At 43.5% G+C, this 72,089-nt stretch overlaps 2 protein-coding genes across 2 annotated transcripts in view; one reads left to right on the forward strand and one right to left on the reverse strand.

Moving 5' to 3' along the window:
- Positions 1–24,207: 24,207 nt before the first annotated feature.
- On the forward strand, positions 24,208–35,344 carry VIM (vimentin). Its single transcript, XM_024193330.3, has 9 exons — positions 24,208–24,843; positions 25,774–25,834; positions 30,742–30,837; positions 30,917–31,078; positions 31,672–31,797; positions 32,763–32,983; positions 33,091–33,134; positions 34,232–34,317; positions 34,978–35,344. The coding sequence occupies exons 1-9, from the start codon at positions 24,293–24,295 to the stop codon at positions 35,017–35,019; spliced, it is 1,389 nt and encodes a 462-aa protein (XP_024049098.1). The 5' UTR covers positions 24,208–24,292; the 3' UTR covers positions 35,020–35,344.
- Positions 35,345–62,665: 27,321 nt separating this feature from the next.
- Positions 62,666–72,089, reverse strand: part of ST8SIA6 (ST8 alpha-N-acetyl-neuraminide alpha-2,8-sialyltransferase 6) — a 47,210-nt gene continuing 37,786 nt past the window's right edge. The window contains exons 7-9 of the mRNA XM_026649471.1: positions 70,962–71,054; positions 68,030–68,502; positions 62,666–63,202 (exon numbers count right to left, since the gene is read on the reverse strand). Of these exons, the coding sequence (XP_026505256.1) occupies positions 68,034–68,502; positions 70,962–71,054 (562 nt within the window). The 3' untranslated portion in view covers positions 62,666–63,202; positions 68,030–68,033. The remainder of the gene's footprint in view (positions 63,203–68,029; positions 68,503–70,961; positions 71,055–72,089) is intronic.

Here is a 72,089-nt window from a genome sequence, read left to right on the forward strand (position 1 = left end):
AAGAATTAAAAATAATCACGTCATGTGCGAGAAAGTTACGATATGATTCACTTCAGTGTTGGTTTTCATTCTGACAAGTTTACTGTTTGTTCTGCCAAAATCCCTAAAGATTCTTTAACCTAAAATATTTAGTGATTTCTTTGAGCTGGTCTCACAAACCTATTTCTATTACTGTATGACAGTATTTAAAACCATGTGTCTCACATTCCAGTGCGCAATTCAGATCAGGGAGGGTTTGGTCACTGCCTGTCTCACAACCCTGGGTGCCTTGCAATGCTTTGCTGTTGTAGCTCCTAACCTGGGCCACTCACAAACAGCCTACCAGCATGCAGGTCACACCCTGAGTGTCTGTGTATAGCTACAGCCCTGGCCCAGCAGCCTGTCAGCAACACACCAGTCACACTCTGGCTTCCATCAGCCTTGGTTACTACTTGCAGGGTGACACCAACACACTCCCAGTCCAAAATTTTCCCCAAAATGTGTGTTCTGCACTGTCCGGCCTTCTCCTGGACAGTTCAGATATTTCAGGTCTGTTGCCTCTGTAAGGGGTCAATATTCAACAGTTTGCTACTTTAACTGGAGTTACCAAACAGTTCAGTTTAAACACAGCACTGGATTAGTTTTGATTAAAAAATAAAAGAAGTTTGTTTAACTACAAAGAGATTTTACGTGAGTACAAGTAGAAGGCATTAAAGTCAGAAATAGTTACATGAGAAGTAAAGATAAAACACTTCCTAGTACCAAGAATTTAACAAGCTAGACTTGTTAAGGTAAAATCCTTACCACAGGTTCCCAACATTGCTGACCAAATTCTCAGGTCAGGATCTCCCCTCACAGTCAAAGGGCTAGTTCCTTTGTCTTCTTAGGTGAAAGGGAGAGATAGAGAGATACCTTGGGGTGTTTTTGCCCCTCGCTTTTAGAGTCCAGTCACCCCTTGAAGTGGATTCTTCTGAGGATTACTCCTCAAAGCAAAGTTTATGCAAAAAGTAAAGAAGGTGACATGGAGTGTAGTGGTGTTGGTGGCTCCATGCTCTTTCTTCTCCCCTGTGTACACTGAAATGCAGATTTGCCTTGTGTCCTGCCATTTCCCTCTCTTGTTGTCTCAAGGATGCTGTTTACTATGTATATGTAAATTGAGGTAAATACACATTCCTTTGTTTAGGATAGGCCTGTAAAACAACTTTGGCTCAGGCAGGGCTATGTGGGTTTGAATACGTGCTAACAACTGCATACAAGGGGATTTCATAACTTTACAAATAATGCTGCTATGTACATTTTGCCATGATATTATTGACCAGCAACTTACTAGTTTTCAGATGATACCTCACAAGGCATATTTTCTACAAAGATTATTACAATCGTGTGTATACAGGAGTGCTTTCAGCCATAATGTGTATATATAAATTTTAATAAATCAGTTAGGTGTACTTTATCACATGTCCACTATATGGAACATTCTTGTCTCAGGCTGACTGGCCCCTTCAAAGGGAGATGGGCCCAGCACCTGCTGTGACTAATCAGCTGTCTCTATGCTGAGTTCTTTTATTAAAACTCTTCATACATCTTCATACTCTTTACATCATCACAGCATCAGGCAATACACACATATTAAGTCATTTAGAACAGGGCCAAACCATCTTACAGTATCCATAGTCACTTTAGCTACCTCCTGGGCCTCCATTTCCTTTGCCCAGCTGAATGGAGAAACCTATTGCTCAAAGTTAGATGAGAAGAGGGAGCATAAGGAAGGACAGAGGCTACAAGGGAAGGAAGGGCTATCTGAGCCAGGTCAAAGTCATGTGAGACAGATGCCATCTCACCTACACTGTCCTACTATCAGCAGGCATAAGACATAGAGAGAGTGCCATTCCTCTCCCCTCACTCCCCACCTCTCCTATGAAAGGATATGAGTCTTTAAGAACCTTGCCCTCAAATGCAACAGCCACCTCAGAGGCTGCCAACCTTTTTCCCTCCCCCCTTATCGTTTGCCAACTGTGGTATCCCCTGAGACCTCTCCACTCCTATTCTAAAGTCACCCTTATGCCCTAGCTTCCTCTCTCTGCTGTTGTGGATACTACAGTTGTGATGTTTTCTGCATCTTCCTGCACCTAACCTCTAACACCTTTGTCCGTGTGCTACTATTGCCCATCTCTGGAAGGGGAGCATCTTCCGCATGTTCTTTCCCAATTCCTCTAACAGCAACAGGGGATTGTGCTATCACAGTTCCCCTGTCCCTCATTCTTAGATGCCACATCTTGCCATCCCCACCTCTCCATTACCCCTCTACCAGAACCCTCCCTACCTACATGTGCTCTCTTGGCATATGCCTCCTGTAGACACAGGCCTGCTAAGTGACCAAACTGCCCACAGTGGCAGCATTGTACCAGAAGGCAAGACACAGAAGACCCACACATGATAAGTGTTGGGCTGTCCAACATAACTAACTTCCGCTATCATGAAACAGCTGAGCAACTGCAAAATCTGATGGTTGTACAAGGATCTTGACAAGAGCACCATGAGCATGCATTCCCACATCCAAATCCCCAGTCAACTCAGGATTTTCTCACCTTAGCCAACACAGCCACCTTAGCCAACACTGCTTAGCCAATCCACAATCAGCTCATTGGGTACTAGATTACCGAGGAACGTGATGATAACCTTCTTAATATCCAGTCTCATCGGGGGAACTACCACCAATCACTTCCAGTACCCCTTACCTTGCATCCTTGCATATGCCTTCCAGAAGATTGCCATTAACTCATTTGACCAAAAGCACAAATCAGTTTCCTTGGACCCAGGTAGCTGGTACAAGATCCACTGGAAAGAACTGCATATCCCTCAGTATCTGTGTGCTCACCTCTCTATAGAGTGGAGTGACCCATAGCTATGTACCATAACCATATCACATGTTTCTCTACCTTTTCCACTTTACTCCCCTCATTTGCCCTTAACCCCTGTGACCCTAAGAGCCCCTTTATGCCAACTGGCAAAGAGTGCTCCCAACACACTGTTGTCAGAATATTTAGCCAAACAGTATCTTGTGAGATATTATAAAAACTGGTGACATGCTGGTCATTAATATAATAGTGTGATGTTTGTACAATTAGTACTCCCTACCCACAGCGGTTTGTGAAACCCTGTTGGGAGGTACATGAGAAAAGATGCTGCAGCCTCTGTGGGGCCAGGAAGAGGGGATGTAGAGGTGGGACCATCAAAGCAGGTGACACACTGGTCTATCTTGGGAGGGCAGAGGGGCGGAGGCAATCCAGGCCAGTGACATTGGGGCATTATTGAGCCTTAGGATTTCATGTCTGCAGAAGTGAATTTATTGGGCAGTGATGTTTCTAAAAAGGTTACTTTTGATCATAGACCACTGGCAGAGCAGGAAGGAAGGAAGTCACTGATAAAACTGTTCTAATTTTTTTCTAGTACAACTAAACTACCTTTGCCAAACACTAGAAATGAAGACATGATTCAAAGATATTCAGTTACCACTCAGAAGAACAAGTTTTCAGCACAGACTTTCAAACTGTACTGTACATACACTAAAGTTCTTGATCCTGCAAACACATATGCACAGTAGTTCAACAGGACTACTCAACTTGTGTGAGTACAGTTTGCAAGACTGGGCCCCAAGAAAGTTTCAGGGAACATACATACATACATACATAAAGCTATTTTCAAACAAATCTCTCTAATATTTCCATATTTCAGTCATGAGTTCTTGGAGCAAATTCATCTTTGTTGCATTTCTGTTGACGTTGGTGAAATTATATTAGAAATCAGGTTAACCCCTTATGTTTATATTCTAGCAATACTGCACAGAGCTGGACATAGCGCACAGTGCTGGCTGTCAAAAGCCAGTTGTGGCTCACTTATCCAAAGCCACTCAGCCATCAAGCAGGTTAAGGCTGCATGGACATAGCAGAGATACATTCTGCTCCCTCCCTTCCTTTTTTGCCCACCCCCGACCCCAGATAGGGTGACCAGATGTCCCGATTTTATAGGGACAGTCCCGATATTTGGGACTTTGTCTTATATAGGTGCCTATTACCCCCACCCCGTCTCGATTTTTCACCCTTCTTTTCTGATCACCCTTAACCCCAGAAGATCCTCTCCTTTCCCTCACACCAGGGTTAGAGTCTGGCATAGGAGATGACAGATCTACCGCTGCCAGATTATGCCTGTGGAGAATTCTCCACTGCTCTTTTCTTGCTACTTCAAGGCCACTCTACACTAAGTGGACTGGAGAATCTGGCCCATAATATTTATATGCTATAGTAATAAAAAACAAGCAGCAGGAACTCATGAGCCAAAGAGGGACATTACTGGTCTCCTATGGAAATGAATGGAAAACATCAAAAGTTCCCCAAGCACTCATGTCTGAGTAACTTCTTAGTAATCAGTTCTGTAGTTCACATCACGGGAACTAGCCTTAGAGGTTTCAGCTACTTATAGTAGAAAAAAGGAGCAAATGCAAGTGAGGAATCTGGAAACAATTCTTCTTTATGGGTCTTTCCAGATGGGCCGTTTATGGCCTTGTGTCAATGGAAGATTTTGCACTGATTTCAACAGGCTTTAGATCAGGCCCTATGTGACAGTATTTCTGGTGGACTGTTTACTTAGCAGGCCAGAACCATGGTCAAGAAATGTCATTTCTACCTTCACTTCCAAATTTCTTCCACTCCTTCCAAGAAGGATATGTCATTCCATGTATGGAATGCCCTCAGGGAAAGTGATCATCCACCTGTAACCTTTAACACTTGACAAAGGAGGGAGAGTCTCCCATCCTATCAGAATCTATAGCAATCGATTTTCGTTCTCCACTCTATCCCTAGACTGGGGGTTTCAAAAGTCACAACTAAAGTTTTGTCTAAAAGGTAACACTGATTAGACTGGATCACAGAAACCCCCTTGGGAGCTGCCACCCGATGTGCCAAGACTACACCTGCTTCTGTTTTCCCTGCCAGCTCAGGACTCCAGCACCCCGTCTTGCTGAATTAGACACTCCAGTCCACTTCAACACAGACCCAGCGTCTGAATCACTTGTCCCAAAACTGCAAGTTTACCCAAAAACAGCTCACAGGAGTGTGCTTGTCTTTAGCACTCAGATGCCCAACTTCCAATGGGGTCTAAACCCAGATAAATCCGTTTTACCCTGCATAAAGCTTATGCAGGGTAAACTCATAAATTGTTCGCCCTCTATAACACTGATAGAGAGATATGCACAGTTGTTTGCTCCCCCAGGTATTAATACATACTCTGAGTAAATTACTAAATAAAAAGTGATTTTATTAAATACAGACAGTAGGATTTAAGTGGTTCAAAGTAGTAACAGACAGAACAAAGTAAGTCACAAGCAAAATAAAATAAAATGCGCAAATCTATGCCTAATCAAACTAAATACAGATAATCTCACCCTCAGAGATGCTTCAGTAAGTTTTTCTCAGACTGGACACCTTCCAGGCCTGGGCACAATTCTTTCCCCTGGTACAGCTTTTGTTCCAGCTTAGGTGTTATCTAGGGGATTCTCCATGATGGCTCCTGATTAGACTAATAACTGTAAATTTTAGGCTCAAACTGCACCTGATGTGTTCTATGCTACTGCCAGTGAAGATGCTGATCAAGCTCCCATTGATTTAAAGGGAAGAAGTATTGGGACAATGGGAGGTGAGCTTGCAAGAATGAACATGTAACATTTGGGGTGTTCATAGAATATCAGGGTTAGAAGGGACTTCAGGAGGTCATCTAGTCCAACCCCCTGCTCAAAGCAGGACCAATCCCCAGACAGATTTTTGCCCCAGATCCCTATATGGCACCCTCAAGGATTGAATTCACAACCCTGGGTTTAGCAGGCCAATGCTCAAACCACTTATAGCACAATAAAGAATTGTTGGCATAAACACATTAGACCAGCATTTCCATCCAAATAGCCTTTTAAAACTCCTTCCTCCTAGCAACGGAGGGGTATTTCCTCTCTCAGCTACTGTTTCAGAAGTTTGCCCACAACTTCGACAATCAGTCTGATAATACAGTTAATCACAGTGAATCTGAAAGATGTTTCCCTGGTAACCAACACACACATTCAGTGAAACAGATGTATGTGCTGAAAGGAAACATGTAAACAAAACCACTATACCATTTCCACTTTTTACAATACTTTAAAATTGTTATAAATGTTACAGATACCAGGGCAGGAAAATTTTGTCACTACAGCAATAAGCAAAAATGATGACAGGAGGACACTGCATTTCACTGTGAAAGGAAGGATTACAGACTGTGACTGCACCAAATACCTCCTTTCACTGCAAGCTATTATGTATATATAACAGCCACCACTACACACGCATTACATTTTTACCGGGGCCTCATGTCCTCTGGGGTTACATTAACTCTGCCTCACTCCATGCCATCCCTGCATTTCCTACTGCATGAATCCAGACTATCTCCACTGGGCCAGTAGGCCCCTCTATTTGCACCTGTTCTGATTCCCATCATATTTATGAGCATGGAATGTTAACATTCTACAGGTCACATAAGTTCCAATATGTAACAGAGGTTTACTGGAATCATACTTCTGCGCTGACAGATCTAGCTTCAGGCTTCATTGCCAGGCTTTATTCTGGAGTAAATGCCTACAATTGAATTATTCACAAACTCAGAAAATAAGGGTTTATAATGGAAGCCCTAGTAGACCCTTAACTATGACATGCCTGGGGCTGATATATAGAAAGTCAGAGAAAATGAGAGATTCAGATACTATATATCGGGCCATAAGACTTGTAGAATGGTATAAAATGGTAGATAGATTCAGTGATCGTCTGAACCTTGGAGATAAGTAAATGTTAATATAGGAGACTGAAAAGAAGGATCTGCTCTAAAATAGCGGTATACCAAAATGTAGATCTGCAAAAGCATGCAAACCTCTCAGCAGGCTGGAATAAATCATATATTCTGGGTCAGAAATCACTCTAGCTAGGAAAGAATTTTAGGTATCTACATGTCATATCCTTGCTATGTAATCATTTGAGTTAAAAAAAATACTAACATCCACTATGGACAGAATTGAGCATAAAATAATGTTTTCACAAACCTTGCCCAAATATTTTAATTTTTGAAAATGAAAACCTTCTGCAGCTTATCAGAATTGAACTTTGTTTAATTTAATATTTCAGGAGAGAATGTTTCACACTTGACTTCTGACAAAAAATATAAAGTAAGTTAAGCTTTCCAGCCGCTCATGTGGTATTTCTGGGAAACCAACCGTGCCACTGCTTTATAGCTACTGAACTCAAGGTGGTTCATATACTGTACCTTGAATCTGTCACGCCAAAAATGAAACCAGCATCAGCCTTGGTATTTTAGTCTCACCCAATCCTTTTCTAAGAACTCTGCAAAGGGGAAGTTTTGTGACTGAAGTTACAAATGATTGATGAGTGTGTTCGGAGGAAGTGTCAACTACAATTTTTTAGAGGTTCCTTGTTTCATACTTTTAAAATGTTTTTAACTTCCCAGTACAGTACTAAATTTCACCTTCTTTTGTTGGACCATGGATGTATTCTCTAGACAATAAGAATTCATGTCAAAATGATGTTGCTTCTTTAATTGTCTTTGAACTTCTGTTGCTCTTTAAGCGATTCCAGCCTATTGGTTACAACATTTGGCCTGCCGTGGCAGCCCAGGCCAGATCCAGATCATGTGTTTACACTACATTATTGACTTTTTTGTTGTAGCTGCACATTCCAGATCAAAGAAAGGGATTAAAAAAAACCCTATTGAACAGTAAAATAAATAAATAAATACAAATCCTCCACAGGACAATATAGACTCTGAGTTCTAAGGCCCTGCTCCAGAGCCCACTCAAGTCAATCAAAAGACTCCCATTGACTTCAGTGGGCTTTCAATCAAGCCCCAGTTGCATTTGGTTCACAAGCAGACAAGCAACAGGCGGAGAAAGGCTTTGCAATTATATTTCAGAACTGACCGTGTCTTTTGCTAACATGCCCACACTGTATTGCTCAAAGAGGTGATTTGTCTACCTCTTTCACTGTGTGGACTAGCCCTTTAAGGGATTTTGGCTTTCCCCCACCTTTGCCTTGTCATTTAGTCCCAGGTGATGGGTTTGGGCTTGGGCCTCCCTTCCCCTGCCCACTCTGTGGTTAGATCAGGTGACCAGGCATCGCATGGCATGATGGTAGCATGGGGAGGCGCTTCCAATAGAAAATCAGGGGCTAGGAAAGGCCTAGGGGAGCACTTGCTAAAGAAGCCCGGAGCGGGAGAAATTGTGAGGGATGAAATTGTGAGACAAGATTGCATAGGAGTAAATATAAGTATTCCAAGATAGCTTGTGAAAGATCCAGCTGAAATAAAATTAGTCCAAGCTGTCCCTTCTGGCTGCCATTACTTTTTCCATATTAAGTTTGCATCCAATGAGAATAAAAAGCTTGGGATTTTCCAGAGGTTTTTTTTAAAAGGCTATCAATTTTAATGCTGTTTTTCTGAGATAGACAGGAAGGAGAGAATTCACATATAGCCCCAATTAGTATAATTTAATTGGAGAGACGAGTGCACTAAATACCTCTGCCTAAGGAGGAGAAATCTTCTTGCAGAAGAAGAGAATGAGTGAATATGTGTTGGCAGTGCCAACATCCAGCCGCACAAGAGCTGGGTTGAATGAAGTCTTGTAGATGTCAAATAATGAATGACATATTTTGCAAAAGAAGTGTTTTCTAATACCAGACGCATAAGCCCTAGCTGTAATACAAAGGTGAAATGCTGGATTTGTCAATTGAGGATCCTGTGCGACAGCTGTAAAGGTCAGTGGGGGTTACTTCATTGCAGTGATGACTGAGGCACTGATCTCCAAGTGGCAAATGGCAGAACTGACAAACACAAGAAATCAAAACTCAGGAAACAAAGCAAAATAAACCCAGCTGATTCATTTCAACCTGAAATGTACATAAATCTCTTTCCCAGTGCATATGCCACTAGCCCAGGCATTATGTGCAATATGGTATTATAGCTAGTAGCATCATATCCTGAAAAGAACTGGATTAACAGGAAAATACACCTCTACCTCGATATAACGCTGTCCTCGGGAGCCAAAAAATCTTACCGCGTTATAGGTGAAACCGCGTTATATCGAACTTGCTTTGATCCGCCGGAGTGTGCGGCCCTCCCCCCCGGAGCACTGCTTTACTGCGTTATATCCGAATTTGTGTTATATCGGGTCGCGTTATATCGGGGTAGAGTGTACCTCTAGTTACAGTGTTCCCTATTTGCCATATGGGGAGCTCTACTGCAGCCTTAATTGTATCACTACCACACTCAGAAATGCCAGAATTTGAGTGAAAGGTGCCATATCCCAGTCATTAACAAATCCTTGCCCTTTCTGGCCTCTCTTCAGCTTTATTATCTAGAAGGTTACTTCTTCCTGAACTGCTTCAAGCACACATCCTCAATAGCTTCCATAGTGCTTTCTTGTCTCCACAGCCATAGAAACTGCCCAAAACTTAAGGGGCAGGAACTGTCCCCTTTCCAGCCCTACTGCAGAAGCCACAAAGCTCTTAAATGGGTGCCCAATCCTTCCCCCTCTATAGGCATTTCTCTCTCCCACCCAGTTACTATATACAAGAGTCTGACCTTTGAGGAAGATGCCAGCTAGCAAGTGAATGGAAGAGAGACTCCTTTCCAGCTGATGAACACAGACTGCCACTGAGCTGAGCCAGACCACTGTGCCAAAGAATTTCTCTCTGTTCTTGAGCTGAGATGTATCTGCTGTCTCACTTCCCCAGCAGATATACACCATCTGGAGAATGGACATTTTTGTCATTAAAAAAAGCAGGGGAAGGTTAGTCCTCATTTCCAGTCCCCCCCACCTCTCTCTGTCCCCACCCCTCAACTACAGATGCATGGGATTTACTCTCACTCTGCATCTGGATCGTCTCCTTTCAGTCCCACCAGTGAGGGAGAGTTGGTCAGATTTGGAGGGTAGGCAAGGAGTTGAACTATATGAGTTGCCCACCCTCTGGGTGGTTCCAGGTTTCTCAGGTCTGGGGCATGTGTGGGTCTCCTCCTTCTCCTTGTGTGTACCAGGCCAACAAGCTTCAGGATCCTAGTATGTTCATTTACACATCCCATTGGAAGCAAGGATTTGGCATATGGCCCTCAGTTAATGCTGCTCTGCCTGTCCTGGGCATCTCAAAGGAAGAGGCAGTTGTTGCAGACAATTAATAATTCTACAGGTGTGTCCTGTCTCACCCTCAGAAACAACATCAGCATTTCCTGGTGTATCACCAAATGAAAAATTATACTATTATGTTCAGCATAGGTGATGGAACTGGTGGAGCAAGGGGCGGGGGCTAAATCACCTCCGCCAAATCTGTTTGCTGGTTAGATGACCCCTTTACATAGTTCGCTTTTGCAGGAGCTTGTCCAATGTGAACTAATAAGAGTTCAGATGCCAGTGCTCACCAATGGTGCATACCCTACTAAACTCACTGTATTTGGCTTTTTCAGAAAGTTTTGCCCACAGAAAATAAGGGATGAATAGCATAACCTGTCTTTGTAAGGGCTTGCCAACCTCAAATTTTACAACAGGAAAGGACCAGATCAGGAAGATGGAGAGAAACAATCACAATTCAGGAAATGAGGCTTATAGCTTGGCTATGTAAAATGACAAATGCATTTGCACCCAACTACTGAATGGCTTCTATCTGCCCTAGAAGCATAATACAGGCATAGCAACTGAAGGCTGTTACTGATATGCTGAAGATTGGGGTGCCCAGTAACAGGTAGACCAATTATGTCACCTATCCATCATAAATCTTTAGGAACACTTACAAAAACAGGTTTGAAAATATGTTTCAAGAATCATTATGATGGATTACATGTAAACAGTTCTAAAAAATTCTCTCCCCACTTCCCACTCCTTACTTAACTCCCCCCTCAGGAAAAGGCAGAGTAAAGAGGCAGACTTTGCAACATGTTCGAATGTCCATTCGACTTAAGCTCTACTGAAACAACCAAGGAAGGAGGAAGTGAAACTGAGGGTAGAGGGCCCTCTCTCGAGCATGGCCATTGATAGAGTGGTTCATCAGCTGTACAATACTTTCCTTCTGAGAGGTCTGAAACTTGACTGGTTCCATCAATCTCCAAGGGTGAATCAATAAATAAGAGTAGCAGTCATCTCCTGTTTTCCCAATATTTTCTCCTGGACATCTTGCTGTTTCCTCAAGTTACACGTGGGTAAAACCAAGCTCATCTTTCCTCCCTAAACCTTTCATGTTTTTTCTTCTCCTCTGCCACCTATATTACCTTGGGGACATTTTTGACTCTGCTCTCAACTTTTACCCATGCGTCCAAGCTATCATCAAATCCTACTATTTATTTCTTTACTGAATATCAAAAACCCATCCCTTTCTCAATGTCCCTACGGATAAAACCCTTGTTTGTGCCTTGGTTATCTCCTATGACTCTGGCAAGCTCTTCCTCTATGTCCTCCCCCTTTTCCCCATATCATTGCTCTCCAACCCATCCAGATTGCAGGGACTAAAATCATCCTCCTCATTCCTCAACTCAGACCATATGACTCTGTTATTCAGATCCCTCCATTAGCTGTCCCTCCTCTATTGAATCAAGTTTATGGTTCTTGTTCTCATCCTCAAGACTCAGCATAACATTGCCCTGGCCTACATCTCAGCTCATCTCCTCCTCACTCCTTTAGGGTCTACCAACAATGCCAACCTTTCCATTCCCTTTTCCCGGTTGTCTCTTGTGCCATCCTTTCTCCCGGGAATAACCTGCCTATCTAAAAGTGCAGCCTCTCACCCACTTTCCATGTAAATCTCTCCTGCTTCTCCCGCAAGCCCTACAAATGCTAGGCCACATAAACGTAACACCATCACCACTTCCATCTCCATTTCAAAATGTCCTAGATCTTCACTGTTCTCTGACTTTCCACATGAGATTTTTAACTGACTTTGTCATGCTTGTAGAATGTAAGCTTCATGGAGCAGAGTCCATAGTCAAGATTTGAAATGCCTCAATCTATATTTGCTCAATTTGAGACATAGGTGCTTGGCACTCTGTGGAAATAAGCCCCTCTTACGATACTTCAAGCTGAACATCGAAAAATAGAGCTCCCGCCCAAATCATTAGTCACTCTGGAAAATTTTGGCCTGTGTCTTTAGCTGTGTCTTGTTCAGCATTGAGCATATTGTCGGCACTTAATGTCTAGTGATATGTTAATAATAAATAAAGTGAATCATAGAGGAGCATACAATATTTTTATAAAGGGATTGAATACTATTCACACTATAGTTACAGTGCGGGCTGAGGAACTTTTCCTTCCCTCTTTCCCAACCCCGGAACCGCTGCATATTCTTTGAGGCAATCACAGACCTCTTACACAATATCCCACTTAGTTTTTAAAATGATTAACTCAACGGGGGGTCAGGGAGAGAGGAAATCAGCCAGAAATGGTGGGTCTATGTCTGTGATGGGATGTTAGATGGGGTGGGATCTGAGTTACTACAGAGAACTTTTTCCTGGGTGTCCGGCTCGTGAGTCTTGCCCACATGCTCAGGATTTAGCTGATTGCCATATTTGGGATCGGGAAGGAATTTTCCTCCAGGGCAGATTGGCAGAGACCCTGGGGGTTTTTTGCCTTCCTCCGTAGCATGGGGCATGGGTCACTTGCTGGAGGATTCTCTGCACCTTGAAGTCTTTAAACCATGATTTGAGGACTTCAGTGGCTCAAACAGAGGTTAGGGTTTTTTTGCGGGAGTGGGTGGGAGAGATTCTGTGGCCTGCGTTGTGCAGGAGGTCAGCCTAGACGATCATATTGGTCCCTTCTGACCTTAAAGTCTATGACTCTTAAAGTCTATGACTCTATGACAACTAGTAAAGCCAAAGCCATAGAGCAATGGAATGCAAGATTCTCAACTACATTAATTTTGGAAATATAAGTCATATGGTCTGGTGGTATGAGTCATGTTCAGAGCACTTCCTTAGCAATAAAACACCCTTAGTTTCATATACTTCACATTACAGTAAAATATAACGTTACAGACACAGTGAGTTGATTTTGAAAAGCTGCTAGTCATTTCCTTGACTAGATAACCAACTATTCATCCAAGTTGTGTATATTTGGTTTGGTAACATGGCAACTAGCATAGACTTATATATATATTCTGATACATGTTATAGAATAAATCAGGGGTTCTCAAACTTCATTGCGACTTCCTTCTGACAACAAAAATTACTATATGACCCCAGGAGGGGGGACTGAAGCCTGAGCCTGCGTGAGCATCACTACCCCGGGTTGAGAGGCCAAGGCCCAAGCCCCACCGCCCCAGGCAGGGGGCGCAAAGCCGAAGCCTGAGGGCTTCAGCCCCAGGCAGAGGGCCTGTAACCTGAGCCCTGTCACCCAGTGCTGAAGCCAAAGCCTGAGCCCTGCCACCCAGGGCTGAAGCCCTCAGGCTTGGGCCTCAGGCAGTGGGGCTTAGGCTTTGGCCCCAGGCCTCAGCAAGTCTAAGCCAACCCTGGTGACCCCATTAAAACAGGGTCGCAACCCACTTTGTGGTCTCAACCCACAGTTTGAGAACTGCTGGGATAAATTATTAATTTGGAGCTCAGTTCTGTGGTCCTTCCTTAGGCTAAACACCAAAGAGCTGAGTAAAAGCTGGATAAGAACTTCTGGATTTGAACCACCAGCTTCAATGGAAGTTGTGTCTGCAATTTCAGATTTTGGGGCCCAAACTTGTTCCCTTTGAAGTCAATGAGGAAACTCTCAATTTACTTGGAGCAGACCATTTGGCCTTGGTTCTTACAATGGACATGTAATTATAACAGTGAATATGACTTTAAGAGGATAATTTTCATATGACAAAATTAGTATGGGAAAAATCAATTAAAAATCTCAGTAAGGTAGAACGAGAGTATAAAGTCCTGGATTGCTTCATTGCTTTGATTTTTTTTTTATAACATTGGCATTTGCATTTCCACAGCATCATAAGTTAGGATTTTTTTCTGGATATTTAATATTGGTAAGTGAATATGTACTGAATTTGAAAACAGAAAATGCCCCACTCATGCTAACCTGTCTAGTAAAAATACACAAGAAAACTAAGATACTCAATGGAAAGCTTGTTTAATATTTGGCTTGAACTACTCTAGTCACTACCTCGCTGAAATGAAGTTACAAATCAAGAATCATGAGTTTCATTATGTATACAGATGTTTTTAGACATACAGATACAGGGCCTGATCCTACGATTTTTTTCTTGTGCAAGTAGTCCTTATACAAGTATACAATATATAATATTTTTAATATAAGATGCTCGGTAAAAACAGCACACCCAACATTGACTAATATCAATAAAAGTTATATGTAAATTGAGAGAATATCAAGGGAAACAGAATGTGGATATTTTGTTGCACTTGCAGAGCCTGATTCTTCATTCCATTCAGGGCTCTTTTTGCTGCACGACTGGAGCAAAGGGGCCATAAGTTTATGTACAACTGACCCCTGGGGAAAATTCAGGAATCACTGATATTTTATATGTAATTAATAGTTCATAGCTAATAACTCACATTAAAAATGCAATTTAAAAAATCATGCCATTAACTTAGCTCTGCTCTGTACCAACTCAAGCTAGAACCATGAGTCTAATGTGTTAAGGAAGTCTTGGCCAGCTCAGTATTAGGATGAGAAGCCAGGGCATTGTAATAAACACTGCTAGAAATTCTTTAATGGAATTTTACTTCTGGGCATTACTGAATATATCCTCGTATGGTGTTAGTGTCAGCAGACCAGGTCGTAGGCAGTCAGACTGTTACGGAGTGGGAATTTTCCTGTAATATTTTGTACGAATAGTGTGTGTCCCTTAGGCCTGGTCTACACTATGACTTTAATTCGGATTTAGCAGCGTTAAATCGAATTAACCCTGCACCCGTCCACACAACGAAGCCATTTATTTCGAAATAAAGGACTCTTAAAATCGATTTCTGTACTCCACCCCGACGAGCGGAGTAGCGCCAAAATCGATATTGTCATTTCGAATTAGGGTTAGTGTGGCCGCAATTCGATGGTATTGGCCTCCGGGAGCTATCCCACAGTGCACCATTGTGACCACTCTGGACAGCAATCTGAACTCGGATGCACTGGCCAGGTAGACAGGAAAAGCCCCGCGAACATTTGAATTTCATTTCCTGTTTGCCCAGCGTGGAGAGCACAGGTGACCACAGATAGCTCATCAGCACAGGTAACCATGCAGGCCGGTAATCGAAAAAGAGCACCAGCATGGACCGTACGGGAGGTACTGGATGTGATCGCTATATGGGGAGAGGATTCAGTGCTAGCAGAACTTCGTTCAAAAAGACGAAATGCCAAAACTTTTGAAAAAATCTCCAAGGGCATGATGGAGAGAGGCCAGAATAGGGACTCAGATCAGTGCCGTGTGAAAGTCAAGGAGCTCAGACAAGCCTATCAAAAAACAAAGGAGGCAAACTGTCGCTCCGGGTCAGAGCCGCAGACATGCCGCTTCTACGCCGAGCTGCATGCAGTTCTAGGGAGGCCTGCCACCACTACCCCACCTCTGACCGTGGATTCCGAGGCGGGGATAATCTCATCAGCTACACCTGAGGATTCTGCGGACGGGGAAGAGGAGGAGGAGGAGGACGAGCTTGCGGAGAGCACCCAGCACTCCGTTCTCCCCAACAGCCAGGATCTTTTTCTCAGCCTGACTGAAGTACCCTCCCAACCCTCCCAAGCCAGTATCCAAGACCACGACCCCATGGAAGGGACCTCAGGTGAGTTTACCTTTTAAAATATAAAACTTGTTTTAAAAGCGTTTTTTAATGATTACTTTGCCCTGAGGACTTGGGATGCATTCGCGGCCAGTACAGCTACTGGAAAAGTCTGTTAACGTGTCTGGGGATGGAGCGGAAATCCTCCAGGGACATCTCCATGAAGCTCTCCTGGAGATACTCCAAAAGCCTTGCCACAAGTGGGCAGTGCAGCCTTATTCCGTTCTCCATGGTAGGACACTTGACCGCGCCATGCTTGCAGCAAGTAATCTGGTATCATTGCATGACAAAGCCTGGCAGCGTATGGTCCCGGTGTTTGCTGGCATTCAAGCAACATCCGTTCTTTATCTCGCTGTGTAATCCTCAGGAGAGTGATATCGCTCATGGTAACCTGGTTGAAATACGGGAATTTAATTAAGGGGACAGAGGTGGCCGTTCCTACTGGGCTGTTTGCCTGTGGCTGAAAAGAAATCCTTCCCCGCAGTTAGCCAAGCGCGGGGTGGGGGGGGGGGATTGGCCCAGAGCTTTTCGCGTTTGGCTAGCAGGGATCTTCCCTGATACCAGCCACGTGGTGGGGGGAGGGATAAAGCGATCATCCAGAGAATTGGATGCGGGGGGGGTAGTTTGTTTTCTGCTGCTGAAGGTTAACAGGAAAACTGCAGCACTCAACGGGCTTTGCTTGGTATGTGGGAAAGGAGGGCGCAGAAGCTGAAAGACAATGGCTTACCATGGCCGCATGCAAGCCGAATTCTGTTGCCCGGACCTGCGTCTGTGATCTCTAGCAGCAAAGCCACAGGCACTCAATATTAAGAGGCAAAATGCGACCTTGCACAGAAATCACATGTGCTATGTAATGTGAATAGTGTTGGTCACCGTGAAAGAGTATAAGCATTGTTCTGCAAAATGTATCTTTTTAAAAAATTCTCTCCTTTTTTCCCTCCCTCCAGCAGCTGCAAATTCTTCAAGCCTCCCTCCTCTGTCCCGAAGGCTATCTCAGATAAGGCGTCGGAAAAAGAAGACGCGAGACGATATGTTCACAGAAATCATGGAATCCACCCGCAGTGAAAGAGCTCATCTGAATGAGTGGAAGGACACAGTTTCAAAGTATAGGAAAGAAGCCAGTGAACATGAGGACAGGAGGGACCAACGTGAGGACAGGAGGGACCAACGTGAGGACAGGAGAGACGCTCGAGATGAGAGGTGGCGGCAGGAAGATCAGAGGAGGCAGGATGCAACGCTGGGGCTGCTGCGTGAGCAAACAGACATGCTCTGGCATCTGGTGGAGCTTCAGGAACGGCAGCAGGATAACAGAGTGCCGCTACAGCCCCTGTATAACCCCCCTCCTCCCTCCCCATGTTCCATAGCCTCCTCACCCAGACGTGTAAGAACACGGGGGGGAGGCTCCGTACACCCTCCCATTCCACCCCAGTGGACAGCCCAAGCAAAAGGCTGTCATTTTTTTAACCTTTTTTTAGTGGCCTTTTCCTTCCCGCCAATCCTCCTCCCAAACCCCACCCAGGTTCCCTCCCTCTTTTTATAATCAATTAATAAAGAATAAATGATTTTTAAATGATAGTGACTTTATTTCCTTTGAAAGCAAGCTGGGGGAAGGGGGAGGGTGGGTTCCTTACAGAGAATGAGTCAATAAAGGGGGCGGGTTTTCATGAAGGAGAAACAAACAGAAATTTCACACTGTAGCCTGGCCAGTCATGAAACTGGTTTTCAAAGCTTCTCTGATGCACAGCGCTTCCTGGTGTGATCTTCTAATCGCCCTGGTGTCTGGCTGCGCGTAATCAGCAGCCAGGCGATTTGCCTCAGCCTCCCACCCCGCCATAAAGGTCTCCCCCTTACTTTCACAGAGATTGTGGAGCACACAGCAAGCAGAAATAACAATGGGGATATTGGTTTGGCTGAGGTCTGAGCGAGTCAGTAACGATCGCCAGCGACCTTTTAAACGGCCAAATGCACATTCTACCACCATTCTGCACTTGCTCAGCCTGTAGTTGAACAGCTCCTGACTCCTGTCCAGGCTGCCTGTGTATGGCTTCATGAGCCATGGCATTAAGGGGTAGGCTGGGTCCCCAAGAATAACTATTGGCATTTCAACATCCCCAACGGTTATTTTCTGGTCCGGGAAGTAAGTCCCTTGCTGCAGCTGTTTAAACAGAGTAGTGTTCCTGAAGACGCAAGCATCATGAACCCTTCCCGGCCAGCCCACGTTGATGTTGGTGAAACGTCCCTTGTGATCCACAAGTGCTTGCAGCACCATTGAAAAGTACCCCTTGCGGTTTATGTACTGGGTACCCTGGTGCTCCGGTGCCAAGATAGGGATATGGGTTCCATCTATCGCCCCACCACAGTTAGGGAATCCCATTGCAGCAAAGCCATCCACTATGACCTGCACATTTCCCAGAGTCACTACCTTTCGTAGCAGCAGCTCAGTGATTGCTTTGGCTACTTGCATCACAGCAGCCCCCACAGTAGATTTGCCCACTCCAAATTGATTCCCGACTGACCGGTAGCTGTCTGGCGTTGCAAGCTTCCACAGGGCTATCGCCACTCGCTTCTCAACTGTGAGGGCTGCTCTCATCTTGGTATTCTGGCATTTCAGGGCAGGGGACAGCAAGTCACAACGTTCCATGAAAGTGCCCTTACGCATGCGAAAGTTCCGCAGCCACTGGGAATCGTCCCACACCTGCAACACTATGCGGTCCCACCAGTCTGTGCTTGTTTCCTGGGCCCAGAATCGGCGTTCCATGGATAGAACCTGCCCCATTAATAACATGATCTCCAAAGCACCGGGGCCCGCGGTTTGAGAGAATTCTGTGTCCATGTCCATGTCCTCATCACGCTTGTCGCTGCGCTGCCGTCGCCGCCGCCTCCTCGCCTCGTTTTTCTGGTCCTGGCTCAGCATAAACTGCACGAGAACGCGCGAGGTGTTTACAATGTTCATGACTGCTGTCTTGAGCTGAGCGGGCTCCATGCTTGCCGTGGTATGGAGTCTGCAGTGTTCACCCAGGAAAAAAGGGGCGAAATGGTTGTCTGCCATCCGTTGCTTTCATGGAGGGAGGGATGAGGCTGTACCCAGAACCACCTGCGACAATGTTTTTTGCCCCATCAGGCACTGGGATCTCAACCCAGAATTCCAATGGGCGGGGTAGACTGCGGGAACTATGGGATAGCTATGGGATAGCTACCCACAGTGCAACGCTCCAGAAATCGATGCTAGCCCCGGTACATGGACGCACACCGCCGAATTAATGTGCTTAGTGTGGCCGCATACATTCGACTTTATACAATCTGTTTCCCAAATTCGAATTATATAAATTCGGATTAATCCCATAGTGTAGACATACCCTTAGTTTCTCCTATATGCTGCATTGTTAACTAGGTGGCAGGAAAAGGTTGTTTACTCTCTGCAGAGACCCAGAGATACAGGTTTAACTGACACTAGCTACCTGGGGTCTGGGCCTCATGCCCATGGAGAGTCCGAGAAGACACTGGCCACTCCAATTGCCTGGACATTTGGTACTTAGCAATTAACGACCATGGATGGGCCACCTCTCCGCAGGAAGCCAGCCATGTTTGACCAGCTCAAGAACAAAGGGCTGAGGAGTGCCAGGTGACTATGTTCTCCCAAGAACAAAGGACTGAGGAGGGGCTGTTTGGGTTGGTGTTAAGTGTGGGCTGCTAGAAGGGGGAGCCTCTTGTGAAATGGAAAAGAAGAGGGGTCAGAAGGCTCTGGGCTGACTAAGATGGACTATGCTGTAACTTTCTGTTCTCCACACTAACTAAGGACTTTCTACGCTGTGTTCCAGACACCTAATACACCCAACTGTTTCTACAATGCTGGCTGAGAGTCACTGCAGAAGCTGAGGGTGGGGGTGTACTGGCCACTTTGCATGTACACGTCTCTCTTAAGTCTCCAAGTCAGATGGACTCCCTGAAGGGAGCTCACGGTGTGAAGTAGGAGTGCTGAAGGCTCTGAGCTTCAGTCTAAGGAACAGTGAAGCCAAGTAAAAGAATGTGACCCTAAGTAGCTCTAGCACACTAAAGGGGTCCTTCCTCTTAGGGTCTGTTCCAGAACTCCAAAACTGTGGTTCCATGATACAAGTGGTCAGAGTCCAAATGCCAGAGCCAAGGGTCAAGACAGTGTTGGAACCAGGGCCAAAGGTCAGAACTGCAGTCACAATCCGGACTCCTTGTTGTTTTTGTGGATACAGACTAACACGGGTACTCCCTGATACTTGACTCGTTAAGGTGTCAGGAGTACTGAACAGGTGCAAGTGCAGGGCCTTACTCATGACAGTTAGTGGCCACAGTGCTCCTAGAAATGCCATCTTTCTGATGAGTCAGGAAATGAAGGTCCTGACCAGTTATGGCCATTAAGGACGCCACAGCACTTATCCAAAAGTAAGGGTGGTAGCCATGGTGTTATGTCCAAATTCCAATTCTGGGCCTGCCTAAAATTCCCTGTGAAGTTTCAACTGGATACAATATTTTCCCACTGCCATTGGATTTTCTTGCATCCCAGGAGGTGCACGTAGAGGTCAGTCCATGTACTCCTTTGACAGCATGGACTGCGCGTGGCAGACCTTATGGACCCTGCAATAGAGGAGAGACTCATTGCACCTTCCCCCACTTACGACCTGTGTAAGAGCCACCCAACAAATGATGTTAAAGGTTTAATGCCATTCTGATTATCACATTCTGGCTACCAACTTCTTAACACTTCTAGTAAATTTCACGGCAAAAAGCAACAGTAAGGCTTCTGGCCAAGAAGTGCACAGGTCAGAAGGGAACAAACATATGGCAAATCATATTTAAATATTAGGGTTTTCAAATTTATTTGCTAAAGCAAACACCCCTGAATTTTGGGGAAAATAAATGCTGAAAACATGACACTCATTATCAACATGTGAAGCATAAACAATTAGTGTTCTATTAGTAATAGTACAGTGCTGACTGGGTGTGGTGCATCTTTTTTTAAAAAGTATTGCTAAACTATCGGTACTTACCAAGTAGAACATTTTTAATCTATGAGGCTGCTTGTTATGTGCTGCCTTACTTTTGCTTTCTCATGGAGGGAGGGTGTATTCTTGTGCCAGGACTTTAAGAAGACTCACAAAGATTTATAGCTGAAACTTGATGGCTGAAATAAAGAGCTCTCACAGAGCCAGGATGGCACATCTCAGGACATTCCAGGATGCTAGTAAAGTTAGCTCCAGGCATGCTGTGTGTGTGTGTGACCCCCTGCCTCCTATTGAATGAGAGAATGAAGTAAGCTACAGTGCAGGACTTGTGTTGCAAACACTTCTGTAGCTCAACCATGTCAGCTTCACTTGCTTGACTGAGCTGCAATGAAAACAACAAAGTAAGGCCTGAAGGAGGGCGGCAGAGAGGTCCAAAATAAATCCCTTCATTTAGATCCAAACTACATTCTTTTGCTTCCAGATCCTATCCAGAATAAAAACACAGTACAAATTCCTTTATAAAACATTTCTTCACAAAATATTCTGGGCCTGATTCTTCCCCATGGGATATGAGTAACTCCCACTCACTTGATTGTGCCCTGTGAAAGGAGAATCAGACCCTCTTCTTTGCAACTTCTTCATCGTCCATCTGTATGTTCACGTCTATCAGCATATCCAATATAAATATTAGTTTTTAGGGGGTTGTGAGCTAGATGGTGAGAGATTTAAAAATAAAAACAAAAAAAGTTACACTAGATCAAATAGTTTTTCGTAGCAATTAAAGATAAAAAAGACCTAGAAAGTCATTTAGTTGCTTTGTCGGTGACAGGTCTTTTCCCCATTATATATATATAGAGAGAGAGAGAGAGCGTTTTTCCCTGATGTTCCACTATTTTTTCCTTTTCTTAGTTTCATTCCATAACTCCTAGTTTTAACTCCTGTACCACCTACATAATTTCTCTTCCCTGCTGAGAGCCCCATCCTTCTAAGACAAAATTCCTATTGACTACAAATGGGAGTTTTGCGGCAGTATAACGTACAGCATCTGATCCTTGATATTTATACCCTTCAGATAATTGCTGCCAGTTATTATGTCTCACTATAGTTGTCATTTAGCCAATTGCTCTCTTAAGGCCTGCTCCTATGCCCATTGAAGTCAATGGCAATGCTCCCATTAACTTAAATGGTTCAGTTATTAAACTGGAGTCTGCTCTCTCATCCAAATCATAGAGGGTTGTGCCAAGAAGCAGGAGCAAGATCTTAATCCGGTGTCATTCAACTATTCTGGTAACATTCTATTCTATCTACTTTCAAATTTTAACTAATGGAAGCGTCTCTTGTTAAAACATTAACAACAAAACAGAACAAGGAAAGAAATCTGCACCTTCACTGACCCCCAAAAACCTAGTCCATTAGCTCACCCAGCCAAAGGGAATTCCGAAAATCTCATTTGGGCCTGACAATTTTGTGCCTAATAAGTAATACCTGAGATTACAATAATTGAAAGAAGTTAACAAAAAAGATTTTCTCCATTTTTCAGTGTTTATTTCATATGTTTAACAGCCCTTTGCATATAGTTAATTTCACTGTTTTCCTGATATTCAGTTTCCCCCGAACAGCTATAGGGAAGAAGAAAAATCTCTTATGCAATTTTTATTTTATAAAATAAGCAGCACATACTATTTAATGGTCATCAGAACCTGGATTTTTTTCTTATCAATATCAAAACATTCGAATTGTCATTGTCACTTTAAAATAAATGTCTATCGTGTCTAGCCTTGAGTTGGTTCACACAGTCAGTAACTGTTTTTATTTAGCCCCGGATGTTGTTACTAACATTCCTGTTCCATGCTGTGTCAGGGTTGCAATGTCTGTTTTTCTGCTAGAACTCTTTTTATAAAGGGTTTAAAAGATGCCGAGCAGAAGCCGGGTTTGGGAACAGGGTGATGTGGGGGGAAGTTTGGGTTATTTCGATTTAGCCGGTGCATAGGAATCAGCTTAGGGATTCCCTTCCTTGCTTACGGGCAGAACCTCTGGGCGCACCATGCCAGACAACGGGCTTCAGACTAGCCACTGCCTCCCCCCAAAATTGCCGCCCCACAGGCAGCAGCCCAGCTTATGTACAGACTTGGTGAGAGCAGAGTGGCCTGTGTACACCACAAGCTACATGGGAATGTACCCAGCATGAGCGAGGCCGGTATGGTGCATGTCTCGGACATCAGCACTCAGCCTTGAGCATGCGCTTAGTTCATCCCCCTCTGCACACAGTGCTGGCATGGCAGAGCAGGCATCAGTGACTCCTAGAGAAAGGGAGTTTGTCCGCCTCCCTGCTTAACCCCAAGCCCTGCTCCATCACCCCATCCTGTACCCGCCCCGAACCCAGCCTCCATGCCAGGGCACCAGGGGAGCATGGTGACCCCCAGCTCTGTAAAGCACACGGACACCTTTTCCCACGGCACGGGAGCCCACATAGAGTGCCCAGCTGCTACCCATAAGGTAGGGGAAAAGGCTTGCAAAGCACTCTGGCCCTTTCCCTCCTTCCCCTCCCTTCTCTAGCCCGCTCCTCAGTCACTCCCTTCCGTGTCTGATTCCTCCTTCCCCTCTCCTCATCCCCTCCTCTCCTTTGCTTGATCCTCCCACCCTGCCTCTTGCTTACCCTCCTCCTGCTCCCCCCACCCTGCCTCCTACTGATCCAGATTCCCCCCACACTTCCTACTGTCCCCTCCCAATCCCCCACCCTGCCTCCTACTGACCGATTCTCCCTGCCTCCTGACCCTCTCCTGCTCCCCCCATCCTGCCTCCTACCGACCCCCTCCTACTCTCCCCAATTCCCCATCTCCTTCTGACCCCCATCCTGATTCCCCCTACCCCCGCCCATCCCCTATCCTGCCTCCTAATGACCCCCTCCTGATCCCCCTGCCTCCTACTGACCCCAATTCCCCCTTCCCGCTTCTGACCCCCATCTTGATTCCCCCACCCTTCCTCCTCCTGACCCCCCCGACCCCCATCCTGCCTCCTACTGACCCCGATTCCCCCCACCTCCTACTGCCCCCTTCTGAGCCCCCCCCATTCCTAATGACCCCCACGATCCTGCACCCTGCCTACTGACCCTCTCCTGCTCTCCCCACCCTGCCTCCTACTGACCCCTTGATCCCCACCACGCCCTGCCCCCTCACCCCGAGCCCCTGCAAACTGCTCCGTCCCTCCCTGGGCCTGGGGAACCGTCCCCTCCCCCGGCCCCGCAGCCTTTGTGCGCACTGCAGGGCGGGCCGGGGCTGGGAGTGGCGAGACCCCGGCCCGGCCCCGCCTCTCGCTCGGAGCAGGGCGGGGCCGCCCGTCGGGCCGGGTTGGCTGGCTCGGGGCGGGCCGCGCGGCCGAGCCGAGCCGAGGGCGTGGCGGGGGTATAAGTACCGCCGCGGGCAGCCGCCGCCGTTCTCCTTCGCCTCTCTCGCTCCAGCAGCAGTCACCGGACCCACCGCCCCTCGGATTACAAAGCGCCGGCCGCCGCCATGAGCACCACCATGAGCAGCAAGAGCTCGTACCGCAGGATGTTCGGCGGCGGCAGCCGCCCCAGCACCTCGGGCAGCCGCTACATCACCTCCTCCAGCCGCTACTCGCTGGGCAGCGCCATCCGCCCCGGCAGCAGCCGCCTGGTCTCCTCCTCGCCCGGCGGCGTCTATGCCACCAAGTCCTCGGCCCTGCGGCTGCGGAGCAGCCTGCCCCCCACGCGGTTCATGCACGACACCGTGGACTTCTCGCTGGCCGATGCCATCAACACGGAGTTCAAGGCCAACCGCACCAACGAGAAGGTGGAGCTGCAGGAGCTGAACGACCGCTTCGCCAACTACATCGACAAGGTGCGCTTCCTGGAGCAGCAGAACAAGATCCTGGTGGCCGAGCTGGAGCAGCTCAAGGGCAAGGGCACCTCCCGCCTGGGGGACCTCTACGAGGAGGAGATGCGGGAGCTCCGCCGGCAGGTGGACCAGCTCACCAACGACAAAGCCAGGGTGGAGGTGGAGAGGGACAACCTGGCCGATGACATCCTGAGGCTCAGGGAGAAGTGAGTGCTCCGGGGGCGGATGGGTGGGGAGGGGGCGCCCAGGCTTCCACCCAAGTGCCAAGTGGGGAGCGAAGGGAACAATCTACAGCCCCAAAGTGCGAGAAGCTCCCCCGCCCCTCCTGCGCCTAAAAACTGCTTAAAGTTGTTCTGATGGGTCAGCCCCAACTAGATGGCTATTGAAGCTGAGTTTCAGCATCAAGAAGGTGGAGGGGGTGCACAGATCCAACCCACATGGATAACTAACTGGTGTGCACCCATAAGCTAACTTGCCTGCAGCCAAAACAAGGCTGATGTATATTAAAGGTGTTTCTAGTCCAGATTAAAGTTGAAGGAGCAGGCTTTTGTGGAAAACCATCATGGGTGGCTACCATTTTCTAGGGGAATCTCCAACTTGGATCTCTAGTATTTTGTTCAGACAGTGTAGTGAAAAGACCAAGTAAAAAGTTAGCTTTGCCTCTCTCTCATCTGAGTTCTTAGTACTTACTGTGTTGTACCATGGATCTGATCTTGAGGTTTTTGGTGGGTTTGAAAACTTTGGTTTGGCAAGTTAATCCACTTTTTAAATATTGCAGCCTAACAGAATCTGAATTTAGCAAAAGATTATTTAAAACCAACCCAAATCTAGGTCAGCCTCTTGTTGCTCATTAGCTGAATAAGCAGTAACGGTTTTGGCACTGCTTGTGTTAGGCTATCTGTGGATTTCAGACTGCTGTAACAGCAGAAAGCCTCAAAGCCCAGTCATGCAAACTTAATAAAGAGGGCACAGACTAGAAAAATGTCGGAATGAGATGCCTTTTGTCAGAGGCCCCATCTTCCCCCTGACTGGGATGTTGGCTGGGTGTGGCTACCAGCTGGATTTGAACAGACACTAGTGCTGTTTTTTTTTCTTTCTCTAGTTCATTTGTTTAATCAATATGCTACTATTTTCAGGTTGCAAGAAGAGATGATTCAGCGAGAAGAAGCTGAAAGCACCCTGCAATCTTTCAGACAGGTTTGTAATCCTCTCTGCATATTAAAATACATAATAAGGAGCACACTGAATGTAAATCCAAATGTGTAAAGTTGGCATAATGTCCAAGTCGGATGTAGAGCCACCTAGTGGTAAAAAGCAACTTGTAAAGGTGCAAGACTTCTCTGTGCCTCCAGGAGGTTACTCTTATCAAGGGCACTGCCATTCCTTTAGTCTAGAACTGATAAAACTGGAAACAGTTAACTTTTAAAGTATTATCTAGAGATTCTACTAAAACATATAGCAGATCTGACACTTTTGAATGTATTTGCAATAAGTAAATTGAAATAGAAATGTTGGCTTGCATGACCTAGGTACAATGTCTAACACATCAGAGGTGAACTCTTAAAGCAGAGAATGGACAAGTGTAGAAATAAGACTCTAGATTTATTTTTTTTTGTGAGGGACTCATTTTTTTTAATGAGAATCCACCAGTCCTCATGTCATAACTACTTGTTTTCTTTAGGGTGGTGGTGGTGGTGATATAGATATAGTGGGGAGGGGAACAGCTTTTGTTTTGCTTTATCCAAGACTAGCCTATTCTACAAAAGTGCACCAATGTGGAATCACTTTCTGATCCAATAAGGGCGAAAGGGAGCCATCTGTTCGCTTGGCTGAAGGGTATTAATGGTTTCTATGGGATTCACTATGGAATGCAGATACAGGCATTATGGCAAGTGTGGTGGCAGCAGATTGAAATAATAGAACTCTTTGTATAGAAGAGCGGCTTGCTGCAGGCTGCATTCTTACTGAATGTGTAATGATGTAAGCGTATTTTAGAGAAATGTTTTATAACATCAGTTATTTTAGATATGACCCAGTCTTGAAATTCCTAGTGCAGGACTCCATTATGTGACTTGACTGACTTAGCTATGCTGCTCTGAAATTCTTGCAAAATAAGAACTGCTCTAACATGTGAGAATTTTCATGTTAGGGCTATCTACTGATCGGTCAGACAACTTCTCTTTCTGGTGGCCTTCAGATTTTAGGGGAGGGTCATGACCAGCCATCCTAGTTTTCTGTGATTTAAATTAAAAAAAGTTGAGTTTTTTTTGTTTTTTGTTCTGTGATTAAAATGGAATGCTGAACTTTAATTCCCTAGTCACAAAATATATATATAGGTATCAGTTGAACACAAGGTTTTTACTGATAATTAAAATTTTTAAGGAAGTTTGAAACCTACCAGTGCCATAGATCATATTAATCAAATTAATAGAATTGCAATTTGTATTTCTTACATGTGCCAAACACTTCCGTCTTTTATACAGTAGAACCCCATTTATCCAAGCCTCCATTATCTGGCTCTCCGTATAACCAAACCACCAGCCACCTGTGACTCACTGCCCGAGCTCCCCCATCTTAAAATAAGGGGTAGAAAGCTCTTTGCCAGTTCTCCTGATTATCTGAGTTTTTGATTATCTGATCTGGCCCCAGTCACATTGAAACTCTGTTTATCTGATCTAATTGTATGTCTTACTTTTTTTCCACAAAATATAAAGACTAAATATTCTCTATAAAAACAGAAAATTTGGTGGGTTTTTTTTGGGGGGGGGGGGAAGGGGGCTTTGTTTTTTTCCCCATGGCAAACAGATTTCTAGGATCCCTAGTCATGATATCAAAAGTTAATAGCAATCAGGTCATAAGATTGTGTGTATACTGGGTTTTTCTTTAAAAGAAATTCTCAAAGGAGAACATTGAGTCATCTAAACTTCAATGTGAATTGTAAGCTGTCTAGATAACTTACTACTTTTAGTAAGAAACTAGGCTTCAGTTGGCATACAGGTTTTGAGCTCTTTGGAGCATTTTACAGTGTTGGACTGCGACTTGGAAGACCTGGATTCTATCCCAGCTCTGCTAGTTGCTTGCTGGTAATGTTGGATAACACATCACCCATCTGTGCCTCAGTTTCCCCATTTTACAGGGGAGGGAGGGAATTACCTCCTTTGTAAAGTGCTTTGAGATCTACTGATGAGCACTATATTAAAAGCAACTATGGGTGTTCTTGCAACCTCAGCCTTTCTTTTCATTAGTTAACAACAAACCCAAAACTTCTAACTCGAGTTTGGACTTCTTGATATTTTAAAGAACTTGCCTCAAGACTTTTTTCAAAAGAGACTATCACTGTGGAAAGGCATTACAAGAATTCCTTTTCCTTTTATCTCCAGCCAGCTGGGCTCAGATGTGGCTTGGGTCACAGTTACTTAGTCTGGTATTCTAGAGTCCCTAGTGGATGTCTGTCTAAATGACAACCAGAAGTTTGCCAATCAAGCTGAATTGTGCCAATGTAGTCCCAAGCCTTGCTCAAGACAAATAGCATGAGCTCTTTATGTAAGAATGAAAGCATTGAAAAATGGAGTTGCTTGCCTGAAATGTGGAAGATACCAGGCATCCTTAATGAACTTCAATATATTCTTTAAATACAGAAGAAATTGATGTTTCACAACATCAGGCTTGTCTAACACTGTTGCACTGGCTTACCTAATAATGTAATTGACTTAAACTGGTGTAAAGTCCTGCATAGGCATTCTTAAATGTACTTAACCTTGATCTAGTATCACTGAGCTGAACTCAGCAAGGAATCTAGTTAAACTGGTTTAAATCTGGCCTAATTTATTAAAGGTGTACAAAGGGTCTTGCACTTGTGTTTTTAAAGGGACACAGTTCTTTCAAACTGATGTAACTGTCGGGGGGGGGGGGGAAGGGGGTGCTCTCAGCATGCACTCTGTTAAACATTTTGGCATATTCCATAGACTGGATTATACTTAATTGCCATATATGCTAATAGCATAAATGATGATTGTATTCTAATAAGCAGGTCACTCAAAAGTGATTTTTGCAGCTCTGCAATATCTCAATCCTTGCTGTACCTAGATGCCTAGTACCACCATTAATATTAAAGAGAATGGGATACATGTACTGAACCTTTAAGATGTAAGGTGTCAGTAATACTTGATGCATAGAATTCAGTATTTAATACTGGTCAGCAGAAATAGCGGCACTAACCATAAATTTTACTGAAGACCTGTTAAGACTTAACTCACATTCAGTATGCGTGCCACTGTCTTGGGTCTGACTACAAATGACTTGCACACTTTAAGGTAGGAAAACCGCAGGAAGTTTTAAAGAGCGTGCATTTGAGGAATAAAAAAGCCTAAACAATCAAGCATTGGCATGACAAATATCTTTCCCTTAGTAAATGGATTGCAAAAGTTTGACATGCAAAGCTAAATATATAGCTTGCTCTGGACTTTCCTTCTCAAGAAGGAACAGCCTTAGTCTTCCTACCAGAGCACAGAAGCTTCATGCTATTTCAACCTTTAAGTATAGTTTCAGAGAACTGTAGGATACTATTTTTGTGGCACTTAAAATTCCACATCAGAACAGCAAAATAACACTAGTGTGGTAAGAGCTGTTCTGAAAGTAAGCAAATAAGTTCACTTGCATTACATAGTTCAACAGGTAGCTTTTCATTCTGAAGCGGTTATTTGATGCATCTGAGTTCATCATTTGGTAAAGCTTCAATGAGTTGCTTGCTTTGGGGCACAACCAGGTAGTGAGTGCATCAGTACAAAGAATGAGTTACTGCAATGTATACCCAGCTAGTCTGGTACTAGGGAATATGTCTGAGAGCCCATGGCAAGACTGACTACTTGGCTCAAATTCAGAGATGCATCTAAAAAAATACAGGCTTATCCAGTCCTCCAAAATAATTTTGTCCATCACTATGAATATGCTTAAAAACAAGTCCAAGTAAATATTCAAATCTGTGCATGATCTAATTGCATATCTGGCTCCAACACACTGCTTTGAAAACTTAGCCCTGATGCTAGGACTACAGGGCTTCTTAACCACTCTAACGTGGCCCTCCAAACGGGGGAAAAGAAGATTTTGATTACAAGTTGTGCTTAAATTAACTTAAACTTCATTCAGTTCATTAAACTATATTGCGTTGTGCTCATGTAATGGACACACATGTAGGTAAGTTGGAACATCTCCAACTAAAGTTTATCAAGTTAGTCCCTCTATTGTAGGCTGTTACAACCTGTTGGGTCAATTTGAAGTTTATGGCATACTTGTAGTTCAAGACTTATCAGGTACCACTGGTTAAAATGGGTGGGGGGAATGCTAACCATTACTTCTGGTGTATGCCAGATGTGCCATCAATTTAAGATTTAATATGTAAATGATCCCCTTAAATTCTATGAATCTTTGACAGTGTGCACAAGGTAGATAATTGAATTTGTATAGCAACCTCCTTCCAGAATGCCTTGACCTTAAAAGCTCTTTAGATCGTACACAATTAACCCACCAATGAATTCTTCCCCTCTGAAATAAAGCCTGGTGCCAAGTTGAGCACTAGTAGTGCTATCTAGTTGTGTAATGAGGACGGTATGCAGTAACCTCAAATAGAAGGTAGGGAGGTGTTCTGATGAATAAAATACACCACATTTTTTTTTCTAGGGATAGGATTTTTGCTGGAGTTTGGATTAATGTTGCCAGAGAATTTGGCAAGAAATTGCCTAACTTTGTTATCCTGACTCTCATATTTATTATCTTCTGATGAAGGATGCATAAAAAATACTTCAGAAAAATCCAAATGGTTTTGACATGGACTGAAACATGTGCTGCTTGATTGAATGTTTATGTATAGTGTGTGTGTGTGTGTGTGTGTGTGTGTCTACAATTGACATGCAACTCTGTGCATGCAAGTACCTAATTTGCAAATAGATTTCAGATTATTTCTGGCTATAGACTTTCAGGTAGGTCACTCTGTGCTGCTTGACTTTGGCTCAAATGAGCAGTAAACTTGCTTGTTACACTGATTCATTTTTCCCCCCCTCTTACTATTAGTATAGTGACCTTGCTAAATGATCTTTCCCTTTAATTAGGATGTTGACAATGCCTCTCTGGCACGTCTTGATCTTGAGCGCAAAGTTGAGTCCTTGCAAGAAGAGATTGTCTTCTTGAAGAAGCTTCATGATGAGGTAAGATGCATCTTCATTAGATTATTAATCTGTACCTTCTATCATAGAACTGTACTTGACTGTCCACTCTTTTCTTAAGGAAATTCGTGAACTGCAGGTCCAGATTCAGGAACAACACATCCAAATTGATGTGGATGTTGCTAAACCAGATCTCACTGCTGCCCTGCGTGATGTCCGTCAGCAGTATGAAAGTGTTGCTACTAAGAATCTTCAGGAAGCTGAAGAATGGTACAAGTCCAAGGTAAGTGAATGGCTCTTATGTGGCAATAAGGATATTTGGCTTAACTTTACGTTTTAGATATCCACGATAGCTTTGCCATAATGCATAACTACTTACATCCAGGAGGCAAGGCTTTATCTAACTTTCCCAAATCAGGAAAACAGGTACAGCCTGTCACGAATCTACACTAGGCCTTGATCCATAATACTGTGTCAAGAACCTAGATACTACAGTAGTTAGTTTAATGTCCATTTTGTCATCTTTCCTATTCTTTGCATAGCTAGAGGCATCCCATGTATTGAAGGGTGGCTTGTGTACTGATGAGCTGGTAGAGGAAGGAATGGATGGGTGAAGATATAGCACAACATACATTTAGATAAAGAATGATGAACGCTAACTTCAGAAAATGTGTTAATTTCATTTTTACCATCAAATTAGAGAATGAAGAGCTGTAACAGCATGACACTAGTTCGGAGCGTTTGTTTTAAATATTAAGATCTTTCTATGTGCAGTCTTACTCACCTCAAAATCCTCTGACCTTTATCTGGGACACTGGCATATGATCAGTTTTTGTTAAAGTATTATACTAACTGTAAATCTGGCTTGTTCAACAGTTTGCAGATCTCTCTGAAGCTGCTACTAGGAACAATGATGCCCTACGTCAGGCCAAACAGGAAGCTAATGAGTACCGTAGACAAATACAGACCCTCACCTGCGAAGTTGATGCACTTAAAGGAACTGTAAGTGAAAGATACCACTCAGCTGTTACTACTTATGCTGTTATCTTGTCACATTACAATATAAATAAATGTTAAGATGGATGTGAATGGAAGTGACCTATCAAACAAGATGGCAGTCTAAAATAGACTTCTAAAATATAAGCTAAAGGTCCTTTTTGATTAACTTGCATCTTTCAGCTGTGTGCTGGCTGGCTATTATGGAATGGAAACTTGGGGTGAAGGAGGTGACTTCAGCTTTGACACCTTATTTTTAAAGCTGAAGTATTGAGCAGTGTATACAAGCTGAGTAACAAAGATTAATCCACTGTTAACTAATCTTGCACTTCACACCATGTTTACTCCTTGTTAGTTATATTTCCCTTTGAAAAACAAAAGGCTTCATATCTAATTTTAATATTTGTATATTGGTACCTCTATGAAACAAAGCAAGATTTAAAGAATGGACAAGTTTTTTCCCTGTATAACTAAGCAAATCTAAGATTGAAGTTTCCACATTAAGTAGAATTTGACAATAACTAGGCACACTGTCAATGCTACAAATCTAGGTCTCTGAAAATAAACCACTGACTTGATTTGTACTACATGAAACTTGCAGGTGAGGTTTCTCAGGGGCTGCTCTTGGATTGTGACACAAGAAACCTAGGGATAATACCACCAACTTCCACTCCAAATGCAAGGTGCACTGTGACCTTGCCTCTTCTGATATGTAAATGTTGCTGTTGGTTTGTAGTTAAACACTACGTTGCTCCCATAATTCACCCATGAGGATGAAAGAGCTAACAAATGGCAGATGTTAGTCATGTCACTTTCTTTAGCACCTTCCACTAGTGCATTAATTAGTGGTGAGGGTATTATTCTTCTAGAATAGAACATGTGGGGCAGGTATGTGGTGGTAAACACCCAATAGGTGATGGCTGACAGCTACTAAACTGCAGCCAACACTTGACTTGAAAATTCTCTTGCAGAATGAATCCCTGGAGCGCCAGATGCGTGAAATGGAGGACAACTTTGCTGTTGAAGCTGCTAACTATCAAGACACTATTGCCCGTCTGCAGGACGAAATCCAAAACATGAAGGAAGAAATGGCTCGCCATCTTCATGAGTACCAAGAACTGCTGAATGTCAAGATGGCTCTTGATATTGAGATTGCTACATATAGAAAACTGTTGGAGGGAGAGGAGAGCAGGTAGATAAAACTAATGCAAATATGACCAGAAACTCTGAAGAGTAGCTGCTATAAGAATTACCAAATTCCAGAGACTAGCTTCACTAAACTTTAATTCTCTTTTGCAGAATTACCATGCCTATTCCAACTTTTGCTTCCTTGAACCTGAGGGGTAAGTAGTATCTAATTTCTCATGAACAGTGTAGGAAGCTTCTTTCACAACTTGTATCCTTTTGCTGTGGTAAACTAATACTCTAAAGACAGCTTCCTTTTAGCCTGGTATAATTGATTCAGGTTTTGATATCCAAACCCAGATGTTGTTCATTTAACACCAGAGACCACTAATTCAAATGTTGGTATTTTAAGTACTTGTTTTGAGTGGATGGGGCACTTTTTTAACTTCAGGAAGATTCCTTATAATAAGTTCATAACAAAACTCTACAGCCAGTATTTTGTGGCTAGTAATCTTGGATACCCAACTGAAGACAATTTAAAAGGGTTTTTTCTGAAGGCAGGAACTCAATGCTTCCTGAAAATCAGGCCCTTTTGAGGTGCCAAAAGGAGCACCAGAAAATCAACACCAGGATCATTAGCCACTTCCAGAACTCTTGCCTACATCTAAGCAAGATATCTGAATTAAAGAGTTGGTTGTAGCCAGTTAGGGTATGTCTACACCCAGCCGCTAGTTCGGCGGCTGGCAATCGAAGTTCTGGGTTTGACTTATCGCGTCTTGTCTGGACGCGATAAGTCGAACCAGGAAGTGCTCGCTGTCGACTGCGGTACTCCAGCTAGACGAGAGGAGTACCGCGGAGTCGACGGGGGAGCCTGCCTGCCGCGTGTGGACCGAGGTAAGTTCGAACTAAGGTACTTCGAACTTCAGCTATGTTATTCATGTAGCTGAAGTTGCATACCTTAGTTCGATTTGGGGGTTTAGTGTAGACCAAGCCTTACTTGTCATTAAAATAACCTCAGACTGGAGCCCCCTGTATTGAGTAATTTCTGTAAGTGATCTGGAGAGAGACCTCCTAAACGGTGTTTGAAATCTTACTTTGACAATGGTTGATCAGAATTAAGAGATGACTAAAATTACAAAACCTCTAGCAATTTTAGGATCTTAATTGTTGGTGCCTGGCACTTGTCATGCTATGAAGTGCATCAGTCTTACATGATAGAATGGACAGATTCTTTACAGGAATGTGCAATAGCAAATGAGTAACTTAAACTAGATCACTGAAGAATCATAACAGACCAATAATTTTACATCTGCAGAAACCAACATTGAGTCTCACCCTATGGTTGACACCCACGCAAAGAGGACACTCTTAATTAAGACTGTTGAAACCAGAGATGGACAGGTTGGTGCCAATTTCAGTTTCTTTTAGTGGAGAAGGAAGTAAAACAAATGACAAATATAGACATAACACTGTACATCACGACAAGCTATTAGTTAGTACCATTCTAACTTCATTTACCAAACAGTGCATGCTTTAAGTACCTTACCCAAGCTACAGTAGTGCTAACACAGTATAGTAACATGCATTTGGGCTGAATATTTTGTACAGATCAGAATGTGCTAACTGCAACCTTCAAACTAGGGACTTCTCTATGCCGGGATGGCACAACATTCATAACCATGCTGTAAAGATGCATCTGTCCAAGGCTGCTACTTCTGTTTTCTCAGATTAGACCTAGAGAGATGGATTAGCTGGTTCTGAAATATCATTCCTAAAAGTGACTTAGTTCTACAATATGGCAGGCAAATAAGGTGCTTGTAAACAAAAGGTATAATCTTATTTTCCCCCATGCCTTTTTGCTCACTTTCAACTAGGAATTTAATCAACCAATCGCAGACTTCTCTGTGAGTGGTTGTCATCAACTTCCACTTATGCCATAGTGGAAGTTTTATTAGCTGTGTTAATAGTATACTAGAATAAATCTGTAAAACTAGTTTTAATCAGATGTCTTGAGTATTGAAATTGCTCAGAATTAATGTAAGCTGTCTTATTCTTCAACAGGTTATCAATGAAACTTCCCAGCATCACGATGATCTGGAGTGAAAACCCTAGAGAAACTGCACATTTCTCACTTGTGCAGTGAAAAGATTCTTACCAGCAAAATTTAAAAAGTCCCTGTCTTAAAGGAAGAAACAGCTTAAGTGCCTTTCTGCAGTTTTTCCAAAAGCGCAAGATTATTATGCTAGAGAATAGGTATTAGATCTTGCAAACTGACTCTCCCTGAAGGTTTAGAGTTTACAATGGAGTCTAGTTTACAGATAGCAATATCTTGTGCTGCAATACTGTTTAAGTTTCTGAATTCAATAAAACTACTTTTTCCAGCACAGTATGAGCAATTTCACTGCTTCAATAAATATTTGGAAAATGGTTTTTTAATGTGTTGTAATTTGTTAAACACTGATCGCTTTCCCCCAGAAAGCATCGGAATAGCAACTCTGTGCTGAAAGTACCTAACAACCTGCACAACTCCATTAATGACAGTTGCATGGAACTTCCTTAGAATCAGCAAAAACACTTGGAAGAAACTTACATTTGTATTCACTTCCTCAACTTTGGCTTGCTTCAAATTATGATACACAGGGCCACTGGACCACTCACATTGAATTAAATGGACTACACCAGTGGTTCTCAAACTTTTGTACTAAGGACCCCTTTCACATAGCAAGCCTCTGAGAGCAACCCCCCTTGTACATTAAAAACAAAATAGGGCTATTTTTACAAATATCTGACCATGTCCCACAATCAAACCACTTCCTGATGGAGAAGTGAAGCTGTGCTTTTAATGGCAGGTGAGCATAGGCTTTGGTGGCATGAGACAGTGTTTGTGTGTGACTTTGCCCCAGATTTAAGATATTCAGTAAGCCATTTGACTTAGCTGTCTTTTTTCCTTATCTAAAGTAGTAATAACATAACTTTGCAAATATTTTGCATCAGTACCTCACAGGATCAAATTTTTGTACAGGTGAAATGAACAAGTAGTGCTTGGGAGCTTATAAGAACATAACATAAGAGAGGCCGTACCGGGTCAGACCAAAGGTCCATCTAGCCCAGTATCCTGTCTACCGACAGTGGCCAATGCCAGGTGCCCCAGAGGGAGTGAACCTAACAGGCAATGATCAAGTGATCTCTCTCTCCTGCCATACATCTCCACCCTCTGACAGACAGAGGTAATTAAAAAACAGGGGGTGGGGTGGCCAAAATTGTTTTTGCTTTGGGTGGCAAAAATCCTAGAGCTGGCCCTGCTTATGAGGTTGTTTGTTGGATCAGCAGTAAGTAGCTTACTGTAGGTATATACTAACATCCTCCTGATCTGCCTAGATCAAACAGCATGAAGGTGACACAGCCATCAGCCACCCTCTTAGTACAGTGAGACTATTCAGCTAGTTTTTGCTGTGGAATAATTTGCAATATTCTTTCTCTTTCCCTGGGCAACTGGTTTTGTTTTATTTTTAAAGCAGGATTGAAAGCACTATCCTATGGTCCTCCTTCAAGCTTCGAGTAACACTGACCATAAAAGAGCAGGGATAAATCATATGATTCACTCTAAGTGGGTGACACCACTTCTTTTCATCTTGTTGCCAAAGAAATCAAAGACAAAGAAAACCAATCAGCATGTTTGGAGGTGGAAAAGCTGCATCTGAAATAAATTGTGAGAGAATGGTAGCTACCCGTGTGTACTGTTACCATGTTAAGGGCAAGGCCCATCTTTCAAAGCAATATCTACCTTTCACATTCCTTTCTACAGAGCATCAGTAATAGCCATCACCACCTGACTGCCAGGGTGGGAGGGGGGAGGAGTCGGACTATCAACCCCAGCCACCCAGAGTTGGGAGGCCATTTTCTAGTGTTTCTATAGCACCATTACTGCTAAAAATTGCACTGTTAGCTTAACCCTTCCATTGCTGTCAGCTAGATGCCTCGCTAGGGAAGGTGACATTGCATTTCCGCTTATTTGTAAAGGCCTAGCATACATACGTCAGCTAAGAAGGGGGAAAGGCTGCTAACTTGCTAATCATCATATCCACAAAACAATTTTACTGCACTCTATTTCTCTGTTTGCACAAGATCAGTTCATTCCTAGCACGTTTGTTAGTACAACTAACGTTCTATCATAGCAAGCTGCTCTATTTCCACTCAACAAGGCAGAATTAGTGGGTTTAAAGCTACAGAACATCACCACATCTAAAAGAAACAAGACAAGTGAAAAGGGAGCACGGTACACTTTGTATTCTGTGTTGTAATTGAAATCAATATATTTGAAAATGTAGAAAACAAGCCAAAAATATTTATAATAAATTTAAATGGCTATTCTATTTTTGTTTAACAGTGTGTTGTTTGACAGCCCTAGTTTAAACCCGCAAGGGACCTATGCCCCATGCTGCAGAGGAAGGTAAAAACCCCCAGGGTCTCTGCCAAGCTGATCCAGGGGAAAATTCCTTCCTGACCCAAATATGGTGATCAGTGAGACCCTGGGCATGTGGGCAAGACCCACCAGGCAGATAACTGGGAAAGAATTCTTTGTAGTAACTCAGCACCCTCCCCAGCTAGTGTCCTGTCTCTGGCCGTTGGGGATTTTTGATCCACAACAGCCTGCAGAACATTTTTGTCTATGCCACTAGCTCTCCCTTCAGAAACGACTGCTCAGCCTTTTACTATTCACAACTGGAAGCTAATGAGACCCACCTTGCCTAAGAGAGTTAGTAGAATAGTAGGGTTACCATATTTGAACTTTCAAAAAAGAGGACACTCCATTGGGGGGGGTAGCCCGCCCCTATCCGCTCACTCCCACTTCCCACCCCGTGACTGCCCCCCACAGAACCCCCCAACCCATCCAACCCCCCCTGCTCCTTGTCCCCTGATCGCCCCCCTGGGACCCCACCCCCTATCTAAGCCTCCCTTCTCCTTGTCCCTGACTGCCCCCTCCTGACACCCTCCCACCCTAACTGCCCCCCCCAGAACTCCCGGCCCATCCAACCCCCTCTGCTCCCTGTCCCCTGATTGCCCCGACCCTTCTCCACACCCCCGCCCCTTGACCCCCCCCCCCCCAGGACCCCCCGACCCATCGAACCCCCCCTGCTCCCTGTCCCGACTGCCCTGACCCCTCTCCACACCCCCGCCCCCTGATTGCCCCCCGGAACCCTCTGCCCCTTCTCCAACCCCCCAGCCCCCTTACCATGCCCCTCAGACCAGCGTGTCTGGCTCCACACGGAGCCAGACACGCTGCCACAGACATGCTGCCGTGCTCCCCCGCGGAGCGCCCAGCCCCGCCCCCCCAGAGCGCTGCCGGCACGGCGCACTGAGGCTGCAGAGGAGGGGGGAGCAGGGATGGGGCTCTGGCTGCTGGAGGCCCCGATGCGAGCGGCTCAATCCGGCCTGGCCGCTCTGACAGCCGCGCCGCGCTCTGCATTGGGAGGGAAATCCCGGACCTTTTTAGATTTTTACAAAGTCCTCCCGAACGGCTATTTAAAACCCCCAAATCCGGACATGTCCAAGATAATCCGGACGTATGGTAACCCTAAGAATAGTGATGTGCTGCTGGCTGCTGGCTTCTTGTCTTTGCACAGAGGGCAATCACAGACCTCACTGACGCTGAGCGTTGTGCTCACCACTGGGCTAACTGGAAGAATTAAACTGAAACAATAGAAGCCACCTCCAAAGGTGGCGGGCTGCATGGCAAAAGCCTGACCAGGAGAATTAGAGGGGTTTCCTCAGTAAGTACTGACTGAAAATGCAGGGGCTGGGACATTGATTGGTAGAGCTGTGTGTGTAAGAAAGAGAAAGCAAACAGAGAGCGGGGAAAGCTAGAGAAGCAATTGTAAGGGTGTCCCTGAGAGGGACTAGAGACGGGGCTTCTTGAGGCACAGGTCTGCCTTAGACGTTATGAGCAAGGAAACTGCCGGCTGTTGTTTGTTTGTTCCCAGGGTCTGCAGGGAAAGAGGACTTTGTGTACATTCTTTGTAAGCAAACAGGATTACACCAAATGCCTGACTCATATCAGCAATTTCTCCTCAACCCAACAAGGTCCCAAATATTGACAAAATGCCTGGGCCCAGGGGCAGGAGTAACTCTGCACCTCCATCCAGCTGTTGGTGTTTCTTCCCCTTATAGAAGCAGAGGAGGCCATTTTGCCACAGGCTCTAATGTCTATCCACACTCTCACAATCACACACAAGGCACCTACTTGTATAAATGTGGTAATAATGGCCCAAATCATGGAGCTCAGCAATCAGACACATTCCTTTGGGAAATACTAATGCCCACGGTCACTGAATCACTGTCAAAGAACTTAAAGTGTATACAAAAGAATCCGACACTCAAATGTCTATTGTACTAGTTCCAGAGATGTAGATCAGCCGCCCCCATGCGGTAGACAGCATGTTCTGCAAGACAGAACGAGTATGTACTACCTACATCAGCACATATACACCCTGAAACTGCTTGGCTTTATTCCACCGAGATTGTCCCAACATTCTCTTTTCGCTCCCTTCTTTGGGCTTATTTTGGCTGATGTCTGGTCTGGATCATGAGCATGTATTATAAATCTGAGGGTGAGTGTGAAGGGCCAGCTCCCCTCTGTACCGGATACCAGGGTCTCGACCTCTCCTCACAGGAAGGAGGAAAGTGAGATGAGCTGCAAGCTGTGCAAGACAGAGACATCCCCCCTCTCAGTACCCAGGGCCATTGCCCAAGCAGTGCGCTAGGTTTTAGGACCATCACTGGGACATTCCTCACCCACCAACGATACTGGCACCTGCTCATGTTGTAACAACCATAATTACCCCTCCCTCCAACCAGCGAAGTTGAAAGCAGAAAAACCCACATAGCAGTTTGCCAGTTTCACCATACGGGGAAAATCCCTTCCAGGCCCTAACACAGGCGTTCAGCCAGCATCACCAAAGGGATAGTTTAAGGGAGGGGCTGAAATAGGGAGCCTGCAATGTCCACCCCATCTGGAAGAAAAGCTGTATCATGCCCTTCCTCCATCAGATGGGAGCCAGTAGCCCAGCCTCACACCACGCCAATTGCCCAGTGGCAGTACTGATGGGTGGCGAACACCCCAGAGTGTGGATCCTGATGCAGCAGGTGTTCCCTTGATCCCTACACAACATAGCACAAGGAAGTGGGGGAGTGAAGCAGCAGCCCCCATCTACTGGAGGGGAAAGAGGACGCACAAGAAACACTGCCTCTGCTACTCCCAGCCAAGATGTCCCCTCACCTTCCAGAGAATGTCTCCACTGAATCTGGCCCACCAACGTCCCACCCTGGCTAGCAGGCATGTGGCCCCTATTACTATGGTATGTGAGCATACCACAATCCCACAAACATCCGTGGGGTTATTCTAACACCCTGGGAGGCTAAAGAAGTATTATTGTTGCTGCTATGTGAATGGGAATCATAGAATCATAGAACTGGAAGGGACCTCGAGAAGTCATCTAGTCCAGTCCCCTGCACCTGTGGCAGGACTAATTACCTAGACCATTCCTGACAGGTGTTTGTCTAAACTGCTCTTAAAAATCTCCAATGATGGAGATTCCACCACCTTCCTAGGCAATTTATTCCAGTGCTTAAACACCCTGACAGTTAAGAAGTTTTTTCTAATGTCCAACCTAAAACTCCCTTGCTGCAATTTAAGCCCATTGCTTCTTGTCCGATCCTCAGAGGATAAGAACAATTTTTTTTTCTTCCTCCTTGTATCAACCTTTTACATACTTGAAAACTGTTATCATGTCCCCTCTCAGTCTTGTTTTTTCCAGACTAAACAAACCCAATTTTTTTTCAATCTTCTCTCATAGGTCATGTTTTCTAGACTTTTAATCATTTTTGTCGCTCTTCTCTGGACTCTCTCCAATTTGTCTACATCCTTCCGGAAATGTGGCACCCAGAACTGGACACAATATTCCAGTTGAGGCCTAATCAGTGCGGAGTAGAGTGGAAGAATTACTTCTCATGTCTTGCTTACAAAACTCCTGCTAATACATCCCAGCATGATGTTCGCTTTTTTTGCAACAGCGTTACACTGTTGACTCATATTTAGCCTGTGGTCCACTAACTATGACCCCCAGATTCCTTTCTGAAGTACTCCTTCCTAGGCAGTCATTTCCCATTTTGTATGTGTGCAACTGATTGTTCCTTCTTAAGTGAAGTACTTTGCATTTGTCCTTATTGAAGTTCATCCTATTTACTTCAGACCATTTTTCCAGTTTGTCCAGATCATTTTAATCCTATCCTCCAAAGCACTTGCAACCCCTCCCAGCTTGGTATCGTCCGCAAACTTTATAAGTGTACTCTGTATGCCATTATCTAAATCATTGATGAAGATATTGAACAGAATTGGACTCAGAACTGATCCCTGTCGGACCCCACTCGTTATGCCCTTCCAGCATGACTGTGAGCCACTGATAACTACTCTCTGGGAATGGGTTTCCAACCAGTTTTGCAGCCACCTTATAGTAGCGCCACCTAGGTTGCATTTCCCTAATTTATTTATGAGAAGGTCATGCTGGACAGTATCAAAAGCTTTATTAAAATCAAGATATACCACATCTACCACTTTCCCCCTATACACAAGGCTTGTTACACTGTCAAAGAAAGCTATTAGGTTGGTTTGGCACGATTTGTTTTTGACAAATCCATGCTGACTGTTACTTATCACCTTCTTATCTTCTAGATGTTTGCAAATTGATTGCTTAATTATTTGCTCCATTATCTTTCCGGGTACAGAAGTTAAGCTGACTGGTCTGTAATTCCCTGGGTTGTCCTTATTTCCCTTTTTATAGATGGGCACTATATATTTGCCCTTTTCCAGTCTTCTGGAATCTCTTCTGTCTTCCATGACTTCTCAAAGATAATCGCTAATGGCTCGGATATCTCCTCAGTCAGCTCCTTAAGTATTCTAGGATGTATTTCATCCGGCCCTGGTGACTTGAAGACATCTAATTTGTCCAAGTAATTTTTAACTTGTTCTTTCCCTATTTTAGCCTCTTCTGATCCTACCTCATTTTCACTGGTCTTCACTACATTAGACGTCCAATCACCACCAACCTTCTTGGTAAAAACCGGAACAAAGAAGTCATTAAGCATCTCTGCCATTTCCACATTGTCTGTTATTATTCCCCCCTCCCCCACAACAGGCCTACCCTGTCCTTAGTCTTCCTCTTGCTTCTAATGTATTTGCAGAATGTTTTCTTGTTACCCTTTATGTCTCTAGCTAGTTTGATCTCGTTTTGTGCCTTGGCCTTTCTAATTTTGTCCCTACATACTTGTGTTAGTTGTTTATATTCATCCTTTGTTATTTGACCTAGTTTCCACTTTTTGTAGGACGCTTTTTTGATTTTTAGATCATTGAAGACCTCCTGGTTAAGCCAGGATGGCCTCTTGCCATACTTTCTATCTTTCCTACGCAGTGGGATAGTTTGCTCTTGTGCCCTTAATAATGTCTCTTTGATAAACTGTCAACTGTCTTCTATTGTTTTTCCCCTTAGACTTGTTTCCCATGGGATCTTACCTACCAACTCCCTGATTTTGCTAAAGTCTGCCGCCTTGAAATCCATTGTCTTTATTTTGTTGTTCTCCCTCCTACCATTCCTTAGAATCATGAACTCTATCATTTCATGATCACTTTCACCCAAACTGCCTTCCACTTTCAAATTCTCAACCAGTTCCTCCCTATTTGTCAAAATTAAATCTAGAACAGCCTCTCCCCTGGTAGCTGTCTCCACCTTCTGAAATAAAAAATTGTCTCCAATACATTCCAAGCTGAGGCAAGGGGAAATTAAGTGATTAGCATAGAAAGCTTATGGCAGTGATAGAAACCCAGAGCTCCTGTTCCCAATCCAGAACCTTCATCACGAGATCATCCTTATTCTCTCTTACTGAAGCTCACATGGAGGACCAGTCTTAGCAGCAGGAGAAAGGGGATTGCCCTGGGTGGCAATTTGCAGTGTTGCCAAATTAGCATCTGGGGGGAGGGGCGGCACCACATCACTTGGTGAGGGATTTTTTGATTGACCGGTTGGCTTGGGACCACCAAAAACATTTCCTGCCCTGGGTGGCAAAACACATGGGGCCAGCCCTTCTCACACAGCTTGCTAAAGCTCATGTAGGCCTGGCTCCTGCAGCAACTTATGCCTGTGCTTAACTCAAAACACACGGGACTACACACATGCTTAAAGTTAAGCATCATTATAAGGCATAGCAGGACTGGAGTCTGAGATACGAGATTTCCCTGGCAAATTATGATCTTTGGCGTATCTGATATCTATATGTAATATCCTTTCCAATAGCTTTGCTATAGGAATATAGTCAATTGTTTTATACTGAGGATAAAACAATATCAAAAGATCCTCTCAAGATACTCTCCATATAACAATTCCTTCCTAAATATAAAATCTTAGGTTATTAAAGGTGAAATCATTTGAAGTATCAGATGCTTTTCTTTGCTGTTGTTTTTTCCCTGTGCTGAGTGCAAACAGTGGCCTCTCTAGTCTGTTTGACTCCAAACAGAGAGCGAATGTAGTTATGGTCCCAAAGCCCTAGCACAGCTCTGTTATATTAGAGAGGGAAATAATTAAATGTTTTAAAACTACATTGCCTGACACTTTGTTTAAAATACTGAATACATTTCAATTAATGGAATAAGATTAGGATTTTTTAAAATGTGGCATTGTGTAAGTTTGAGGGTGGAATTTTCCAAAGCGCTTAAGTGTTGGCCACACCGGGAGTTTTTCTCATTGATTGTGATGGGAGTAGAGTTTGATCAATGCAGAAATCCCAACCTTTGCGTTCCAGTGAGTGGCACTGTACAATTTTTTCTTTTCTCAATATTTGTCTGGGGATTTATAAAGCAAGAAGCTTCTCTGATACCTTCTAAATTTAACTCCCAACATTTAAGTCTTTGTTGATCCTGTGGCACATATTAGAACCAAAATAATAAGATCTATTATGTACTGGAAATACAAAAGGCTCAAATGGCTGATGTAGATTGCTGTAAATGACTGATCTGTAGAGCCCTGCAAATCTGCGGATATTGCTTTATATCTGCGGGTTCAGATATGTGTGGACCATGTTTGTGGATCGGAATTGGATGCATATACAAGTTTTGTATCCGCACAGCGCTCTACTGATCAGTCAGATACTGAGCACCTGCAATTCTTGTAGATTTCAATTGGAGTTCTGAGAATGCAGCACTTCCCTTCCCAGATTCAAATCCTAATAGCTGAAGAATTCAGTCTGTAATTAAGCTTGCATACCACTAGATGTTACTGTTTCTGTACATACAGTACAGCTTGGTGAGCACCTCTTTGCATTGGAAACTAGGCAGTTATTCTGTACCAATTGAAATACACGCATGAATACATTCACAAAGGTATGTAGGTGTGGTAATGCTGAGCGTTGCCACACCTAACTTTTAGATGTCCAGAAAATCACTGGGATTCACAAAGCCTGAGTTAAGTGCCTAGGCTCCCCATACAATGAATGAAGAGAGATAGGCACCTGCGAATGGGATTCATAAAACCCAGCAGGGTCAGCGGCTTATCGTCTAAACTACTAGCCAATGGAAGATGCCAAGTCAAAGGGGGCAGGGTATGCTAAACCCTACCCCTCTCTTGGAGATAGGCTCCTCCTTCTGCTTGGGGTCTCAGCTGCTGTCTTGGAGGTATGTGCTCTCTTGTCTTAGCAAGAAGAAGAAAAAGCAGCTGCCACCCCCTCATATCTTTTAGCCCAGGTTTTAGGGTACTCACCTGGGTTGTGGAAGACCCCCACTTCAACTCCCCCTGTTGAGTACTGCATGCAGATGTGGTCATCCCACAGCTTCCATATGAGGAGTGATTAATAAGACTGGGACTTTTCATCTTGGAAAAGAGATGACTAAGGGGGGATATGATAGAGGGCTATAAAATCATGAGGAGAAAGTAAATAAGAAAGTGTTATTTACTCCTTCTCATAACACAAGAACTAGGGGTCACCAAATGAAACTAATAGCAGAAGGTTAAAAACAAACAAAAGGAAATATTTTTTCACACAATGCACAGTCAACCTGTGGAACTTCTTGCCAGAGGCTGTTGTGAAGGCCAAGACTATAACAGGGTTCAAAAAAGAACTAGATAAATTCATGGAGAATAGGTCCATCAATGGCTATTAGCCAGGATGGGCAGGGATGATGTCCCTAGCCTCTGTTTGCCAGAAGCTGGGAATGGGCGGCAGGGGATGGATCACTTGATGATTATCTGTTCTGTTCATTCCCTCTGAGGGCACCTGGCATTGGCCACTGTCGGAAGACGGGATACTGGGCTAGATGGGCCTTTGGTCTGACCCAGTATGGCCATTCTTATGTTCTCTACCTGAGGGGAAATAGGATTTTAATTGGGCTCTGCCACCTTTCTGGTGAGTGCCCTAACCACTGGTCATTGGGATATTCTGCTGAGGGGCTCCCTCAGTCTCTTCTGTTGAAGCTAAATAATCATGAGTCACCATGTCAGGAGAAAAGGGGGGGAAGTGAGTATGGGAGTGGTGTGGTGGTGGTGAAAGCCCTTAAAAAGGAGGCTTGAAATGGAAGTGTCTATCAGAAACGGAGGGGCAGCCTCTAAGCAGGAAGCTGTCCGTGACAGGCTGGATCCCCTCTTTGACAGGGGGCATGATGGGAAACTGTTCTGAGGTACCAGTTCATTCATATTAGAAAAGGGAATGTGTCTGATAAAGAAGTGTAAAGCTGGGGGTTGCATCTTCATTTCTATTTTCTGTGTGCCCTGTCAGTGTTTATTTCCCCTCACTCGTTCAGCTTGGAATCAGTGGTTTTTCTATTCAACTTTTTGTTGATGTTCGCCCCAAGCAGGCCTCCAGGGTGCAGAGTGTGTGGAGTGTGTGTGCCAAAGTGAACTGATAACTGGGGGCTGTTTTCACACTTTTGGGAGTGATGAACCAGAGGGGAAAAGTCTGAGCATCTGGCAGTTAAGAACTCAGGGGAGACAGATTTGGGGAGACTTGGAACCGGAAGGGCTTTGGGGTCCCCCCTGCAAGGAGTGACTAGGCTGGTGAGAGCCTGGGTGGTGAGACTTTATGTTTGAGGGTTGGCTACTGGTGTCAGGGCTCTGAGCCATAGCAGCATAGCATTAGGGCAGAGGCAGCAACAGAAACATAGGTGCCTATGGAACTTTTGCTTCAAAAACATAGGCGCCGAGTGATTTTAGGCACCGACAGATTTTGGGGGCAGCGGAGCAGGGGTTTTGTGAATCCCATGGGGCCTGCTTCTGGCACTTTTTGTACATCTGAGCCTTACTGCTGACAGTTCAGTTAGCATTGTTCCAAAAGGAATCACTTTGGAATGTTTAGCACAATGACAGAGTTACACCACAAGCCTCCTGCTCAGGGAATGCATACAGAGGACACAGTACTAAGGGAAATGAGAAGGCAACTGAGGGTGTGGCTCCAGTTGAGCTGGGAGGTGTGATTTCCAGTTTGCGTAGATGTACCTGCGCTAGCCATACCAAGCTAGCCTGCTAAACTTAGCCGTGTAACCTGGATAGCTTGGGTTAGCTGCCCATGTACACACTCACCCGGACTCCCTGGATATGTACTCAGGCAACTAACCTGAGCTGCCTCCCTGGCTACCACAGATGCACTGCTATTTTATGCATGTTAGCTCAAGCAGAGCTAGTGTGGGTACGTCTACGCACACTGGGCATCACACCTCCCAGCTCAAATGTAGCCGAACCCGTTGTGACGGGTTGGATCACAGAAACCCCCTTGGGAGCTGCCACCCGATGTGCAAAGACTACCCCTGCTCCTGTTTTCCCTGCCAGCTCAGAACTCCAGCACCCTGTCTTGCTGAGCCAGACACTCCCGTCCGCTCCAACACAGACCCAGGTCTGAATCACTTGTCCCAAAGCTGCAAGTTTACCTGAAAACAGCTCACAGAAGTGTGCTTGTCTTTGGCACTCAGATGCCCAACTCCCAATGGGGTCTAAACCCAGATAAATCCGTTTTACCCTGCATAAAGCTTATGCAGAGTAAACGCATAAATTGTTCGCCCTCTATAACACTGATAGAGAGATATGCACAGTTGTTTGCTCCCCCAGGTATTAATACATACTCTGAGTAAATTACTAAATAAAAAGTGATTTTATTAAATACAGACAGTAGGATTTAAGTGGTTCCAAGTAGTAACAGATAGAACAAAGTAAGTCACCAAGTAAAATAAAATAAAATGTGCAAATCTATGTCTAATCAAACTAAATACAGATAATCTCACCCTCAGAGATGCTTCAGTAAGTTTTTCTCAGACTGGCCACCTTCCAGGCCTGGGCACAATTCTTTCCCCTGGTACAGCTCTTGTTCCAGCTCAGGTGATAGCTAGGGGATTCTTCATGATGGCTTCTCCCCCGCTTTGTTCTCTTCCACCCCTTTATATATCATTTGCATAAGGCGGGAACCCTTTGTCCCTCTGGGTTTCCACCCCCCCTCACTGGAAAAGCACCAGGTTAAAGATGGATTCCAGTTCAGGTGACATGATCACATGTCACTGCAAGACTTCATTGCCCACTTGCCAGCACACACATATACAGGAAGACTAACAGGTAAACACAGCCATCTGCAGACAATGGTCCTGGTTAATGGGAGTCATCAAGATTCCAAACCATCATTAATGGCCCATACTTTACATAATTACAATAAGCCCTCAGAGTTATGTTTTATATTTCTAGTTTTAGATACAAGAGTGGTACATTTCTACAAATAGGATGATCACACTCAGTAGATTATGAGCTTTGTAATGATACCTTACAAGAGACCTTTTGCACGAAGCATATCCCAGTTGCATTATATTCACTTATTCTCAAATCTTTATAAAACTATCCCAGTTAAAAACATGATAATAAGTGAATATAATGTTTTTATAAAACCATATAGACTGCACAACGTCACACCAGTAGCCTAATAAAACCAGTGATGCTGGGCTTCAGCTACCTGCATCTAAACGTGTAAAATGCAAAACAATGGCTTCATCTCTTTCTCAATAGCTTTTTAAAACAGCTTGTTCTCGAACAAAGAGCTGCTACTGTTGATTTAATCTTAACACAGGAATTTGGTCATGAAGTAATTATAGGTGAGCCAGTAACTAGTAGTCACCACCATATAAACAAGTCCATCATCCATAAGGGAGGAAAGATACTGAAAGCTAGCATGGCAATACTAACCTTCAGAAAGAGGAATTAAAAATAAAGGCTAGTCAAAAACAGCCTGAAATCAAAAATGAGAGAAGCAGACGAGAGAGGAAGCAGGAAGGGCAAGTAAAAAGCCAGGATAGTTAAACTGCAAAGCGTAGGAAGTATTTGAGCCAGACAAATGTGGAAATCCAGGTCACATGAGAGAATGGCCAGTGGATCCATGCAGCCATTAAGTGATTAACTCCACCCTGTCCATGCCCGCACTGTTCCAATACTCCAACCCCACGGCAGCTTGGGCTCAGTGAACATCCACACAGCTATTCTCCATGGTGTGAAGGGGTGTAGACCTCCCCTCTTCGGGTTCAATAATCCTGCCTCACCCTCCTTTCCCCACTTGCAAGCACACTATTCCAGAGATGGGGACAAGGTCAGATTTTGCACTTCTGGAGGTAGGAACACCAACCTGAGTAATGGAACGTTTCCTTGGTTTCTGTTCTTTGACTCCTTCATGGTCTACCACTTAGTTTCTCTGTGCTTCAGTTCCCATCTTTAAAATGAGGATTATAGACATGCACCCCCCCCCCCTACACACAGGGGTTTTGTAATACTAAGTGAGTTGCTACAGCAATAGGGACCATTTAAGTACCTTACACCGAATGTTTGCCCCCTCCATACAAATTCCAGTTTCTTCACTGCTTCTGTGATATTTATCAACCTGATGTACAGTTGGTTGGACTCTGAAATAGAACACAGCTCAACAGTTCAGACTGAGCAATCTGAATCACAAGCAAAGAAAACACAAAGCAAAGGGCAAGGAGAGGGTTTTATAATTGTGATCGGCCTGTCTGCTCAGCATTTAATTTAAACCAAAGCGCTGTTTCTTAGTGCCTGTAGCAATCATCCTGCTCAAGGAAATGAAATACACTTAGTAAGCTAATACATGTGAATCTGTTTGGGGGGATATTTCTTTATGAGCCTGGCACTTCAGGGTGTTTAGAGGGTAATTTCAAACTGTGAGGACTGCGCTGTGTAAATTTAGAAGCCATTTTTCTAAATGTCAAGTATTTATTACATGAAAAATCATTTTGAGTGCGGAGCAGCTCCCCTCGGAACTGTAATGCATTTTGGGGAGGGCTTTGTGGATGAATAGAAATAATCTTTGAGAAGGGACAAGGAAATGTTTTGTGTGAAATTGCATTGTGTGTGTAATAACAGGAAAAAATGAACAGGGCAGGATGGGCAGACAGATATTTTTCTCTGCCTCCTGCACTGGGTCAGGTTAATCCAGTGTAAAATATAATTGGATCTGGCTTTCAGGGAAAGGCCATGACGTATATTACTGTGCCTGATAATGTCATAAATTCTGAGAATTAATTGAACCAAAGTGAAAATCATAGCAAGGACGGGGCTCACAAAGGTGCTTAGGCACCTAAGTCTAACATTTAGGTGTCAATGACATTCTCAAAGCCATGGCTCAGCTTCCACCTAACCCTATAGGTGCCCAAATCCCCATGGCGCCTAAGTTTCCACTGGTGGGCATGTACAAAGCTGCCTAAGTTCTGATGCTGCCCTACCATTAAGGAGCAGCTCTAAGTCCTAGAACAAGCCAAAGGGAATTCTCAACTAGGCATTCTACCACTATCTCACCAACAGGACTCCAGCCTGTAGTTGTGCTCAGAGCAGGCCTACAGGCTCAGGCCCCGCCCAAAAGATAGTGGGTATGCATATGCCCCCAGGTTACCCAGTACCCCAGTGGTTAGGGAATTCACGTGAGATATGAGGGACCCTGTTTGAATTCCCCCTCTGCCTGATTTAGAGTACAGACCTGAATCCAGGTCTCCCATATCCTATATTTGCTGCATTCAGTTTTCTTTTCAAGTCCCTGATGTCTCTCTTGATTACATGGTTGATTGATAACACTTCCTTATTTACTTTCTCCACACCAGTCAAATGATTTTATGGCTCTATAAATATTTCCATTCCACTCTTCCTACAGCATTTTTTCTTCACTGATAACACATCCCCCCATTTTCATTCCCGACCACTATTTCATATGGACTCCCATGCTGTCATGTCTCCGCTGATGATTCCTCTCTGGTTTGGTTTTATCACTGGTTTCTCTCCTGAATAGAAACTAGCTTACACAGCATAGACGTCTAGCCCTCATGATCTCCATGCATAGATAGGAATACTTTTACATGATTATTTCATACTGAACTGCCTTGGAAAGTTCAATATCCATTCTTCATAATAGTTATTACTTACATCAGGGTCTCTCTCGTATAGTTGGGCACTTAATACCATGCGCTTTACTAGTCCATGAAACACCCAGACTGCAGTTCACTGATAGATTACGCAACAATTAATACCCACTCAGAACCAACTCTCTCTTTGTCTGGGGTCACCCCCTGCTAGCTCTCTCTCAGCTGATCTCTTGTCCTCTGGCTTTGTATGCAATAACCTCAGCAAATCACCCAGCTCCCCCAAAGCACATTCAGCACAATCGGCATAATTACCTTGAGTCACACCTCAGTTCACACCCCAGAGAATCACTTTGCTTTAATGGACCGCAGTTTAGATGAATTTAGAAACAGCTATAAGTTAATGTTTGCAGAGTTTCTACTTCAGACTCACTGATAAATGTCTCAGCAAAAGTGATTCTCCACTTTGGAAATTATCTGTATTACAGTAAAACCTATGGGCCCTAACAAAGACAGGTTGCCCCATACAATGGGTCCCATTAAAAGACATAGTAAGAGATGAGACAGACAAAGGGTATGAGGGAAAAGAGAGGAAGTCACTTGCCCAGGGTCACAGAGTGGGTCAGTGATAGAACTAGACCCAGCTCTTCTGACTCCCTGTCCAATGACTTGTTCCCAAAACCACTTGGGCTTCCTTTAAAGACCCCTTTATTGTTCAATGGTAATTACTGTACATTTGATGAAGAACAGTTTACTTTTTACAATAACTCAATCTGGGACCACTACAACCCATCCCTTCCATTTCAGGTTGTTGATAGTTCCACAGCTAATCCTTCTACAATCCTTCTTGTACTATCCCTCTACAATTTATTAAGCCAGGATGTTGAATTTTTACAAAATGGCTTCTCACTCCTGAAAGAGATGGAGATGGTAGTTATTGAGGGTCTTCCTTTGCAACTCTGTGTCCCAGAGCCCAGGCTATAAGACATTATCGTTGTTTGCCTTGATAATGTACTTATTGACTGGGTGCCGCACAATGATTGCTGTGCTGAGTGCAAGAGAATAATTATTGGCATCTGGAATAGGGTTTTTCACCTGCAATGTGTGCGCTGCAGCTATACAAATAGTGGAAGGAACAAACAGGGCTGAAAACACTGAGAAGACATATTCCTCTGTACTGCACAGGGGTTGAACTTATTAACGATGAAGTGGGCAACTTCAGAAGCATTGAAGTTATATCCCATAGGAAGCTCAATTGTAAAGGGTGCTTCTTCTATAGGTCCAGAATGTAGAATTCAGAGGAGCCATCCTACTTCAAAGACTTTGTGTTATCAAAAATGAAATGCAAACCATTTCCCATCCTAAATCAGTAACAGAATATAAATACATACCTCTGGATACCACCAGTAAAGACACTGGGAAGGTAAGTGCTATGTGGCTTTGACATGCTGAGGGAACACAAAAATAATTTCTGAGCAGGCTTCCAGATAGCCCTCACTGTAAGACTAGTAGCACTTCGGGTACGTCTACACTTTGAACTGGAGGTGTGATTTCCAGTTCAGGTAGACTTACCTGCACTAGCTCTGATCTAGCTAGCACACTGCAGCGAGAGGGGCTAGCCAGCCCCAACTACCTACCTACTAGCCCAGACAGGCTTATACTAGGGACTCCTCTTTCCTCCACCATTTCTATTCTTAGCGTGCTAGCTCGATGAGTTCAGAGTGTACACACACCCTTTGGGGCACGGTGCTCTCTCTATTTGTTTCCTTATATGGCTTTCCCATGGTGGAGGAGGTAAGCAAGTAACGTGCTTGTGGTCACACTGTGCTATTGCTTCTCCTTGTTTCTGGATGCTAAACTACATTAAAGACAGTTAGAAATATATCAGTATTTTCCTGCCATAACATCTCCAGCTAAACAACTTATGTCACTGCCACAGGGGTGTTTTGTGAATGGGAGGGGAGGGGTTCACATCGTTTTAACATATTGTCATGGGGTCCATGCTATAAAATGTCCGTAGCTTATTTTTGCACCATTGCACAGCAGAGCCTAACTACTGTATGCATCAGCTTCACTATCACAGCACTAAAGAGGCAGGTCACTATCTATTTTTTTCAATCTCATCTCATTCATTATGTACTTTTGTAGAATGGCTTGGGTGAAAGCAGAAGCTGGACTAGCTGAAGAGCTTGCATCCCATGTAATTATCAGGGCATGCTGCAATGGGAGTCTGTAGAGAAAGACAAAGAAGTAAAGAAGTCATGTCGGGAAGATAAGAGAGTATGGCTTGATCAAAAGGTGAGAGAAGCTGAAGCAACATCTGTGAGAGGTGGCTGTAAGAAACTGTTTCAGGTGTGTAAGCAATTGCCGTTACAGTGGTATCATAAAAACGAAGGAGGAAGATTGTTAACAACAGAAGCGGAACAAAAGGAATGATGATGAGAACATTTGAATGATGTACTCAGCCAACTAAAGGCAGCAATTCCATTTGATGGATGCAAAGAAGGTGAAAAATTACATGTTTCACTGTTAGAAATTTCAGAAGCAGAACTAGAGAAAGCAATTAAGCAGTTAAAAAAGGGCAAAGCATCTGGCCTGACATCTCTCTGTCACTGCTGCAAGGACCATGCAGAGGGCTGCTTATGCTGACCCTGTGCCACCACTCCCCTGAGGAAATACCCAGCACAGTGTAAAGTGGCTGAAATAGGGAACATTATCTGCCCCCTTCACTTTTGGATTCAAGGTAGTTTTTGTTTTGATTTTTGTTTTTTACAGAATCAGCCCATTTCCACTGTTACATGAAAGGATGAACGCTTCTTGAGTCTTCAGAAGGTTAACAAACACACCCCTCCTCCTGGGCCTCAACATAAGTGAATCTGTTTTGGAGGGGTTGTCTTTAAAAATAAAATGTTACAAGGATTTTACTACCCAGGGTGTTGGGGCTGGAAAGGAAGAGGTGGTGAACTAACTTGTTGCCTGTTGCAGCTACAGTCCGATTCATCTACTTCCTTCAGTGCTTAATTTTTGCCAGGGTTGACCTCTGGGCTTGACAGTTCATCAGTCCCGACACCTCTGGACTTGCTGAATCAGGTATGAATGTAAAAAAATTGCTTGAGCCCCAGCACCTCTTTCATTACAAATTAAACACTGACTTCCTTCCCCTTACACTGGATACTTCATCAGTTCTCGCAATCAGTGCAAATGTAGGGTAGATAAGCAATCCTATCATGCTGCTTTCTATAGCTTTGAGCCTGTCCTTTGCATTACCATTGTTATGCTCACTTGCCAGGTTCTACTACCAAAGCTTCCAAAATAATCCCAGTTGTGCTGTTCTCTCTCTTTCGGGGGGGTTATTTACAGAGGTAGATCAAAGGGCCACAGAAAATTGGCCTCAATTACAACATAGCAGTCAATTGCTTCCTTAAAAACCTGCAAATAACTTTAAAAGCCCCCCAGAGTCTTGCAGCACTGGCAACATTTTCTTCTCTCTCTATTGCTATGCAGACTCTCTTCTACTCCATGCTGCAGATAACATTGTATGTCCAGCTTCCACAAATCAAGGGCTGTATGCTCCAGTGCCTTGGCCCAATGTAGGCACCTACACCTCTGCACAGTGGGTGTGGAACACCACCGCCTGTTAAAGAGAGTGAATACTGCCGGTGTGGCATTTTACACTGCCTTGCGCTCAGGTGCAAGTGATTTAGCTGTAAGGCTGTAGAAAATGAGGCCCCCAGAATCAAGTAGTTTCAGCAAAGAGCCACAACATAAGTTATCTGCTGAATCAACCCCTCTCTCCCCCGCCCGCCAATACAACAATAATACCTGGTTCTTATATTGTACTTTTCATCAGTAGATTGCAATACAAAATTGCTACTGTCCCTAATGACCATTTTCCCTACCTTGTGCCTCATAAAATTTCTCCTAGGTCAGTACATTTTAATTCATTTCACTTTCCCACTAAATGTCCCTCTTTACCATTTGTCTGTATTGACAAATATGACAACAGGTGAACAACAGCAAATGTCTAGTGGTAGATACGTTGGAGGGTAGGGATAGCATACAGAGGGACCTAGACAAATTAGAGGATTGGGCCAAAAGAAATCTAATGAGGTTCAACAAGGACAAGTGCAGAGTCCTGCACTTAGGACGGAAGAATCCCATGCACTGCTACAGACTAGGGACCGAGTGGCTAGGCAGCAGTTCTGCAGAAAAGGACCTAGGGGTTACAGTGGACGAGAAGCTGGATATGAGTCAACAGTGTGCCCTTGTTGCCAAGAAGGCTAACAGCATTTTGGGCTGTATAAATAGGAGCATTGCCAGCAGATTGAGGGATGTGCTTATTCCACTCTATTCGGCATTGGTGAGGCCTCATCTAGAGTACTGTGTCCAGTTTTGGGCCCCACACTACAAGAAGGAGGTGGAAAAATTGGAAAGAATCCAGCAGAGGGCAACAAAAATTATTAGGGGCCTGGAGCACATGATTGCTGAGGGAACTGGGATTATTTAGTCTGCAGAAGAGAAGAATGAGGGGGGATTTGATAGCTGCTTTCAACTACCTAAAAGGGAGTTCCAAAGAGGATGGATCGAGACTGTTCTCAGTGGTACCAGATGACAGAACAAGGAGTAATGGTATCAAGTTGCAGTGGGGGAGGTGTAGGTTGGATATTAGGAAAAACTTTTTCACTAGGAGGGTGGTGAAACACTGGAATGGGTTACCTAGGGAGGTGGTGGGATCTCCTTCCTCAGAGGTTTTTAAGATCAGGCTTGACAAAGTCTTGGCTGGGATGATTTAATTGGGGATTGGTCCTGCTTTGAGCAGGGGGTTCATAGAATCATAGAATACCAGGGTTGGAAGGGACCTCAGGAGGTCATCTAGTCCAACCCCCTGCTCAAAGCAGGACCAATCCCCAGACAAATTTTTGCCCCAGATCCCTAAATGGCCCCCTCAAGGATTGAACTCACAACCCTGAGTTTAGCAGGTCAATGCTCTAACCACTGAGATATTCTATAATTCCATACACTCCTCTGAAAAGTAACAGTAGAAAAACACCACAGCCGTCATGCAATTAAGTATCAGGAGGGGTTAGGGGGAAAGCTTTTCACTCTATACATATGTGATATCGAAGTTCTGATGTAGACTTCACTCCTGCAATGAGCTCTGCCTGCATACAGCCTCATTGACTGCAATGCAGGCACAGGGGTCTAGCCATACAGAACTCGTTGCAGGATTGGCACCTCAGAGCTGCAAAGGGACTTAGATGTGACAATGCTGAATGTTGCAAAGTCTAACTATTAGGCATCATGAAAATCACTGGAATCCATAAAGCCTGTGTTAGGCACCTTGATTCCCTATACAATGCATGGGGAAAGCAGGCACCTAAGATGGTGATCCGCAAAAGACTGCATGATAGGTGGGGAGCTGCCTATGCTAGCCAGAGGAAGATGGCAATGGAAGATGTGTCCCCTAAGCTATGCCCTTCTCAGAAAGTGAGGCATCTAAGTCTGGGCTGCAGGGAGGTGCCTGTCTTTGTTAGTGAGCCACAACCATGGAACCCCTCTCCTGGAGTTACATGTTTCAGGCTCCTAAGCCATTTCTTGCAAGACATGATTTAGACACTTGGCTACCACCACACAAAGCTTGAGGGAGAAGGAGGCAGCTTCCTTATATACCTTAGCCCAGTGCCTATGACCTAGGACACCATGGGTCTATTGCCCCTTCTGCCTGGCAAGGGTAAAGGCTTTGAAGAGGGGTTTCCTACTTCTCTGATGAGAGTAATTGACTCTGAACTATGGGCTATTCTAATGTGGGGCTCTGTGTTGAAGCCATTCCACTTTAACTATTAATTGGGCCATAGAACAAGTGAGAGAACCTCTCTACAGCCCAATGATTAGGGCACTTACCTGAGGGGTGGGATATCCCTGCTCAAATCCTTTCTTCCCCTCAGGCAGAGGGGGTAATGGAACCTGGGCCTCCTACATGTTGCATGAGTGCCCTAACCACTGACTTAAAAATTATGAGGGATGCAACCTCTTCCATCAGTTCCCCACCCACAGCCATTTTGTGTGGAGCTAGGTGTACTCAGAGCACATCTACCAGATCAGTCCCATAGGAAAGAGGCAGAGGCATGGTTATCTTCCCTTGGCTCTCACTGGGGCTTAGGTGTCAGCTAGGCACCCAGAGGCAGAAATTTAGATGCCATGGGGATTTTTAGAGCAAACCATTTATCCACTGAGTGAGTTTAGGCATCGACAGGGTTAGGCAGCAGCCGAGTGGGGGGATTTTTGGATTGCAATGTAGCCTAAAACTGGGACATAGGTATCTAAAGCTGGGGTTTAGGCACCTGAGTCTTTTTGTGGATCTGGCTCTTAATTGCTAAGCTTGGTAGAAAAATATAACTGTGTGTTGTCATAAATATTAGGCTTCAGCTCACTTTGGTATTTGTCTAGCAGCAGGGGGCATTTAGCCTGTGGCAATAGGTCCCCCCCATTTTTATTCAGCCTGAAATTGTTTTACTAACATTTAAATATTAATTTTAACAGCGGCACAGTAGGTACAAGGAAAGGGCCTGATCTGAGCTCTTTATTCAGGCAAAACTCCCACTAGGGGGCAAGGGGGATTTGATGCGGACACAGCAGTGAAATGAGGACAGGCACATGGATGGATTTAAGCTGCATGCCACAAGTTATATTAAACTTTAGCACAAGGGAGGGGCGCTACCCACCCATCACCTGTACTCTCCCAGGCATTTAATTGGTTCCAGTGCAGGCATTACAGGGCTCCTTACCATATAACTTGGCACTTGGGGTAGGCTCTCCTAAGCCTAGCCACCCCTCCGCCCCCAGGACTCAGCTTGTTCTGAGTCCTAGCACCCTTCCCACTGCAAAGGTGCAGAAGGGTAGGGACCTCAGCCCCTGAAGGCCACAAGGTGTCACCCTATCCCATGAGCCCCTGGCTCATCACCAAATCCCTCGTTTATTTATCTCTAGGAACTGTACATTTTATCCCACTGGAAACTGACTGCAAGTTAGGCAAATTAACAACTCCCCTCAAGTACCCCAGTCAGGTCCAACGCCCTTCCTACTTAACCCACTGTGGCTTGACAGTGCTGTGAGGAAGACGAAAATCTCCCTTGTCTGCTGCCAATTGGCCCATGGGAGAAAAAATTCCTTCCTGACCCCCAAATGGGTGATGGGCTAGATCCACAGCATCTGTCAGGCTGGGTTCCCATTCCTAATTCAGGGTGGCTAGGGTGGGGCTGCTGGAACAGAGCCAAAAGACGCCCCACATGGCCCATGTTTCAGATTAAACCCTGGGAGCTGGGAAATGCTGGCCAATCAACACCCCGTCTCCCAGCTGGCTAATGGGTACCAGAGACACCCAAGATGGGGAGGAGTTACCTAGTATCCCTCAGTGAGCATCTGCCTCCCTCGCTGCTGGGACTCCCCACTTTCAGTGCTGGACCCATCACATTCCCCCACATGTCGAAGCACATGGGTGGCTTTTCTTGTCTTGGAAAGGAGATCAGCATCTAAATAAAACTGACTAATACTCTAGAATTTCTGTATGTTGGAGTCAGACAAATGACACCGTTTTTGCTTGTTTGTTGCATAAAGATGTATTGAAATACCTGGAAAAGAAAGAGGATAATATAATAATTAAGTTATTCCATTTTAACCCCTTATCTCATATGCACCTAATACCCAGTATTTCCTCTTACTTTGCTAGATAAGTGACAATATGAATCAGTTTAGTGTCCCTGATAGGACAGTGGTGCACATTTAGTCCTGAGTTGCTGTGAGTGTAATGGGAATACTCGCACAAGCATCTGTCCCAAGTGAAATTTGACCTCTAAATCCATAGAACTTTCAGGGCGGTATCACGTTTCCGTCACACGGTTAAACAATTTCAGTCCCATTTACAGGCTCCAGACTGAACAACATTTTAATTTTGGCAAAATTCTACCATCCAGTATCCAGGTGGCTCAGTCTAGTGCTTTGTGTGCTACTCCATTCCATACAGGTTCTTAGAGCATGCTCATCGCCATAGTATCTGAGATAATGTGAGACCTTAATGTTCATATTCTTTTTCTTCATTCTTTCCAGTCACAGACTAAACAAAACAGTGTGCTGGTTTCTATAGTTAAGGCTAATTTCACACAAAGAAGGGATGCCAACTTTTCTTCTTTTTTAAACAGGAGCTTAGGTTCTGAGGGAATCACAAACTTTGTGGGAAACTTGTTGACATATCTACCCTTACTTCTCTCTGAGGAGACCACAGAGACCTACTGCCCTTAGCTCCTAGATTAACAATCCATCAGGTTTCATTACCAATAAGGGAGTGTTTTCAAAGACAGGTTTTAGTTAGCAAGCAGGATTATATGTGAAAATATGCCATAAGGTCACAGCAGCTGAGAAACTGGCATTTGCATATCTGAATATTTGGCAATGATCTGACTTCAGCATAGCAAATAGCATACCCCATGGTGCTCTTATATTTCAAAATTAGTGTATGGTATCTCAAGTCAAATGGCATCTCATCAGATAAACACTTCAGCTAGCTTAAGTGCTCTAAAGCACTCTAAAGCATTTTCTTTTTGATGCAGAAATGCATCTGATTAGCAATGCCACATGTAATTGGGACCTATTAGTCTCTTTATTTCTCATGTATGCATCTTCAGTTGTTTGCATAACAAAGAAAAGAAATGGGTTGTTTTTAAACATTGTCAGAAACTGACAAAAATGTATCCTTTCATTTCTAATTCTCTGGTCTGATTCAAATAAGTTTTGGCAATTGCAGTTCAGTCCCTAATGGGCTCTAGAGCAGTGGTTATCAATTTTTTTTCCCCCCATGGACCACTTGAAAATTGCTGAAGGTCTCGGGGGACCACTTAATGATCTTTCCAAATGTTGTTTGTACCATTAGTTAACTATTGTAAAGTGCTTTGGATAAAAGCACTATATAAAAAAAAACATTTTTTGTTCTACAAATAAAAGCGCACAACTCATATTTTAATATCAGTAGTCTTACCTTTCTAATGTGATGGATGTGCCCTCTCTCCCCCGCCACGGCAGCCCCTAAGCTGGGGCTGGGAAGGAGGGGAGTCTCTCCCCGTCTCCCCTGATGTGGCAGCCCCTGAGCTGGGGCAGAGACGGGTATCTCCCCCACCACAGCAGCCACATTGCTGGGGCTGGGAAGGAGGGCTCTCTTTCCCCGGCAGCCGCAGCCCTGGAGCTGGAGAAAGTAGCCTCTTTCTCTGGCCGCTGCAGCCCTGCATGTCCCAAATTCCCCCCACCCCCTCTTCTCACCCCACTGCCCCCCTCCCACCTACCTCCTATTCCACCCAAGGCCACCACCTCACCTTACATGTGCATCTTCTCCAGGGTCTAGGCCCCTAATTAATGGAGCCATGCCTGCGCGATTTCACTAATTAGCTGGGTAGCCCTTCATTGTCTTGTGTGCGGCCACCCAGGCACACACCTTAGCAGGAACTATCTGTGGACCACCTGAATGGAGCTCTGTCCACGGACCACAATTTGAGAACCTCTGCTCTAGAGGATAAAAATTCATATCACAAAGCCACACCCACTACATGTACATATTTGACCTGCTTTGATAAAACAGTCAGATACTACTTGGAGAATCTCACAAATATGTAGCATAGAAGCTAAATCACCTGCTGTTCTCTTAGACTGAAAGGCAAATCCATCAAGGAGTTTCAGAGTAGTAGCCATGTTAGTCTGTATCCGCAAAAAGAACAGGAGTACTTGTGGCACTTTAGAGACTAACAAATTTATTTGAGCATAAGCTTTCTCAGGCTAAACTTTCCCTCTGAAATTCATCCACTTGAGGGTTTTTTCTTGTATGTGTCAACTTAGAACTATTGTGCCCTAGATTTCTATATGATCAAAAATGACTTTAATAAAGAATCCATACTATTGTCTACGGTACTTACTAAATACCTTCAAACCAGATGTTTATGTCACATTTTCATTTAATTGCTGTTTTGAAAATGTGTTTAACGTTTCATTTTTTGAAAAGAGAAAAGCAGCAATGATTTATTTTTTTTTTAAAAACTTTGTTTTCTTTTAACCAATCCACTAAAAATAAAAAAAGGCATTTCCAAGTCATTCAAAACAATGAAGCGAAGAATCAAAGGGTATCCCCACAAAGGAATGGAAAACATTTGCTTGTGGTCTGCAATTGCTGGTATTTATGGAACAGAATATATATATATTTATTGACTTGAAGTACGGTCCAATTTCCACCCCCACCCCATCTATATCTCTATTTGAGAACCTCTGTAAATAAACAGATAAAATATACTGCACCATTTAACTTCTTGTTGGAAGGTGTATTTTTAATAGTACGTCTTAAGGATAAAAAAAAAAGAGCACACGGATATGTCTAATAAGTCTTTATTTACAAACAGAAATTGCAAAAATATTCCATTACAGAACAATATGGAATCGGTGCAGTGTCTTAAGAATGCATCATAACAGTGAAAACAATGGGTTTTTTTTAAACACATAAAATCATTAGGCACTTAAAAACATAAAACAAAGTATAAATTATAATGAACTGACTGATGTCTCAACAATACAACTTCACCTCAATTTCCTGTTATAAAAGCAAGTGGTGATGCACACGTACAGTAGAGGGGCAATGCATGCCTCCTCCTAAATGCTGCAAAGAGACATTTATACATTATACTGTAACACCCTAATGTGTGAGAACAGACAATAGCAAGTTTATATCTTAAAGCATAAAAATGTGCAGTGATAAATCTTTAAGAGACCTTTTGGAAATAACATTAGCAGAGCCTACACTATCAGCGTCTTTTTTCTGGTGAAATGCAGTCGTAACAGCACAAAGGATGTATAATAACTACTGTGATATTCACATATAAAAGAAACAAAATAAAAGTGAACCCAAACAATACACATTTTGGAGACATTGAAACCTCGGGCAAGGGATACAAGTTTTAAACCTTTCTGAGACCACAGTTATGTGTTATGATGCATGGAGTTATCTTGAAAATGAACGTTTACTTATAACCTTATAAACTGTCATGTAGTTTAGAATCTCCCCATTTACCACTCTCCTTTAATTTGAGTCTATGCATCACATGGACTAAAACAAAAGTAGAGATGGTCTGTAAAGAAGCTTAATTCCTATATCTGCTTCAACCAGTATATCAATTTGCAGCCATGATTTTGCACCTGTCAGTTTTGCAATTGTCTACAGGCACAATTAATTTCACCAAGATATTTAACTAACTGATATGTACAATCAGGTAGCTGGATTTCAAAGCGTTAGATTCTGGATCTACCCATACACACCCCTACACCTGTGTCGATCATCTTGGATTCCACACTGAATTCAGGAGAGGGTCTGCAGGGGTGCATTCCGGTGATCCAGTTGCAGATCAGGATGTTAGGTGACATTATTTGAACCCACAAGCTGTCCTTGCACAATGGGAGGGTAGGTTTTAAAATCTGTCCCTTAGTATGTCTGTAGTGAACTGGGGGAGTCACAAGAAAGGCAAATGTTGGGGGGGGGGAACCCAAATTTTTTTTTTCCAATGGAATAACTCTTATAAATAAAAAGGCAAATGGAAGAAAGATTCTCTCACTTCTGAAACCACCAGGATAATGAAGTCTCTTGGTGTAACATGGGTCTTTACTTGGTCTGACTTTTCTAGAGGAAGTAAATCCAGGAAGCAATTGTTCAAAATGACAGGTGAAGAGTTACTTGTTAATGGAGAATTCAATGTGATAGTCTCAAAATTCTGCCATTGGGATGCATCACTCCCCTTCCCCCCTATTTTTGGAAATATTTTGTAACTTCTGTCTTAAATTCTATTAGAATGAAATGAATAATAATTTTATTAGGTATTTTGATGTAATTAACATTAAGAATATAAACATAAGGGCCAAATATGAAGCAGTTATGAAAATGCACATAAAACATGTGTAAATTACAAATATATTAAATATACTTCAATTTCACAGGAGTGTAGGAATATTTCTATAACACAGGGGTCGGCAACCTTTCAGAAGTGGTGTGCTGAGTCTTCATTTATTCACTTTAAGGTTTCGCGTGCCGGTAATACATTTTAATGTTTTTTAGAAGGTCTCTCTCTATAAGTCTGTTTTACAATACAACACTAGTTTACTTATATAATATATAAACAAGGTTTTCAAAATGTTTAAGAAGCTTCATTTAAAATTAAATTAAAATGTTGATCTTACGCCGCCGGCCCGCTGCCAGTCTGGGGTTCTGTTCACCTAGGCCGGCAGCGGGCTGAGCGGGCCTGTGGCCGGGATCCCGGCTGGCAAGGGTCCGGCAGCCAGAACCCCAGCAGGCACTCTATTCCACAATCAAAAATGATTTTTTTCTGCAATAATTACTCCACTTAGTGGAGGAATTTTCAGGATCAAGGCCTTCAGTAGAAAAAGTTCCTTGCCAAATCTAACATCATACCATGGAGCTAATAAATACACACTTTTGTCCACCTTGTATGAAAACAACAAAAATGTCAAAACATTTTTAAATTATAATTTAACAAGCAAAACATTACAAATGTCACATAGTGGCACCATCTTGAGATTGTGCTTTAAATTTAACCAATAGTCAGGAGTTCCAAAGATTTTCCAGATAAATGTTGTTTGCATAAACAATTTTGATTACAAGAAGTTCAAAAATGTAGCAATCACTATGTCAAAATCATTCACTTTTCTCCTTAAGTGTAAAATATTTCCAAATTATAATAGTGCAGTTTAATGCTCACAAAACAACATCATATCAAATCCAATACCAAACTTCTGAGATATACACAAATTTTCTCCTTTGGAATCACCACCCTGGAATTAAAACAAAACAACGTGTTACTGTTTCTTGTACATAAGTAAACTGTATATTAGATTAAAAATAAGCCAATTTTTACAATTCTTATCACTTAAACCTGTTTTGCCTCACACATCTGTATTCAGCCTTATGTTAGAATAGAGTCTGTCTCAGACATTTGTTACACAACATCATAGGCTCAGACTCCTGAGGGTGTGGAAAGGACTGATAGTGAGCTATCTAGTTCAAACATCTGTTCTCTTTAGAGGAGGGCTCTAAGCTCACTAGAACATCTCCAGTAGTTGTTATTCAGCAGTGCCTACAGTTAGGCCATGGCATGGTATGCCTCTTTATCACCTCATCGCCTTATCAGCAGCTTTTATCAGCTAAGCAGGGTCAGGCCTGGTCAATATGTACATGGGAGATAGACATAGAAAATTCAGATATAAATACAAGATGCTGTAGAGGTAACTTTTAGTGTTTCAGATTCTTGCATTTCTTCTCCTCCCCTTCCTATTTACAATTAATTTATGCTAATTGTAATCAAAATTTTGTTTCCATTTACAATTTCAGATCCATTATATCTATTCTGAGGCTTGCTAATTAGACAAGAACAATTTATCTTTACCGGCGTTATCATGCCCATTGTGGCCCAGATCCAGCATAGCACTTCAGCACATGCTTAACTTTAAAGTGTTTGAGTAGTCCCACTGAGTTCATAGAGTCGACTCATGAGCTAAAAGTTAGCACATGCTGAAGTGCTATGGTGGATCAGGATTTATATTCAGTACTATAGCAATGGCAGCTGCTGCTAAGGTTGCATGGCTCCAGAAGTTGCTACATAGCCTTCTCTGGCTTGGCTGGCAAGGCGCATTATTGCTTGCCTTTGTATCAAAACTAGCTGCCTTTGGACCATCTTACTACAGCTGAAAAACCCAAACCCAATTCTTAGGCTCCACAATCATCACTGACCTCATATATTCAAACTGAGGCTCAGATGAAGGCATGTTCAGCCATACCTTTCTGTCTGGCCCTACCTACCGAGGCTTTACTAGCATCAATGATACCCATCCCCTTCCTCTCCAAGGACCAGCTCAACTCCACCACTCTGCTCAGCCCCCTCCTTTTGCCTCTCCCCTCTGATGGGCAGCCCAGCAATATTAACTTGCTTAGCCACACCTCCTCTTCCTCCCTCTGAGGTGGCTCAATCCTCCCTGCTTCACTCCTGCTCTCTGGCCAGCCGCCCACCCCTGTGAGCAGCAGCTTAATGCTTATGTCAGATACCCCACGTCTGGAGCCAGTCTCCTTGTCTCTTTCTGGCAGGCAGAACACCTAGCCCATTTGCTTGTCCAGATAGCATTTCCACTTGAACGAGCCTTCTGAACAATATGCTGATTTTTGCCAGACTAATTAATGAAAAGGGCCTATTTTTCTCCTCTGGGGCCTATGTTTATTTGAATCCTCCAGGCTTATCTGGTTAAACCAATGAGCAAACAAGACTGTTCAACCACAGAGCCATAGCAAAAATGACTTAGTTATTTAATACAAAATAATCTAGATCGGTGATTCTCAACCTTTTCGATAGCAGGGACTGGCTCACTGCCTTCCTCAACTGTATCAGTGAGATGTCAGGGACTGGTGCCGGTTCACGGACTGGTCATTGAGAAACACTTCTTTTAGTGTAATTCTTTTAGTGTAATTCCACGATTCTGCTGGAGATCTCATTCTCTCTCACTCAGTGAGAAAGTATGCATATATTCTAGTGCAAATATGTGTGGGGCTGTGTGCGCATAAGGACGTGTGTGCATTTAAGTAGATGGAGCTCCCATACTGCTCTGAACTGATTCTACACATACTGGCCATCAGTTGATGGGAAATGGTGCTGCTTCATTGATGTCAATGGATCTATGCCAAATTAAACTGCACTTCATACAGTGGGCCAAATCTTCCAGCAATCTTCCCCTCTTCCTGTGGTTTGGCTTTATGGGTGGCTCAAGTTGCAATGGAAATGTAAGCCTCAGGCTAAGCTTTCTTCCTGACTACTCCTAGGGTTTCCTTGACTACACACCAGTAGCCTAAACCATAATGGGGAGGGATAGCTCAGTGGTTTGAGCATTGGCCTGCTAAACCTAGGGTTGTGAGTTCAATCCTTGAGGGGGGCCACTTAAGGATCTGAGGCAAAATCAGTATTTGGGCCTGCTAGTGAAGGCAGGGGGCTGGACTTGATGACCTTCAAGGTCCCTTCCAGTTCTAGGAGATAGGATATCTCCATTAATTTTTAAAGGGGGGAGGGATAGCTCAGTGGTTTGAGCATTGGTCTGCTAAACCCAGGGTTGTAAGTTCAATCCTTGAGGGGGCCATTTAAGGATCTGGGGCAAAAATCTGTCTGGGGATTGGTCCTGCTTTGAGCAGTGGGTTGGACTAGATGACCTCCTGAGGTCCCTTCCAACCTTGACGTTCTATGATTCTATAATTTCCTCTCTCCAAAAAGAGACACCCCTTATCGCCAGGGTGGAGTTAACAAGCCACACCTGCTACAAGGATTTATCAGGAATCAGTTACCATCTCCCTGCAGGGTTCTACACCTGCTAAAAGGGTGGGTCAACAGGAGAATCCTGCCACTTTGCTACATGAGTATATGAGAGCATTGCTCTATTGAAGTCAATGAAACGGTAACATCCGCAGAGAGTGAACACTGTGCGCAAGATTATGGCTGAAACCTCTATGGATGCCCCAAGGAGGAAGAGTCTAAAGAACCTGCCCCAGGTGCATACACATGCAGGGGACAGACCCAGACCTAATCCTTGTGCTCACCAGAGAGTGGAATATTTTTAAAATTATGAAAACGTTTGATTTTTAAAAGACTATTTTTCAATGAAAAACTTCATTAAAAATTTTAACCATCTCTACAGTAGAATAGTAGATCTTAATAAAACCTTTCACTTCTTTGTTGTTAAAGGACTAAATTCTTTCCTTTTGGAAATACAAGCCATTAAGTCAAAAAGTTTAAGTGTTAGGGCAGTGCAATTTACTCCTCAGACTGTTTTTTTGCAGCTTCCCGTGCAAATCTGGCCACAGAAATGGTTTTCAGATCCTCAATCTGTCAAGCATTGACAATATTTAATTCACCCATACATATGCTTAAGCTTTTTTGTGACTCCTATGTGCTCCATTCTGATGAAAAATTCATAAATGGCTTCCTATTCATTTTCCTAGCTGGCATAGTTACTATAATTAAAGTTATATGACATAGTTATGATTAATATTATATGAAGTGCAAACAGCGGGATGTAAAAAGCATAGCAACTGTATGTGTGATTACGAAATACATAATGTATTTCTCAACATTCCCTATATGCCATTCCTTTTTACAGCTAAAAAGGATAACCTAGTAATGTGCGTGCGTGCAAGCATGTATATCCCCCATTCTATTAGGTATTGTAATGATATGTATAATCAATCCTCATTCTGTTTTATTCTTTTGAACATGGGAAGATCTGAAACCATTGGAAGAAAATTGTGCTTATTTGGCTTGGCCCAGCAATCTGAAAGTTTAAAAGGTAGCAATCTCTTATCATTATGAATCAACTGTGAAATATATATTTGAAAGCACATTTTCTAAATAGCACTGAAAACCATTTTGAAATACATTTCACAGTCTAAGCAGAGAAAAGTATTTCTTAGCTTTTGAACTTTCAGATTGCTTGGCTGGGTAGTTTTCTTTTATATAAACTTGAACAATACTGGAGAAAGATATCAGCCCAATTAAAATATTATATTCACATCTCATTGTAACCTATTTATTGATGTTTGGACTCCCATCTTTTGGAGAGTCAAAGTCCTAGTGACTGACTCAGTCAGCAACAGTACTAGATGTTGAGCTGGAACTTTTGATGTAGCTAGGTTGTGTTTTGTCAACAGGTCAGAAGAATCTCACAACTGAATCTTTCCACAGTCAAATGTAATTTGCACTCAGTAAATTGGCTCAAGATCTGGGGCTAGGTTCTGTGCTGCATCGCTTAGGATGCGGAACAAAGAAGATGCAGCCCAGGCAAAGAGGGTGCAGTGCTTCATGCCTCTAGGATTCTGGGATGCTCTGTGGGCCAGTGCAATCCCCAAAGTAAGTTACAGCAGCCCCAAGAGCTGCTGTAACCTATGGCAGCTTCTACACTTTTGTCAACCGGCTGCTCTGCAGACCAGAACTGCAGCAACACAGAGTACTGTAGTTGCTCCCTCTCCTTGTGCCAACCTGGCATAGCCACTCTGCAGGGACATGTAAGTGGGGGACACAAGGTTGCCTACACCTGCCATATGCTGCCTCTTCTCTGGGTGAATTTGTCCATGGACTGCTTGGCCCTTTTTATGGTCCCATACACTGTTGCATCAGTGTAGAAAGGTTTAGGCAGCACCAGAATCTCGCCTCTTCTCTCTTTCAGGTGGTAGAATGTGTCTGCCTTAAACAAAACAGCCCACTTTTAGTCAAAACAGGACACCTTGGGGAATCCATCACAACACACAAGAGACTGGCGGTCACACATTTGGGGCGATGGAACACTATTGATAGACTGAGTTGTGGCAATCACGGATGGTGCTGCCAATCCTTCATGTATGCAGAAGGATTGGCAGTGTGGAGGAAAAAGTCGGCGTTGACCCTAACCTTTCATCTCCATGGTACTGTACATATAGGTAGAGCAGTCAAGCCTCCCTCTAATTCATATACATAACTCTCATTGATTCTTTGGGAATAGTGTGCATATCTGGGAAACACCACCTGGTTGCAGAAAAGGCAGTTTTGCCCTGATACTTAAACGGAAGTGTTTTTATCTTTGAGGAATCTGACTTACCTTTTTAGTCCGAGTCACATTTACCAAACTGCAGCTTCAGAATGCCCTTCCCATGAAGTTGGAGAATCTGGTTGTATTCTTTGGGCATTGCATGGAAACCCGGCTTGGGCAGTTGGTTGTCATAATAATGGTGACTGATTGGCATCTCCTCTGTGGTTTTAGAGAAAGGCCAGAAGCCATACAACTTCACATTCTCACACAGTTCAATAGCAGCACTAGCAATCATAAAACCAGAAGACAATCGATATGCTTTCACGCCCTTAGTTCTCCAGAACTGGGCTAGATTTTTCAGGTACCTGGGATGAAAAAATATCGCCCTCTGTTTTGCTCTGAACTCTTGTAGAGTGTGGTATACTTTGAAAGAAGCAGCTGTGTTGCTTTTGAAGGAAAATGCTGGCAATAAAAGGAAAGCATTTCCATAACTTGCAATGTTCTCCAGAAACGTCACCTTCTTTTCATTCAGCTTGTTGTATCTGTCAAATAAAATGCCTAGTGAACTTATCAGTTTTAGAGGGAAAAAATGCTTGAATTCAATATTCAACTATTTATTATTGTGGGCCAGAGTTTCACAACTGCTTGAGCAAGTAATCTGTGAGCACTATTACTGCCATGTAATCTGTACATGTAGTAAATGTATAGGATGAGCACAGTTTTACATGTGCTATTATGAAAATCTGGCCTTATATGAATTATTTAATAATTACAAATTCACTATACAATTTACTTAATTTCACAGGAATTGCCATATCAAATCAGACCTGTGTTCCACCTAGTCCAGGATCATGTCTTCAAAGGAAGGTGCGAGAAGCCCCACACATTTAAAAATGGGCACATTAGCATATACCATAAAAATCTTTATGCAAAGTAGTTACTACATATGTGTGGTAGCTGCTTTACAAATGTAGGCTGCAACCGTGCAAAGACTTGTGCATGCGCCTAGTATGTGAATAGTCCTCATGGAGTTAAAGGTAAGCACATGCTTAAGTCTTTGCAGAATCAGAACCTTAGCTGCTTTTTAAATACTGCTGGACTGATTGTCCAAGCTGATGACACCCAAAGCTCCCACTGACTCAGCACTTCTGAAGATTAGACCATACTTCTAATGAATTGCCAGATCCCATGTCATAAACTGTTGAGCCCTCCAAAATTCTGCAATAAAAGAAAAAATGGTCAAAGTGATTTTGCTTTGGGACTTTGTTTCAGCCCTGCAATAGTTTTTACATCTGTACTGTAAATGCCTTGAAAACCACAGTCCCAGGGCCGGCTCCAGGCACCAGCAAAGGAAGCAGGTGCTTGGGGCAGCCAATGGAAAGGGGCGGCATGTCCGAGTCTTCGGCAGCAAGTCCCTCATTTCCTCTCGGAGGAAAGGACCCGCTGCTGAAGAATGAAGCAGTGTGGTAGAGCTGCCACCGAAGTGCCACCAATTGCAGCTTTGCCTTTTTTTATTTTTTATTTTTGCTTCGCCGCTTGGGGCGGCAAAAAAGCTGGAGCCGGCCCTGCACAGTCCATAACAGAATGGCTGATATAAACTTCAACTATAGTGTTGTGAGAAGAACCCCACACTTAGCTTGCTAATTAAAAGTGATTAAAATTAGAACAGTTCTCTAGACAACCCTTTCCCTCTCCTCCTTCTAAGACACGTACAGCTTTCTCTGAATAATAAAATCATTGAAATGGCCAAATCCCAAAGTCCTGACTCATTTTTATTGAGTCCTTATTAAGGTTAACACTGATAACTTCAGTGGAGGTTTGCCTGAATAAAAACAGAGTAAAAAAAAAAAACTTAGTGGAACATCATGATTAAGCCCAAGAGCAATAAATAGCTTCAATAGCCACCAATGAAACTGTCTTCTTATGCTAAACCTCTGGACCAAATTTTGCTTTTACTTGCAACCCCATTGAAGTCAATGGGCCAAATTCACTGCTGGTGTAAGCCACTAATATATCTCCATTTACATCAATAAGAATTGCAAGAGCATCAAAGCAGAATTTATTCCAAAGACTCCAGATATCTCCTTGATTTAATGACAAACTTCTTTTAGAGAGACAAGATGGGGAGGTAATCGCTTTTACTGGACCAACTTCTGATGGCGAGAGAGAGAAGTTGGTCTAATAAAAGATATTACCTCACCCATCTTCTCTCTCTAATATCCTGGGACTGACATGGCTACAACAAAACTTCAGTTTTCTGTGTATTCGATTAGTTTAAAAGTGAGAAGAAAATAGTCAATTTTGTCTGGTTGTGTCTGTTTGAGGAATACAGAGAAGACAGACCGTAAGAGGCTGTAAGATTATTAAGTAGTAAATATCAACATACCACACTGGTTCATTTGGCAGATAAGCACTAGCTAGAACAGCTAATGGCCCAATGTGAAACTGAAGGTTATAGAATAATTAGCAAGTTCTAATCAGACTTATTGGTTTCTTCCCAAGAAGGGCAAGAAAGCAAAATACTTCGGAGAAAAAAAGGGAGATCTACTTTGGGTTGGATTCTTTAGTGTTCAGACAATTATAGAAATTTAGGTCCCAATTCAGGAAAGCACTTGAGCACATGCTTAACTATAAGTCCCACTGATGGGCTTAGACACATGCTTAAGGGCTTTCCTAACTCATGGCTATAATGCCAGCTTTAGAAAATAGACTTGAGATGAGAAATGCTGCTATTTCCCCTGGTTAGGAACATCTGGATGGGTGCAAACAGAGGCACTGCTAATCTCTGTATTGTTGACTCGTTTCTGTTCAAAAAGGACTTGTTTAATGGGTTTCCATTCACTAGTATGCCTTTTACCTGGGAATTAAGAATCACTAATGAAGTAATCAGAATGCATTGCCCACTGTGATGGTATCCCAAAGGGTTTAATAACAAAATCTAAAGCATGTCAAACAATTAAACAACATTACACAGGAAAAAAAAAATTGTGGTGATACTTACTTCTGTGCTATGATACTTGGATTAACAGTCACGAGACTTGTTTTATTGCCAACATCTTTGCTAACACTTCCTGTGGTTGGGGGAAGGTTACACCTGAGGTTTAGAAACAGTTATTTAACTAGAACCCCACCACAAATGCCTTGCTGTTATTCTATGCAAATTCCTCGACTGCACCATAATATTTACGTCACCTCCCTCTAAGCACCCGATAAATAAATAAATATTAATGAACCCTTACAACATATTTTTCAAGCAAGTTTTTAACCTGTTTAACAGATGAGTACACTGAGGTACAGAGAGTCACATTTTCTCCATATCACATGAGTCAGTAGCCAAGCTACTAATAACCCAGGAAGTCTCATCTCCTAGTTCCCCTGCTCTAACCACTAGACTATATCCTGCCACTATTTCCTTCCAAGATAAAGTAATGCAGCTCCTCTAAAGGTTTTCTGTAATTTTCTGCCTAAAAATGGTGTGACTAATAATAAGATGCAATTGGCATAGTGATGATATTGCCTGTATCAAAGATAAAAATGGAAAAGTGTCCAACTACTAACGCATTCCAACTACTGATTCAGTAGTAATTAGTCAATTTCTATTAAAGATGAAGAAAAAGTTTTAGTCTGAATTATGTTTATAAACACTTATGTTCTTTAAAAACCTGCTACATTTAGGTTCAGCATCTCATCTTGTAGGTTCATCAGTTCTATTCAGGCCAATCATCTAAATTAGACATGGGAAGGCTTCTCTTTTGTCTTATTTAAAAGCACCAGATGCAAGTCAGAAATAAGAAAGGTGACAAAATCCAGTAGAGATGGGTGTGGGCTCAGAGGTCTGCCTGCAAGGCTGTCGTTCATTCACATGTTGGAAAGTTTCTGGTGGAGAACAAAGTGGGAATTTTACTTCCACAACCTGGAGACAGACTCAAAAGGAATCTCTGCCACCCAAGCTCAGACTCAAGGTTTCAGGTGGGCTTGAGAGCCCAAGCTGCCACCCGGAACGTCCACACTGCTATTTTTTGTGTGCTAGCTCGAGCCCCTCTAGCGCAGGTCTGTCTAGCTGGGCTGGGAGGCTTGCTCTCAGCTGCAGGATAAACATACCCTTAGGCACCTCAAGAGGCAGTTAGGT

The sequence above is a fragment of the Terrapene carolina genome, unplaced genomic scaffold (assembly GCF_002925995.2).
Source record: "Terrapene carolina triunguis isolate 2854851 unplaced genomic scaffold, T_m_triunguis-2.0 Scaffold84, whole genome shotgun sequence".
Classification (NCBI taxonomy): Eukaryota; Metazoa; Chordata; order Testudines; family Emydidae; genus Terrapene; species Terrapene triunguis.

Coding starts and splice junctions, on each gene's coding strand:
- VIM (XM_024193330.3), top strand. CDS start 24,293: ATGAGCACCACCATGAGCAGCAAGAGCTCGTACCGCAGGATGTTCGGC. Junction 31,798..32,762: donor TTGATGCACTTAAAGGAACT/GTAAGTGAAAGA, acceptor ATTCTCTTGCAG/AATGAATCCCTGGAGCGCCA. Junction 32,984..33,090: donor TTGGAGGGAGAGGAGAGCAG/GTAGATAAAACT, acceptor TCTCTTTTGCAG/AATTACCATGCCTATTCCAA.